The 71,787-nt window shown below is 44.6% G+C and overlaps 4 protein-coding genes and 1 pseudogene across 4 annotated transcripts in view; 1 reads left to right on the top strand and 4 right to left on the bottom strand.

The window, feature by feature from the left end:
- Nucleotides 1–2,939, top strand: part of LOC124691467 (dehydrogenase/reductase SDR family member FEY-like) — a 3,285-nt gene extending 346 nt beyond the window's left edge. Inside the window, exons 1-8 of the mRNA XM_047224744.1 lie at nt 1–57; nt 835–955; nt 1,211–1,328; nt 1,438–1,574; nt 1,703–1,804; nt 1,903–1,995; nt 2,443–2,515; nt 2,603–2,939. The exon at nt 1–57 is cut by the window's left edge and continues 346 nt beyond it. Of these exons, the coding sequence (XP_047080700.1) occupies nt 1–57; nt 835–955; nt 1,211–1,328; nt 1,438–1,574; nt 1,703–1,804; nt 1,903–1,995; nt 2,443–2,515; nt 2,603–2,868 (967 nt within the window). The 3' untranslated portion in view covers nt 2,869–2,939. The remainder of the gene's footprint in view (nt 58–834; nt 956–1,210; nt 1,329–1,437; nt 1,575–1,702; nt 1,805–1,902; nt 1,996–2,442; nt 2,516–2,602) is intronic.
- A 339-nt stretch (nt 2,940–3,278) lies between these two features.
- Nucleotides 3,279–5,843, bottom strand: LOC124691468 (transcription factor ILR3-like). Its single transcript, XM_047224745.1, has 5 exons — nt 5,653–5,843; nt 4,975–5,037; nt 4,462–4,542; nt 4,168–4,363; nt 3,279–3,852 (listed from the first exon to the last, which is right to left on the bottom strand). The coding sequence occupies exons 1-5, from the start codon at nt 5,748–5,750 to the stop codon at nt 3,559–3,561; spliced, it is 732 nt and encodes a 243-aa protein (XP_047080701.1). The 5' UTR covers nt 5,751–5,843; the 3' UTR covers nt 3,279–3,558.
- Nucleotides 5,844–47,225: 41,382 nt separating this feature from the next.
- Nucleotides 47,226–47,701, bottom strand: LOC124686129 (annotated as a pseudogene).
- A 6,101-nt stretch (nt 47,702–53,802) lies between these two features.
- Nucleotides 53,803–56,271, bottom strand: LOC124689394. The gene is made up of 6 exons (XM_047222936.1): nt 56,136–56,271; nt 55,601–56,069; nt 54,983–55,195; nt 54,745–54,872; nt 54,543–54,658; nt 53,803–53,991 (listed from the first exon to the last, which is right to left on the bottom strand). Exons 1-6 carry the CDS (start codon nt 56,269–56,271, stop codon nt 53,803–53,805), a joined length of 1,251 nt encoding a protein of 416 aa, XP_047078892.1.
- Nucleotides 56,272–64,155: 7,884 nt separating this feature from the next.
- LOC124686128 (heavy metal-associated isoprenylated plant protein 27-like) lies at nt 64,156–64,629 on the bottom strand. The gene has a single exon (XM_047220129.1). The coding sequence runs from the start codon at nt 64,627–64,629 to the stop codon at nt 64,156–64,158; it is 474 nt and encodes a 157-aa protein (XP_047076085.1).
- Between the last annotated feature and the right edge of the window lie 7,158 nt (nt 64,630–71,787).

Raw genomic sequence — 71,787 nt, 5'->3', positions numbered from 1 at the left:
CGGCGTCTCCATCATCGTCACCGGCGCCACCAGCGGCATCGGCCTCGAGATCGCAAGGTGTCTTCTTTCGCCTGCCCACAACTCTATAGATGGGATCTCCTAACTGTTATTAAGCTAATTCACTCCGGAATTGCTGCTTAGTCTTAGGTCTAGTTTCTGAATTCCAACTAGCAACATGTGTAACTGTATTCCAACAATACAGTGTGCCAAAAGACTGCTACGCACATTAATACTATGTCGAGTGTGTCTGACCTCAGTGTTATGGTTGTTTTGGACCCTAAGGCTGGTAGTCTTTTTTTACAACCAAAAGAAAAGAGTAGGTTTGATAAATCACGGATTGTTGGCGTAATGCGGAGAACAAGCATGGCCTGATGCTTCTTAAGTGAACACCATGAATATATAGTTGAATCGATTGACGTTTTCGCCCTACCAGTATGCCATGGCACGGTTCTCTTACATGCACATGCTAGTGAGTACATTGTTAGACCGTGCTAATACATGAGAGCAAATACTTCACAAATCTGACTGTGCCGTACCAGTCAAATTGTTACCTGATTTCACTCATTTGAGGCAAACCTATGCTGTTCTGCAAAGGCTCTCTTTCTTTGCTCACCAGTCAGCACGGGGAGATCTTAGTCTTCTAGTTATTCTCTATTTCACTGCAATGGGGATTTTGCATGGAGCCATGTGATGTTTGCCTCAGTAGATTTGCGTCATATCCTACATTGTAGAAAGTATTAGGATTTTGGAAAATGTGCAAAGCTCCAAACAAGAGGCTGATATCTTGCTCTGAAACTAATATTGAGTATGTCTTTGGCCTCATGATCAAACCAGGCAACTCGCACAAGCAGGGGCCCATGTTGTGATGGCAGTTAGGAGACCCAAGACGGCACATGAGCTGATCCAGAAATGGCAGAATGAAAAATCAGAATGTTCCATGCCACTTAATGTTGAGGTAATTGTTGATGAATGGATGGATTTGAGTGTGCTGACATTTTATCCTTTTGCTCTTCCTCGTTTGATATATAGACATAGGTTTAGAGTTTCTGATTTTTGTTGGTTCTTGTTGAGTTCCAACTTCCAAGTGTGTTGTATATGGATTTATTCACATTGAGGACGAAAGGAAATATGTTGCAATTGCATATCTTAATTGTTGAAGTGCGATTTAACTGCAGACTATCTGACACTGTTTTTGAATATTCATCTGAAGGTAATGGAGCTGGATTTGATCTCCCTAGACTCAGTTGTAAAATTTGCTGATGCTTGGAATGCCCGTATGGCACCCCTACATGTATTGATCAACAATGCTGGCATTTTCGCTATAGGAGGTGTGTATGGAACCTGATTATTTTGACTTTAGCCTTTAAATTGATCCAATTTGCTGAGTAGTGAAGTAGATAATTATATGGAAATAACTGACCTTTCCCTCCCCTGTAGAGCCTCAGCGTTTTTCAAAGGATGGATATGAACAACATATGCACGTGAACCATCTTGCACCAGCTTTACTAGCAATGTTGCTTCTACCTTCCCTTATCAGGGGCTCCCCAAGCAGAATTATAAATGTCAATTCAGTCGTGAGTTTTCCATCATTACCAGTTCCTTCTACTAACAGGAACTACTCATTTCAATCTTCAAGTCGTTATCGTATTGTCAACCTTCTCCGTACACTTGCAACATCTAACATGCTTGTGTTCGATTTCAGATGCACACACTAGGTTTTGTAGATGCTGAAGATATGAACCTTACATCTGGAAAGCACAAGTACAGAAGTTGGTTGGGATACTCAAATAGCAAGTTAGCACAGGTATCGTCATGTTTCATTGCAAGTGGAATATCATTGTCTAAGCTTTTTATGCATCTTGTTTAATGTTACTTTGTTCTGAGTTCTCATCTCATACTCAGGTAAAATTTAGCAGCATATTTCATAAGAGAATTCCTGCAGAGGCTGGTGTCCATATTGTTTGCACCTCTCCTGGGATTGTCCACACAAATGTTGTGAGTGTGCCACCACCACCCTCCTCTCCAATTTCATTCATTGTCAGTTTATCATGTCCTTTATTTTATTTCAGAAGGTGAAACTGTGAAGTGTTCTTTTTACCTATTTATTGTTGTGTACTTGGCTCTTTGCGTTTGGAGAAGAAAATGGCATACATCGAAACCATCTGCATTGTAGAAATATAGGAAGGATTAGATAACATTATCAACTGAGCGGTTGAAACACAACGACAGATGAAAATTATCTCTCCAGTACAAAGGTGCATCTCACAATATATGTTGTGAGAAAATTTGTTCAATCTATTCCCAGTATCAACTCTACTGTCCCTACCGGATAATTCCTATTGATCATTCTGATGGACCATGATACATCTATAAACTCACTCTGCTCTCCCTATGTTTGTTTACTCCCTGGATATTGACTTAATCACCCATGGCATGACACAGGCGCGGGACCTCCCTAAGATTCTTGTAGCTGGATATGGTCTCATTCCCTACTTCATATTTGATGCTCAAGAAGGTGAGTCCCTGAATCTTTTGTGTATTGCCTTCTGTCAGTTAACAATGTCTGCATCTCCTAATATACTTCATCGCCCATGTAACGCAGGATCAAGAAGTACATTGTTTGCAGCATCTGACCCCCAAGTTCCGGAATACTGCGAGACATTGAAGTCCGAAGACTGGCCTGTCTGTGCATGCATTAACTATGACTGCAATCCAATGAATGCCTCGGAAGAAGCACACAACCTCGATACATCACACCTTGTCTGGGAAAAGACGCTCGAGATGATCGGCCTCCCATCCGATGCTCTGGAGAAGCTCATCGCGGGTGAATCGGTTCAGTGCCATTACGGAGCAGAGAAGTCGGAATAGGGAGGATATGTACTGCCATACAAATAAATAGGATGGATATCTCAAAACGCATGATCAGCCTGATCTAATTCATTTCTTGGAGTACCTTTGTTATACCAAGAGGTATAGACTGCAACAAGTCCGCACTTGTTCCTATGCATCTGTGTGCTTGTTACGGGTAATAGAATTGTAGAGTTTTGTGTTGTAAAAACATATTTTGGTGGCCATTATAGTACTGCCTGGGAATTAATGAGAAATCTTTATGAAAAAATGTATATTTTCAAAGATCAGTTCTGAAGTCAAGGATAATGTGGCAATCAAATTTATAACATAAACACATTATTATGCAAGTGCTCGCATGTTCAACTCTATATAAACAAAAGAGGTATTGCCAAAGTCAACACTAAAAGACACTGTCTTAAGTACAAACATAAGAAATAAATCAGTGCTCTTCCATACTTATACTATTATACTCATACAAGAGACATGGGAGCAATGAAAGATTGGCCAAGCAAGAGGGTTAAGATTCAGATTAATTACAGGTATCACCCCTATACGGGATAAGGGACCCTAACAGAGCTGCCCAAAACAACAGCTATGCATACAAGAACAACAATCACGAGCTTCCTTTCATCTCAAGGGATCTAACAGACGTCCTGACTTGCCAATGGGCGAGTGGCAGCGTTAGTCAGCATCCCACCTCCGTCGCACTTAGGCATTCGGCGGCCAAAGCTTTGGATCTTGGGTTGTGTCCACGGCAGTCGGGGGCAGCCAGTGCCACATTGCCATTCCAGGGAACGCAGCAGGCATTGGAGCGCCTTTGTTGGTTGGAACTTGGTAAGGTGGTGCAAATGGAGGAAATGCAGCGGGGTGGAATGCTGCTGGATGAGGCATGTGAGGAATAAATCCTGTAGGAGCAACACTTGCTGCCTTGATTTGCTGTTCCAGCTTCTCTTTTTCAGCCTTCAGGCTCACCTTCTCATCTCGGAGCTCATTCTTCTCTACCTGGAAAATTATAGAGCCATTTGTACAAGAACAAATTTAGTAAAATCTAGCATTCTCAGATGTGTGGGAAGTCAGGGAATTAATGAAAGATGAAAAATCTAGTACTCCCTCCGATCCATATTACTTGTTGCTAATATGGATGTATCTAGACACATTTTAGTTCTAGATACATCCATAATTAGCGACAACTAATATGGACCGGAGGGAGCAATTTAATTAGTGGCCAGCCAATCTTGCACACTAATAAAACTGGGGGCAGCTAAGAATGCATTAGAACTACTTGCTTGTTTAACTCGTGTTATGGGAACAAGATACCTTAAGGTCCTTGATTGCCTCTCGTAGATTCTCATTTGATTCTTTAAGCTTTTCTGTCTCACCTCTGAGTTGTGTCAACATACGAGCTGCATCACTCAAGATACTTGCTTTATCCAACTTAGCTTGCTTGCTCGCTGAACATACTTCGGCAGACCCGTGCTGGCCAGAATTCATAACAGCACATAATTCAAGAAACCTGCAATTAAAATAAGTGACAGTTCATACTTCATACAGATAGGGAACACAGGAAGGGATGGTTTAACATTAGGGGTACATATTGCAAGATGCCCATACCTATCATTCAGTTTATCCCTCCGCATTTTCTCACGGCAAGCTTTGGACTTTGGACCAGATGAAGATGGCTCATCTCTACCTCTGCACGAAATGAAATTTCTCAGTACTGAAAATTCCGGAATGGTGCTAACTAGGGAAATATATCAGGCAGGACATTGCATAGTATGTTACAAACTGGAGTATGCCGACTGTGTCAATGCACCATTGGCATTTGTAATGGGTTGCAATAGTGTTTAAATACAATGGAACAAAATTTTCAGCATTATGCCATCAGCCCAATTCAGAACAACCAGTAATGAAACAATTTATATGCTCTCAATTCTTAAGTGCATTATATCTTCAATTATACCACTGGATACTGAACCTAGAGAGCATCATCGGTATTAAACAAATAGCAAGGGTATGAAATGCCAAAATACAACTCAAAAAGAAACTTTTCCATAGTTAAGAAGAATGTAATTAAAGATAGCACTTTAGCATATGGAAGAAAAAACAGAAGAGTAAGACTGGCACCTTTTACCCAAATTAGAATGCTCAAGACCGCATGCATCTCCACTTACATCCTCAATCCCAAGTCTGTCAAATGAACAGCAGTCAGGTACAAGCACAAAAATATGAAAGGGCATTGTAGCCGCTTTTGCCGCTCATATTTCAACAGTTTGTGCTAATAAACCAATATTTACTATCATATCTATGCACATCACTGCCGCATACAGACCGAGCGATGAGCCCTGTGACGGTATACCACCTAACACTGAGCACAACGTCGTGCATTGCTAAGTGAAGGCACAAAAAACCACTGATCACTATCGGCAGGCTCGCCTAGAAGGCACTGACAATGTCGGCACTCAGATGTTCACCAATATCTTCAGATTTGCAGCACGGGTACACCAGTGGTTCATGGGTAACAATCACACACAGGAGACCCAGATTTCGCATCAACAAAAGGTACAGATCGATTACACTCCAAAATTTCAAGCCATGTAGCGCGCAGATGCAGGGGGGTTCGAACAGCAAGAACTGCCACGCGTTCAACGCCGCCCGCAGTCCGCAGATAATAAAGAAATCTACGGCGACAGCGACCTCGAGACTACAAAACTTCCGTACACGAAATCACAAAAAACTAATGCAATCTGGTGCAATACGCAGAGCTAGAAAGACAAAATCGGTTCTTTGGTGCGGTGTCCGTACCCTCCGTCGCAGAAGGCGGCGAGGTCCTCCCCGTCGTCGCCGGCGCCTCCGATGAGGAAATCTTCGACCGGATCTCCGCCGCCGCAGCCCTCAATCATCGCGGCGTCGGGGGATCCGACCCGCCTGCCCGAGGAATCCGCTGCCGGGGCTAGGGTTGGCTGGGGAGGCGGGGCTAGAGGCTGGGGAAGGGGAGGAGTGCGGATTTTGCAGATAGCACCTTGGATGCTCTCTAGCTAGTCGCCGGAGAGAAGGTCGTTTCTGGGATTTTGGGATCTTTGGAGGTGCTATCCGAGTAGTAGCAAGTGAAGAAGAGGAACTGGTGGTGTAGGATGGATTGCGTGTGGCTTGTGAGCCCCGTTGATGCATGCTCATCATGTAGTTTGTTTTCATGTGATCAAATTTTTTTTTTTTTTTTTTTTTTTGAGAAACACAGTACAAACGCAGACGCTCACATACACGCGCATACACTCACCCCTATGAACGCACACATTTTTAGAACACAGTACAACGTAGACGCTCACAAACATGCACGTGCAAACACCCCTATGAACGCACGCACACCATACCCTATGAGCATCTCCGAGGGACTGAGCCGGCATATTTTGAGGTTGCCGCCTCGCTGTTGACGGGCACGTCACCTACCACTGAAAGCATAGCGCCGGTTAAATCCTAGAATAAATCCAGGTAAATGCAAACACCCATGCCAAGTCTAGGACTTAAACTTGGGTGGGCTGGTTCCACCACAAGGGACCTAACCACCAGAGCCAAGCTCTGTTTACCCATGTGATCAAATATTTGGGTCCATTAACTTAGAAAATGCTTTAGGGTACAATGTTTTTCAAATGGAGCAACATGCCCGCATCCATGCGATGCAGGCAGCTTTAATCGTATTATTAAAAATATGATTCTTACATTGAAATACATCATGAGTCACCGAATCAATTATCGAAAGAAAGCAACAAAAGAAAATCATATGCTCTGCACTATCATGTTAATCTAAAACGCCAACTAAACTAGTTGTATATATCATGTGCAACCCTCTCGAGTCGGCTGCACCCAGCATCCAAATCAACATGCTTCTTTTTTTTGGCGAAAATTTTGCCGATTTATTAATAATCATCAATAGCAGTATAAACAGATCCAAAAGTAACAAAAATTACATGTAGGTCTTACGACCACCTAGCGACGACTACAAACACTGACGCGAGTCGAAGGCACGTCGCCATCCTTGTCGCACCGTCACCGAAGCCGGGCAAACCTGTGCTCTCCTTAATCAGCAAGATCTCTGGCTCATCCTGGAAAGACGTCATCAGTTAACCTACTCCCTCCATACCGATTTATGATTTATAAGTCTATTACGTGTTTCAAGAAAAACTTTGATCATTAATTTGGTCAACTAAATATAATTTATATGCCTCAAAAATTATATCATATTGGTTTCGTATGCAAAAGAAGTTACCAACTGACATAGGCATACCCAATGGACCTGCCGAATATGGTACACGGGGTTTACTGAAGGCCCATTACCCGAAGAATAAGAAGATTCGGAAGCCCAAGATATTATTAAGGAAAGCTAGAGTTGTAATAGGAGTCATCGTTTGTAATCTTGCGGGATGGGTTGGAAACCCCCCCCGGACTCTGTAACTTGTGTATTACGAATCCCTCGGCTCCGCCTCCTATATAAGGGAGTCGAGGGACAAAGAGAGGATCGAATTTCTCGTCAACACAACCCTAGTTTTATATTCGTCGAGTACTTTTCGGCTGAAACCTTCGAGATCTACTTGCCCTCTACATCTAACTAAACCCTAGTCTACAATCCGTAGGCATTGACAAGTTAATCCCTTGTCAATTGGCGTCGTCTGTGGGATCTAGAGGCGACAAGGAGCTGATCTCGATGGCACGTTCAAGATCGTCGACTCCATCAGTAGCAAGCAACATCATGGACAGAGGTAAACAGATCGAAACTGGTCTCGTTGATTTTGTTCCTCACCCGCCCTCCCGTTTGGATGCATATGCGTATTTGGAGGAGCCCATGGAGATGACGTTTGGAAAGTTCCACTTCCGCGTCGAGAAAGAGGGAACGTATCGTCTCGAAATTCCGATTTCGTCGGGATTGTCGGCGGTCGATTCCGATTTTTCGAACTCAACATCGTCAATCGAGTCAGGCGAAGTAGAGACTTCATCGCCACGCTTCATCAGCACCAGGGCAAGCGAAAAGCTCGCCAAGATCTTCAGCGACATGCCCTTCGAGTCATCCGCGGACTCCTATAGAAGCGATGACTCGAGCGAGCGTCGACGACTTCGATTTCATCGACAAATCCACCACAGTGGGCAAGGTCTTCGCCAATCTTTATGATGGTGTCACCAAACATAGCACGGATCCGAATACAAAGTACCATCGGATTTATGCCATCGGAGAGCCAAGTCGCGATCAAGAGGAAACATCCGAGGCTTTTGACGATCCGGGAAATCCATACGTCGATCCCTCTAATCTACGACAAGGTCTAGGCGATAGAATACGTCGGACCGAGCCTCGCGATAGAGTTCAACTCCCGCGAGCAGCATGGGATAGAGCCGCAAGAGCTATGGATGGCTCGAGAACCAATGGCTACAACAGCCACGCCGAGCAGAGTTGCAAGCATATCAATATAGGCTCGCACGAGCCGCAAGGGAGGCTGGAAAAACAGACAGCTGCTTTAAATAGAAGAAAGGAGGCAGCCTCCGCTTCAAGCGAGCGAAGAGCGGAGTTAAGTCGACAATCCGGAACTTCGGGAGATAGCCACGGAAAAGCTCGGAACGAGCAAGATCAAGGCTGCAAAACATACCCGAAGGAGAAAGAGACTACTTGGTTCAAAACCTCGACATGTCTTTTATGTCGATAGACACGAGAGGAAACATCATCCCCAAGACACCAGAAGCTGGGTATATGGCGACACAGGCCTTTATCCTCGCATCAAGGCCACCTCCAGGAAATCCAAGGGAAGCACTGTACAACATGGCAATGGCAGGAGTTGGAGCCATGGGGACGGCATTTGCGCCGACACCTCCCGAAGGAACAGCAAGGCAAAATAGTCCACGACCTGCGGCAACAGAGCGAGCGGCTCCCGAAGGAACAAGTGGAGCAAGAGACACAACGAGCACAAGCAAGGGTGGACAGAGCACGGCAAAATAGAAGAGAACATCGGCATTCTCCGAGAAATAAACGACGAGGACATGTGCGGTTTACCATGCTTCACAAGGAGAGTCCGAAAAACTCGAGTCCCTTCGGGATTCAAATTGCCCGATAGTTTCAAGAAATTCGACGGCCTGCAAGATCCAGAGGATTGGCTAGTCGATTGCCTAGAAACGGTGAAGCTCACGGGGGGACCGGAGCAACAGCTATGCAAAGTATTCGGATACACCCGAGTGGAGCCGCGCGATCCTCGGATAAAGAAACTTCCTCCGGGATCTATCGACAGCTGGGACGGTTTTGAGGACGTTTTCGTCAAGAAATTCGCTCCACACTCGCAAAAACCCGCATCGCTAGAGGAGTTGAGGTCATGTCGACAAAAGCCGGAAGAACCAATGAGAAAGTATATCCAAAGATGGAACATCATTAAAAACTCAGCGAGAGAATATATCCGACGAGAGGGCAATAGACGCGTTTGTCGCAGGAATCCGGCGAGGAGATTTTGTCGAGGACTTGGGCGGAGACCAATCCAAAGACAGTATCCGCATTAATGGAGATTGCAAACAGATGGGCAGATGGAGAAGATGCCGTTCACAACAAACGGCATAGATCACCAGAGGAGGACCGCGGCCGAAATTATCAAAGTAGGCGATGATTTCCGCGGCAGTACTCGACTTATGATACTCCTGGGCAAATTTCGGCTAGCTTTCAAGCAAACACTGGAGGAAACAACAGAGATGATTACCAGAGGAGCAACGAACAGCGATGCGATAATAGAGATGACTCCCGAAACAATAGGCAAAACACCGGGCCAAGGTTCCAGAGACCTTTTGTGTCCCCCGAAGAGATGATGAACGGGCCGTGCAAATGCACTTCTTTCTCGACAGCAATGGAAAAAGACAGTCAGGACACTTGCAAAAGGATTGCCGAAACTTCCGAGGCAATGTTAAGATGGGCGGGACATGCAAATGCTCGGGCGGCGCACGTGAAATCCTCAAGGACCTAGGAGTGAGATTCACTTGCCACCTCCTCCCGCGATTACAGATGAAAATCGACATCAGCTCAGAATAGCGGCAGCACCTGCTGACATAGGCATCCCAAATGGGCCTGCCGAATATAGTACCCGGGGTTTATTGAAGGCCCATTACCCGAAGAATAAGAAGATTCGGAAGCCCAAGATGTGTTAAAGGAAAAGATAGAGTTGTAATAGGAAGTGTTATTTGTAATCCGGCGGGATGAGTTAGAAACCGTCCCGGACTCTGTAACTTGTACAAAACGAAACCCTCGGCTCCACCTCTTATATAAAGGGGGAGTCGAGGGACGAAGAGATCATCGAATCATTGTCTGCAAACCCTAGTTTTCATATTCGTCGAGTACTTTTCGGCTGAAACCTTCGAGATCTACTTGCCCTCTACTTCTAACTAAACCCTAGCCTACAATCCATAGGCATTGATAAGTTAATCCCTTGTCAATTGGCGCCGTACTGTGGGAATTAGAGGCGTAAGGATCCGATCTCGATGGCACGTTCAAGATCTTCGACATCGTCAACCGGAAGCAACACTATGGATCGAGGTAAACAGATCGCTGCTGGTCTTGTTGATTTTGTTCCTCACCCACCCTCCCGTTTGGATGCATATGCGTATCTGGCGGAGCCCTTGGAGATGACGTTCGGAAGGTTCCACTTTCGCGTCGAGAAGGAAGGGTCGTATCGTGTCGAAATTCCGATTTCGTCGGGATCGTCGGCGGTCGATTCTGATTTTTCAAGCTATACATCGTCAACTGAGTCAGAAGAAGAAACTTCGGCAACACGTTACGTCAGCATCAGAGTAAGAGAGAAACTCGCCAAGATCTTCAGCAACGCATCGTTTGAGTCATCTGCGGACTCATATATAAGCGATGGCTCAAGCGATGTCGACAGTTACGACTTCGTCGACAAATCTCTCACAATGGGCAAGGTCTTCATCAATCTCAACAATGATGTCACCGAACCCAACATAGATCTGAGTACAAAATATCATCAGATTTATGCTATCGAAAATCAAGAGGAAACATCGGAGGCTTTCGACGAGTTGGGAAATCCTTTTGTCGATCCCTCAGATTTAAGGAGAGGTATGGGCACTAAATATGTCGGGCCCACACCACGCGTCGAGTTCAACTTCCACGAGCAGCACTGGGATAGAGCGGCAAAAGCCATAGATGGTTCGGAACCAATGACGACGACAGCTACAGACTCAAGAACTGCAAGCTTATCAATATATGCTCGCACGAATCGCCCGAGAAATAGAAAAACGAGACGAGCGAGAGTTGAACAGGAGAAAGGAGGCAGCTTCGCATCCAGCGGGAGAAGGGCAGATCTAAGTGGACAATCTAGAGTTTCGGGTGATAGCCACGAGAGAGGCTCGGAACGAGAGGAAGATCAAGGTTACAACACATACCCGAAGCGAAAGAGAGCACTTGATTCAAAACCTCGACATGTCTTTTATGACGATAGATACAAGAGGAAATATTATCCCTAAGACACCGTAAGCTGGGTATATGGCGACACAAGCTTACATCCTTGCATCCAGACCACCCCCGGGAGATCCAAGGGAAACATTATACAATATGGCGTTAGCGAGGGTTGGAGCTATGGGGACGGCGTTCGTAGCAACGCCTCCCGAAGAAGCGGCAAGGCAAAATAGTCCACGACCTGCAGCAGCAACGGCGGCAGCTCCGGAAGGACCAAGTGGAGCAAGAGATACAGGAGCACAAGCAAGGGTCGATAGAGCGAGGCAAAGCAGAAGGGATCATCGGCAGTCCCCGGAGCTTAATGACGAGGATATGTGCGGTCTACCGTGCTTCACGAGAAGAGTCCGAAAAACTCGAGTCCCCTCAGGATTCAAGTTACCCGATCACTTCAAAAAGTTCGACGGCCTGCAAGATCCGGAGGACTGGCTAATCGATTACCTCGAGACGGTGAAGCTAACTGGAGGAACTAGAGCAACCGCGATGCAAAGTATTCAGGTGCACTTAAGTGGAGCCGCACGATCTTGGATAAAAAAACTCCCGCCAGGATCCATCGACAGCTGGGAAAGTTTCGAGGACGTATTCGTCAAGAACTTCAGATCCACATGCAAGAAGCCTGCGTCGTTAGAAGAGCTGAGGGCGTGTCGACAAAAGCCAGATGAGTCAATGAGAAAATACATCCAAAGGTGGAACATCATAAAAAACTCGGCAGAAAATATATCTGACGAGAGAGCAATCGATGCGTTTGTCGCAGGAATCAGGCGCGGAGATTTTGTCGAGGATTTGGGAAGGACCAATCCAAAAACAGTATCCGCGTTGATGGAGATAGCAAATAGATGGGCGGACGGAGAAGACGCTGTCCACAATAAACGACACAGGTCGCCAGAAGAGGACCGTGGTCGAAATTATCGGGCGAGGCGACGATTTCCTCGGCGGTATTCGAATTATGACGCCCCGGGGCAAATTTCGGCGGGATTTCGGGCAAATACAGGAGGAAGCAACGAGAGACGATTATCGGAGAAGCAATGAGCAGCGAAGCGATAATAGGGACGACTCCCGCAACGAGGCAAAATAGTGGGCCAAGGTTTCCACGACCTTTTGTGTCTCCCGAAGAAATGCTGAACGGACCGTGCCGGATGCACTTCTTCCTCGACGGCAATGGAAAAGACAAGTCGAGGCACTTACAGAAAGATTGTCGAAATTTTCAAGCAATGTTCAGATGTGCAGAAAACGCTCACGCACGAGCAGCACAAAGAAACCCTCGGGAGCCTAGGAGCGAAGTTCATCTACCGCCACCTCCCGCGATTACGAGAGGACAATCGACACCGGCTCGGAATAGCGGCAGCACTCTGCACCACCGCCCTATGTTGATCCTAACTCCAACGGAGCAGGTGTCGATGATTCGAAGGGAAGGCCGTCCAATAGAGCTCAAAAAGTAATCTCACGACAGGTGTTCATGGCAGAGAAAATGCCTCCACCAACGAGTTGAGTACCTTAATTGGTCGGGACAAGATATTGGCTTCACAATAGCGAGATCATCCGCGACAAGTTCCTCGACCGAGGCGAGTCAGCACTTATTCGCCGGCGAGTTATCGCGGGCTTTGATGTTTCCCGAGTATTCATAGATGGTGGCAGCAGCTTAAACCTTATGTATGCGGATACATTGAGGAAGATGAACATATCCTTAGCAAACCTGAAGCCAACGGACACAAGGTTCCACGGCATCACACCAGAAAAACCAAGTTACCCATTGGGAAAGATCAACCTCGACGTTCAGTTTGGAACCCGAGAAAATTATAGAATCGAGAAATTGGAGTTTGAAGTCGTAGATTTTCCATCGCAATACCACGCCTTGTTGGGACGACCAGCATATGCTAGGTTTATGGCAGTACCACACTATACATACCTGTTATGGAGATTGCCTGGACCCAAGGGACCAATCACGGTCAAAGGGAGTTTCGCCTTAGCTGATAAATGCGACAAAGATTTCCATCGGTTATCAGAAACCTTCGGGATGCAGGCTGAATACTTGGCGTCGAAAAGCATGACTGATTACGACGTCACGCCGGACGTTGGAAGGCCAAACAAAGAATCAACTTTCAACACGAGAGAAAAATTCTAAGGAGGTGCGGATTCACCCGACGGATCCAAAAAGACGACATCCATTGCAAACAACATGGATATCGCATAGGAAAGCGCGCTCGTCGAGTTCCTCCGTGAGAAGCTGGAAAATCTTCGCATGGTGTCCAGGTGACATGCCGGGAGTACCTGGGGAACTTGCCGAGCACCACCTAAATTTGGATCCAACATCGAAACCAATCAGACAACCTTTGCGGCGTTTTTCGGAACCAAACCGCAAATCCATGCTATCAGAAATAAATCGACTAGAAGAAGCTGGTTTTATCAGAGAGATATCTACGAAGCCACATGGGTAGCTAACCCGGTGATGGTGCCGAAGAAAAACACGACGAGTCCTTCGCATGTGCGTCGACTTCACGTGTCTCAACAAACATTGCCCTAAGGATCACTTCCCCCTCCCAAGGATCGATCAAATCATCGACTCCACGGCAGTCTGTGAACGTCTTTCCTTTTTGGATGCATACTACGGTTATAACCAGATCAGATTAAAAGAAGATGATGAAGCCAAAACAGCGTTTATTACACCTTACGGCGTGTTTTGCTACAAGACAATGCCCTTTGGTCTAAAAAATGCGGGAGCAACATATCGAGAGGATGATGCAGAAGTGTTTAGCAACACAGATCGGGAAAAATGTGCAAGTATATATCGATGATGTCGTCATAACATCAAAAAAGGGGACAACGCTGATCGAGGATCTCAAAGAAACTTTTGACAATCTCGACAAATTTTGCCTCAAGCTGAACCCGACGAAGTGTTCTTTTGGCGTCCCAGCAGGAGAACTTCTGGGATTTCTAGTTTCAGCAAGAGGGATTGAAGCAAATCCCGACAAAATACAAGCCATAGTAACAATGAGGAAGCCAACGAAGTTGAAAGAAATACGACGACTAACCGGGCGAGTAGCGGCTTTGAGCGGATTCGTCGCCGAGTTAGGAGAAAAAGCGTTACCATTTTATGCGCTAATCAAACAAGGAGATAAATTCCGGTGGAACGAAGAAGCCGATAGGGCTTTCGAGGATCCGAAGCGAAAAATATCGACACCACCAATCTCGGTGGCTCCAAAGGAAAAGGAACCTCTCCTGTCGTATATTGCAGCCACACCCCAAGTGGTTAGCACGGTGTTAGTTGTCGAAAGAGAAGAAGAAGGGAAAATCCATGGAGTACAGCGACCGATATACTTCGTGAGCGAAGTCTTGTCTCCCTCAAAACAAAGGTACCCTCGGTACCAAAAGCTAGCATATGGAGTGTTCACGACGACCACGAAAATTGCGCCACTATTTTTCGGCACACCCGATCATAGTGGTCAATGAAGCTCCTTTGTCAAATATACTGAACAACCCAGAAGCTACGGGTCGTGTCTCCCTTTGGGGAATAGAACTTTCTCCTCGGGACATCACGTATGAAAAAAGAAAAGCAATAAAGTCGCAAATACTACCAGACTTCATCGCAGAGTGGATGGAGTTGCAAAATACAGGACCTCCAGATTTATCGAGAACCTGGACTATGAACTTTGATGGGTCCAAGAGACTAGAAGGGGCTGGCGCAGGAGTAGTACTCATATCACCTGAAGGCGACAAGTTGAAGTACATCCTTCGGATGACTTTCCCTAACGCGTCTAACAATGAAGCAGAATATGAGGCTCTCATACACGGGATGAAGATGGCGAAAGCCTGCGGAGCAACTCGATTAAAAATCTTTGGCGATTCACGAGTTGGTAGCTCGGCAAGTTATGAACCAATGTGACGCGAGTCAATGATAGCATGATGGCATACAAGGAGGTGTACAATGAGCTCGAGAAGTTGTTCGATGGATGCGAAGTAAATCATATTAGTAGATTGAGCAACGACGAAGCCGACGTTACGGCAAACATCGGGTCGCGAGTGCCTTGCGGTCCCACCAGGTGTATTTTGGGAAGAGATAACGAGAGAGATCCACGGAGTCGACAAAATCAAAAAAGAAGGAGAAGAAACCCTCGGGGGCTACCAAGGAGAAGCAAGAGGAAGAAGAAGAAGAGCAAGACCTGGTCATGGTAATACAAATACCATGGATGCAGCCATACATATCATATATACTCAGGAAAGAAATACCCGACGATCCAGTCGAGGCAAGGCGAGTAATTCGACGATCCAAAGCTTTCACAGTGGTTAAGGGAGAATTATATAAGAGAAGTATTTCAGGCGTCTTGCAAAGGTGCGTCACACCTGAAGAAGGAAGAATAATTCTGAAGGATGTACACGAAGGAATATGTGGCCACCACGCAAGTAGTCGAGCTATCGCGAGCCAAGGTTTTTCGGGCAGGATTCTCTCGGTTAACGAGCAATTGAGGATGCTAAGGACATAGTACGAACTTGCGACGCGTGTCAAAGGTTTGCCGCAAAACCTCACTCTCCAGGCAGCGAGCTAGCACCAATACCTTTGTCGTGGCCCTTTGCACAATGGGGACTCGATATGGTGGGCAAGTTACATAAATCATGGCCGGGAGGAAAGGAGTACATGCTAGTAGTCGTCGACAAATTTACAAAGTGGATAGAAGCGAAGCCGATAAATTCACCGGACGGAGCATCCGCGAGTAAAATTCATACAAGGCCTCGTCTTCGGATTTGGAGTGCCCCACGAGCATAGTCACGGACAACGGCAGCAATTTCACATCCAATGAATTCAAAGACTATTGCAAAGAGGTGGGTATCAAGCTGAACTTCGCGTCAGTCGCACATCCTCAAACCAATGGACAAGTCGAGAAAGCCAATGGCATCATCTGCAATGGCATCAAGAAACGTCTGTTGGGACCTTTAGAAAAAGCTCGACATACCTGGCCTGAAGAACTACCAAGTGTGCTGTGGAGCATCCGAACAACTCCAAATACGGCGACACAAGAAACCCCGTTTTTTCTGGTCCATGGCGCGGAGGCAGTACTTCCAATAGAAATAGAGCACGACTCTCCTAGAGTCACGAGCATATGATGAAGAAGCTTCAAAGATAGCATTGGAAGACGATGTAGACGCACTCGATGAAGCTCGAGACGAGGTATTATCAAGGGTTACAAAATATCAACAGGACTTGAAAAATTACCACAGTCGACGTTTGCGGCCAAGGTCTTTTCAAGTGGGGGACTTAGTTCTTCGGCTCACGCAAAAAAGTCATGAAAAACTCGAATCACCATGGCTTGGCCCTTACATCGTCACGGAAGTAATCGGAGGAGGAGCATACGGATAAAGGACAAGAAGACAGGGGTGGAGGAGCCAAACCCCTGGAACGTGGCGCAACTCGAGGCGGTTCTACGCCTAGAGTCGAAATATAGTCCTTGTAAAACTTCAATGTACTCGAAACGCCCACGAGTTTTCGGACGCACTCTTTTCCTTTTCGGGGCACCGAGTGGGGCCGGGAAAGGTTTTTAATGAGGCGGGCTCGTGGTGCTACAATATAATAAAGATAGTGGAGATATACTTCTTATTTTTCGACACGCTCGGGGGCTCAAACGCCCAAGTTTCAAAATACATACAATATAGATTCACTGAAATATTTCGCCTTGGTACATTAATACCTCGCCAAATATAAAAAAATCGGGAGACAGCAATCAAAATATAGTGTACACATCAAAAAACATAAGTGCCTTGGTTTAAAAACCTCGCCATGCAAAAATAGAATTTCGACATCAAAGATACTCAAAAATGGGTAATCTACCCATAAGGACAAACAAAGATGTCTTATTCCAGCGAGAAAAATAGATTTCAAGGAAGGAAAAATAGTGCAATCCTCGCCTAGTTAAGCTCGGGGGCTTCAACAACATAGAGGACCTCGAGCAACATACAATGAGTTCCTTCGAATATATGAGATACAAGGTTTCTAACATGATACAAGTCAATTAAATCCCAAGATAGTATCTACCGACAAACCCCCGGTTGTTTTGTGTTCAAGCATAAGAACCCTTGGTAAAGAACTCGAGTCCATCCGAAGAAGTTCATCTATCATCGACTCGGCCACAGGGAGCTACCATGGCATCGATTGAGTCAATATCATTTTTCCGACGCGTTTTCTTGGCCAAACAACCAGACAACAATCTTCGTCAGGTCCAACTTTGGGTAACAAATGTTTATCATAATCATGGCAAATCTCGCTCCAGCGAGTGAGTTGAGCCCGCACAAAGTTATGGATGCGAGGAGCATCTCCGAATACCTCCAATAATTCGGGAAGAGTTTTCGGAACCTCGTTTCGCGGAAACGATTCCTATAGACAAGGGTTAATGTCGACGTGCAAAAGCTGAGAAAATCGCGCACCTGGCAAGCACGATCTTGGAACCTAACAATTTGTTGGGTTCGTTCAGGAGTGGCCAGAACAAACACCCATGATTAAGGGAGAGGTTAACAAGAAGATTTGTCCTCTCATTCACCCTCTGATCTTCGGCAGCAGAATCAAGAACTGAGCCTGTTAAAAGCAACAGGGCAAGAAATTGGAAGAAAGGCACAGCAAGATAAAGAAGAGGCATCAAAAGAAGGCAAAAACGTACCTAGCATATCTGTGCTAGCCTCTAGCATCAGCTCAAGCATACTATTTTCTCGGGTTGTGGCTCCCTTTGCTTCCAGTACAGCAGCATCCCTAGCAGCCCACGACTTCTTCGGCTTGATGGAGAGCAAGTTTTTCTCCTTCAGAGGCTTTTCGAGATTGTTCCATCATGACCAAAGTTTGTTTCTTCATAGACTGAAGTTGTTGTCGAAGTTCTTGTAAATCTTCCGACAAATGCCCGCTTGATGAACTCTTGAGGAGACTAGAGTCGACTAATATTTTCTTCGAGAAGGAAGAGGCAGGTGAAGCAGCGGCAGAGCGAGGAGGAGTCGAGTAGTTATCAAATATTAACTGGAAAAGAAAGGCCCAGGATCAATGAAAAGCACGAAGGAAAATTTCATTTACTTGCTAGAATATTTACATGGGTATTACAAAAGAAAGTTCTCCAGGAAGACTAAGTGAGTAATTGTCGCCAAGGCTAAAATGGCGACAAGAGCAAAAGAAACGGAAAAGGAAACAAAGAGGCATGCCACTAGACCTCCGGCCTCGAGGAGCTAGGAGTCGAAGTTGGCTTGATCCCGAGATACGCCAAGATTTTCTTCGTATTGGGCTTGGCCGCCTTCATCAGTGACTTCCACCTCGATCTGTTCTATCCGATCGGTGTCGCCAACCTTCATCCAGGTCGAGAGTCCGTCGGCTGTCGACAACCGAGCAACGATATTTTCAATGACCACCTTCATATTTTCATGGCGCATCTTCAGCCCAAGATCTTCCGATGGATTGAAAAGCTTGGCAAGGTCAAGGAAAGTCGAAGGTTCCTCTTTCTTCGGAAAGAAGTAGGGGAACAACGCCGACAAACCCGCACCGGCATTGGCCACGCCTTCACGAATTTCGCGCCCATGCAATTCCAAAGAGAGAGTGCGTCAAGGAGAGGATCGTTGACGGGATTTTCCAGATCAAAATCCTGATCTGTTTGGGCTGCCACGCGAAACAAAATATTAGTCGAAAACCAAGATACAGGAAATGCAACAAAATAGAAGAAATTGAGGATATTACTCAGCGTACGTCGACATTGCGACTTCAAACGCTTGATGACCCCTTGCTCACGTGCAGCTTGTGCAGCTTTTTGCTCGTGTAAGGCAGATTCAGCATCTTTGAGCCTTTGCTGCAATTCTTCGACACTAGCGGCCTTTGCTTTGGCATCATCAGCTTCAGCTCTAGCTTCGCTAGCGGCAAGCTCAGCCTTCTTACGAGCCGCCTCACTTTGCTCGAGTTTTCGAGCAAGTGTCTCGGCACGTTGGTTAGCCTCTGCAAGTTTTTCTGTTGAGATGTGGAAAAGAAAGATCAAAAATAGAGACAAGCAACAGGAGTAAAAAACCAGGGAAAAACAGCAAGTACAAAAGTCGTTACCTTCGGCTCTGCTGGCATACTCGCGATACCCAATAAATTGGGACCCGATGCGGATAAGATCCTTGATCATAGGCTGTCAAAGAAGAAGAAAAGAAGTGGAAAAACTTCGGCATTACAAAAAGTAAGGGTCCATAAAAGCAAAATAGAGGAAAGATAGATCTCGATAAACTTACATCATCCAAGAGCTGCGACGAAGAGCTGCTCAATTGAGGAGGAGGCTCAACGATCATTTCAACCCTTGCCCTTTTTGGCGAAGGGACAAGGGGGCTCGATGGTGGAGTAGTGGTGACGACGTTTTGTTGGGGAGGCGATGTTTCATCTCCTTCAACTAGCGTGTCTGAAACAAGCACGGTACGTGACGTGCCTGGTCCGAGGAGCTACGTCGCATGCTCGGTACTTCTTCTTCCTCATCACTAGTGAACAAAAATCGACAGTATAAAAAGCAAGACAAGATAAATCTTTCGAGTACATAAAAAAGGGGAGGAGAGTTAAAAGTCGACTTACGAGCTGATGAGGGATTCAACATAAGGATCGTAAGCTGCCTTCGGATGAGAAGGAACAACTTCTTCAGCCTTAGAAATGCCAGAATCTTCGGCATCAGTCCTTTTCCTTTTGTTCCTTGGAGAAACAACGAGGAGGAAGGGATTCAGTCGATTCACCGGCCTCGGACTCACCTTCTTTCTCATGAGAAGCCGCAGATTTGTGAGAACCCGCGACTTCACTTTCGAGAACGAAGAGCCTTGAGCATCTTCGGCAACTATACCCATTTCTTCGACTTCTCCATCCTCAGGAAGAGGAGGAAGGGAAGCCATAGTAGGGTGATTCTATAAAAAAATAGCGACAAAGGGAAAAATAGCGAGATATTAATACAATGAGATGCAGGGAAAATTCAGAGCAAGATAAAAATTCGAGAAGACAAAATACCTCGGGGAGAGGATTGGTGGAGTTGTAGGGTGCCACGCGACAGGAGGAAGGAATAAGATCCTTCTTACTCAGAGAGGTAATTCTTCGAATAAGCTTCTCCAAGTCCTTCACGGAAAGATCACCGGAGAGCCTATTGGCGTCATTGGCACCGCAGTACGTCCAAAGGGGATTTTTGCGAGCCCGAAGAGGCTGCACTCTAATTCTAAGAAAATAGGCTGTGATTTGGACACCGAGATAACTCTTTGCCTCGAGTATTTTGGAGCTGATGAATACGAGACATAAGAGCTTCGTCGCTTTCTTCTCTTCTTCGGAAGCTTCGGCGTCCCGGGAGTGGCGGCGTTGAATCTTCGCGTTTCCGTCGAAGGGAACTATGTTGTGTTCCACGGAATTGGCGCTTTCTTCGTGTATATAGAGCCACCTCTTGCGCCATCCTTGGACAGAGTCGGGAAATTTGACGTCGAAATAATCGACATCGGTTCGGACACAGATAACTACGCCACCTATGTTGTAGGTGGCGTTGTGCGCGCCATTGCGGCGAAGGCAGAAAATGCGCTTCCAAAGAGCCCAATTGGGGGCGACTCCAAGGAAGCATTCACAAAGAGTGATAAAAATAGAAACATGGAGGATCGAATTGGGAGTCAGCTGGTGCAACTGAATCCCGTAAACAAAGAGAAGACCGCGGAGGAAATCATGGATTGGGGGAGAGAGGCCACGGATGAGATGATCAACAAAACTAACCCGATACTCCATTGGAGGGTTGGGATAGCTTTCTTCGCTGGGAAAGCGGATGGCGTCTTCCTTCTTCATAAGGCCAAGCCTTTTCATCAGGTTGACGTCTTGATTGGAGATTTTAGATCTCTCCCACTCAAGATCTTCAGCAGCCATCGCGGGTTCTGGAGTGCTGTGGCGAGTCAGGCGCGCGCGCGGTGGCATCAACGACAATGGGCAGAGCAATGTATGCAAGTGCGGGAAATCAGAGGGAGTTGGGCGCAGGGAAAGTTTTGCGAAGAGGAACAGGTGAGCGGCGCAAGCGAGGGGATGAACGGAGGTTGAAGACGAGGTTTATATAAGAATTGGGTGAAGCAAGTGTGCCGTTGGATGAGGAAATCGTGTGGTGAGAATAGATCTTCTAGACACAAGGGCAAAAAAGTATTTTTATCGGGATAGGCGTTACAGTACGTGCGCCAGAAAAAGCGGAGGACGTGTGTCCCCCACTTGCACGACGTGTCAACGTGGTGGAAACGATGGACCCACAAAACAGAAAAATCTCGGCCATTGATGGAGTTGAAGAAAATTTGCCAAGGGAAAATGTGTCGACAAGAAAAATAAAAGGAGAATGGCGACAGGATGGTTTATTTGCATACTTCGGGAGCCTTTGGTCAGAAACAAGTTTTCGCCCAAATGCTCGGGGGCTACTTCGAAAAAGTAAAGTTTCGACTATGGCAAATATAGAAATTGTGGGAGCCTACAACCAAGCACAAGTTCTTGGCTGTAGCCTCGGGGGCTACTCCCATCGGGAGCGCTGTTCGCGCACCCGATAAAAAAAAAAAAAAAAAGAGAGAAGAGAAAGAGAAGCAGAGAAAGATTATCGGGAGATACTGGCAATATAGCGACAAGGTGGACTAAAATGTTGAGCCTACAACCAAGCACAAGTTCTTGGCTGTAGCCTCGGGGGCTACTCCCATCGGGAACGCTGTTCGCGTGCCCGATGAAATTAACAAAGGAAAAATAGGACAGACAAGAGAGTATATTTCGAGTTATAATTAACTCTACATATACTCCCATCGGGAGAGCAATATAAGTCATATTTGACTCGATAAAATGTGCCATTCCAACAGCCGGAAAAGCACTCGACAATATATTCTCGTAACGCCAAAGTTGCGATCAATTTCCGAATGCCGCAAATTTGCGAAGGTAAGACCCCGGATCTATTCTCGCGGGCGTGGCATCGCCGAAGACTCGCGCTCTGCTACTTTTATCCGTATCAACGGATACGAAGAAAAATCCTAACGGACGCGTTAGGTACTCGATAAATTTGACTCGGGACTCGACGGAATGGTAAGACCTTAAGCGGCACCCGTCGAAGTTTACACCGGTATCCCGAGATCATGTCCGGGGACGTGATTTTGAAGTAGGTTTTTGCGGATTGCCACTAGAGCAGTTAACTAGTACACTGATCCGTCGGATGAACTAGCCCCAACTACCAATATCCCTCGTACAATATAGAATTTTATGAGAAGAAGTATGAAAGTTAGAGCTTTCGAGTAAAAATAAACAGTAGAGATTTTCCCTGACTCTATGATTCAAGTAAAATCTCGGGGGCTACTGACATAGGCATCCCAAATGGGCCTGCCGAATATAGTACCCGGGGTTTATTGAAGGCCCATTACCCGAAGAATAAGAAGATTCGGAAGCCCAAGATGTGTTAAAGGAAAAGATAGAGTTGTAATAGGAAGTGTTATTTGTAATCTGGCGGGATGAGTTAGAAACCGTCCCGGACTCGTAACTTGTACAAAACGAAACCCTCGGCTCCACCTCTTATATAAAGGGGGAGTCGAGGGACGAAGAGATCATCGAATCATTGTCTGCAAACCCTAGTTTTCATATTCGTCGAGTACTTTTCGGCTGAAACCTTCGAGATCTACTTGCCCTCTACTTCTAACTAAACCCTAGCCTACAATCCATAGGCATTGATAAGTTAATCCCTTGTCACCTGCTCCACCGCCCTATGTTGATCCTAACTCTAACGGAGCGGTCTCGATGATTCAGAAAGGCAGGCCATCCAATAGACTTCAGAAAGTAATATCGCGACAGGTGTTTATGGCAGAGAAGATGCCACCACCAACAGTCGAGTACCATAACTGGTCTGGGCAAGATATTGGCTTTACAATAGCTGATCATCCACAGCAAGTTCCTCGACCGGGGCGAGTCAGCACTTATCTTACCGGCGGTAATTGCAGGATTTGACGTATCTCGAGTGTTTATAGATGGCGGCAGCAGTTTAAACCTTATGTACGCAGATACGCTAAGGAAGATGAATATTTCCCTCGCAAATTTGAAACCAACCGACACACGTTTCCACGGTATCACGCCGGAGAAGCCAAGTTATCCGCTGGGGAAGATCAATCTCGACGTACAGTTCGGGACCCGAGAAAATTACAGGATCGAGAAGCTGGAATTTGAAGTCGTGGATTTCCCGTCACAATATCACGCCCTGTTGGGACGGCCAGCATATGCCAGGTTTATGGCAGTACCACATTACACATACTTGTTGTGGAGGTTACCCGGACCTAAGGGACCAATTACAGTCAAAGGAAGTTTCGCACTAGCCGACAAATGTGACAAGGATTTTCATCGACTGTCAGAAACTTTCGGGATGCAAGCAGAATACAGGGAGTCAAGGCTCACGACTGATTACGATGTGCTACCAGATGTAGGGAGACCTAATAAATAGGCAACCTTTAATACGGCAAAGGACTCCAAGGAGGTACAGATTCACCCGACAGATCCAAAGAAAACGACGTCCATTGCAGCAAACATGGACCTCGCATAGGAAAGCGCGCTCGTCGAGTTCCTCCGTGAGCACTGGAAAATCTTCGCATGGTGTCCAGCTGACATGCCAGGAGTACCCAGGGAACTTGCCGAGCACCACCTAAACTTGGATCCAATAGCGAGACCAATCAAACAACCGTTGCGGCGTTTTTCGGAACCAAACCGCAAAGCCATGCTGTCATAAATTAATCGACTGAGAGAAGCTGGTTTCATCAAAGAGATATCTACCGAGGCCACTTGGGTAGCTAACCCAGTGATGGTGCCAAAGAAAAACATGAAAGTCCTTCGCATGTGTGTCGACTTTACGTGCCTCAATAAACATTGTCCAAAGGATCACTTTCCCCTCCCAAGGATCGATCAAATTATCGACTCCACGGCAGGATGTGAACGTCTTTCCTTCTTGGACGCATATTCTGGATACAACCAGATCAGATTAAAAGAAGACGACGAAGCCAAAACAACGTTCATCACACCGTATGGCGTATTTTGTTACAAAACAATGCCTTTCGGGTTGAAAAATGCGGGAGCAACATATCAACGGATGATGCAGAAGTGCTTAGCAACACAGATTGGGAAAAATGTACAAGTATACATCGACGACGTCGTCATCACATCAAAAGGGGGACAACATTAATCGAGGACTTGAAGGAAACCTTTGACAACCTCGAATTTTTTTGTCTCAAACTTAATCCGACGAAGTGTTCTTTCCGCGTCCCTGCAGGAGAACTTCTCGGGTTCCTAGTATCAGCAAGAGGGATCGAAGCTAATCCCGAAAAAATCCAAGCTATCGTAACAATGAGGAAGACAACAAAGTTGAAAGAAATACAACAGCTAACGGGGCGAGTCGCAGCTTTAAGCAGATTCGTCGCCAGGCTGGGAGAAAAGGCGTTACCATTCTACGCCCTCATTAAACAAGGAGACAAGTTCTAGTGGAACGAAGAAGCAGATAGAGCTTTCGAGGATCTTAAACGGGCAATCTCGACACCACCGATCTTGGTGGTGCCAAGAGAAAAGGAACCTCTCCTGCTGTACATAGAGGCTACACCTCAGGTGGTCAGCACGGCGCTAGTTGTCGAACGAGAAGAAGAAAGAAAACTCCATGGCGTGCAGAGGCCAGTATATTTCATTAGTGAAGTATTATCGCCTTCAAAACAGAGGTACCCGCAGTACCAAAAGCTAGCATATGGAGTATTCACAACCGCAAGAAAATTGCGGCACTATTTTTTGGCGCATCCGGTAATAGTGGTTAATGAGGCGCCTTTATCCAACATACTCAACAATCCAGAAGCTACATGCCGTGTCTCCCTTTGGGGAATAGAACTTTCTCATCGGGACATCACGTATGAAAAGAGAAAGGCAATAAAGTCGCAAATTTTACCAGACTTCATCGCAGAATGGATGGAGTTGCAAAACACAGGACCTCCGGATTTATCGAGAACCTGGACTATGATCTTCGACGGGTCTAAAAGGTTAGAAGGAGCTGGAGCAGGGGTGATACTCATATCACCTGAAGGAGACAAATTGAAATACGTCATGCGGATGACGTTCCCAAACGCATCTAATAATGAGGCAGAATATGAAGCCCTTATACATGGGATGAAGATGGCGAAAGCCTGCGGCGTGACTCGACTAAAAATCTTTGGCGACTCACAATTGGTAGCACAACAAGTTATGAACCAATGTGACGCAGTCAATGACAGCATGGTGGCATACAAGGAGGTGTACAACGAGCTTGAGAAGCTGTTCGATGGATGCAAAGTAAATCACATTAGTAGGCTGAGCAATGATGAAGCCGACGTTCTCGCAAATATCGGGTCACAGTGCCTCCCAATCCCGCCAGGGGTATTTTGGGAAGAAATAGTTGAAAGATCCACAAAGACAAAGGGGCAGAAGAAGACGAAGGAGGAGAAAATTTCGGCACCTTATAAAGAAGTTCGAGATGAAGAAGAGAATCAGGAGCTGGTGATGATGGTAGAAATCCCATGGATGCAAGCATACATATCGTATATCCTACGGAAAGAAATACCTGATGACCCAATTGAAGCAAGGCGAGTTATTCGACGATCCAAAGCCTTCACAGTGGTAAAAGGGGAGTTATACAAGCGCAGTATTTCGGGAGTGCTGCAAAGGTGTGTTACACCCGAAGAAGGAAGAATAATCTTAAAAGATGTACACGAGGGAATATGTGGTCACCATGCGAGCAGCCGAGCTATTGCAGCAAAGGTTTTTCGGGCCGGATTTTACTAGTTGACAGCAATTGAGGACGCAAAGGAGATAGTGCGAATTTGTGACGCATGTCAGAGATTTGCCGCAAAACCCCACTCTCCGGCAGCAGAATTAATGCCAATACCCTTATCCTGGCCCTTTGCTCAATGGGGTCTCGATATGGTGGGAAAATTACACAAAGCTTCGTCAGGAGGATACGAGTACATGTTGGTTGCTGTCGACAAATTCACCAAATGGATAGAAGCAAAGCCGATAAATTCACCAGATGCAGCATCAACAATAAAGTTCGTGAAGGGTATCGTTTTTCGGTTTGGAGTACCTCACAGCATTGTCACAGACAATGGCAGCAACTTCACGTCGAAGGAGTTCAAGGCATACTGCACAGAAGTAGGCATCAAATTGCCCTTCGCGTCAGTTGGGCACCCGCAAACTAACGGTCAAGTCGAGAAAGCCAATGGTATTATCTGCAATGGTATCAAAAAACGCCTGTTAGGACCACTTGAAAAAGCTCGGCATACCTGGCCAGAAGAGTTGCCAAGTGTTTTGTGGAGTATTCGAACAACACCAAATACGGCGACACAAGAAACTCCGTTCTTTTTAGTCCATGGAGCTGAAGCAGTATTACCAATCGAAATAGAGCATGACTCCCCAAGAGTCACAGAGTATGACGAAGAAACTTCAAGAAGAGCTTTAGAGGACGACGTAGATGCACTCGATGAAGCTCGGGATGAAGTGCTCTGACGAGTCACCAAGTACCAGCAGGACCTGAAAAACTACCACAGTCGAAGGAGCAGTACATTGTATTTTTACAGAGGACTATATTTCGACTCTAGGCGTAGAAACGCCTGAGCTGCGCCACGTTCCAGGGGTTTTTCTCGGGAACTCCTGTCTTCTGAGCCCGCGAGTTTTCAGACGCACTCTTTTCCTTTTCAGGGCACCGAGTGGGGCTGGAAAGGTTTTTAATGAGGCGGGCTCGCGGTGCTGCAATATAATAAAATATAGTGATGAGATACGCATCTTTTTGTCGACATACTCAGGGGCTTACGGCTCGAAGTTACAGCACATACACAATATAGATAAATCTAATGTGCAAGAAATATTTCGCCTTGGTATCAAATACCTCGCCAAATAAAAAGAAAATACAAAATAGCAATCAGCAAAGGAACAAAACACTCGGGGGCTTATAACCGTAAATATAGTATCTTCAATAAAAAGTTGGTTGCCTTGGTTTACAGCCTCGCATATACAACAAAGAGGACCTATCACCGAGACACTCGGGGGCTTGGAGGAAGAAAAATATGCAACTTACAATATAAACACAGCAAAAATATAGTCCCTATCGATAAAATACAAACTCAGTGGTGACCCAACAAGTCGTCAATATTTACTCCAGCTTCTTCGGGAGCAGCACCCAAAAAATCAGCATAATGGCCGTCTGAGAAAAAGTCGGCATCCATCCGAAGAAGGTCATCAATTATTTCCTCAGCTACTGGAGTGATCCGCGCATTGATTTTATCAACACCTCTTCGCCGTCCCCTCAGCTTTGTATGAACAGTTTCCACCACCTTTGTCATATCAAGTTTGGGATGATAGATTTGAAGCATGATAAGGGTTACCTTGGCGCCATCTATCAGTTGAGCTTTTACAAAGCCATGGATTTTCTGCACATCCTTAAATTTCTCCATAAGTTCGAGGAGAGATTTTGGCAGAACATTCCGAGGAAACATAACATTGAAAATCTTGGACAAAGTGCTGGAACAAAACTCAAGAAATCCTCGAACTTGGCTCGAGCGGTCTTGGAATCTTACAATCTGTCGGGTACGTTCAGGCGTAGCCCAGAAGAGGACACCATGATCAAGACCCAAATTAACAAGAAAATTTGATCTTGTATCTACTCTTTGATCCTCGGCCTCAGCATCTAAAAAGGGACCTGCTTGGTGACAATACATCAGTTAAAGATAGATAACAAGCACAGTAGAAAAAGGGAGAGAAGGATTAAGTCCAAAAAATATACCCGCCATTTCTGAGCTTGCCTCAATCATTAATTCAAGCAGGGAGTTTTCTCGAGAAGCAGCTTTCGCGGCTTCATCTAAGGCGGCTTCCTTAGCAGTTATGGCATCGCGAGCCTGTTGAAGTGCCACTATTTCTCTCTCGGATGATTTTCGAGATTGCTCCATTATCATAAGTGATTGTTTCTTCAGAGACTGGAGCTGTTGGCGAAGTTCTTCCAGATCTTCTGTTGAATGCTCATTCGACGAGTCTTCAAATCTCTCGACAGCAACAGGTTTCTCCAAACATGACACATGAAAAGGATCGGAAGGAGGGGTCGCAGTATAGTTGTCAAAAATCAACTGAAAAATAAAGAATCTCAACATCAATCATCAAGCAAAGATAGATTTCCATTAATTCTTCAAATATATACAAGGCTGTTACAAACGAGGGACTCCTAGTGAACTACTGAAGTAGTTATCATCAAATCTAGAAAGGCAACAGCGCCAACAGAGAATTAAAACTAGAAGCAAAAGGAAGGTGGTCTACTTGACCTCCGGCTTCGACGAGCTAGGCGCAGAAGTTGGATCATATCCAAGATAGGCAAGGATCTTCTTCGAGTTAGGCTTGGCAGCCTTAATCAGCGCCTGCCACTTCTTCGTCTCCATCTCCTTTGTGCCGCCAACTTTTGCCCAGTCGACGTCTTGCTGACTATCGGCAACCAAGGCAATGGTACCTTCAACTCCTACTTTCAAACCCTCTTGGCGAAGTTGGAGTCCAAGGTTATCTTGAGAACTGAAGCACTTGGCAAGAGCAACAAAGTTCCAGGCACTTCTTTCTTCTTGAAAAAATATGGAAAAAGCCGCGATAGCCCAATCTTTGCTTCAGTAAGGCCATCGCGAGCCTCATCACAGTGAATTTCCAGAAGAGAGAATGCATCAAGGAGTTGGTCACCTTCGGCACCCTCTAGCTCATACTCTTGACCGGTTCTCCCTGAGCAAAAGTGGAAAACGTTGGCCAAATGAAAAGAAAAAAAAACACGACACAAGGAAACAGTAAGGATCTGAACACTTACTGATAAAACGTCGACATTGCGACTCTAGGCGAGAAAGGATCTCCTGTTCACGCGCCGATTGTTGAGTTATGTTTTCACTGAAAGAAGTTTCGGCGTCGTGAAGTCTTTTTCGGAGTTCTCCGACAATGGCGGCATCCTCCTTAGCCTTCTTGGCATCTTCTTCAGCTTTTTCGCGAGCCTTTTCGCTCTGCTCTAACCTAGCAGCAAGAGCGTCAGTGATACGCGTACATCACGCGTCCATTGGGAACCCCAAGAGGAAGGTGTGATGCGTACAGCGGCAAGTTTTCCCTCAGAAAGAAACCAAGGTTTATCGAACCAGGAGGAGCCAAGAAGCACGTTGAAGGTTGATGGCGGCGAGATGTAGTGCGGCGCAACACCGGGGATTCCGGCGCCAACGTGGAACCCGCACAACACAACCAAAGTACTTTGCCCCAACGAAACAAGTGAGGTTGTCAATCTCACCGGCTTGCTGTAACAAAGGATTAGATGTATAGTGTGGATGATGATTGTTTGCAGAAAATAGTAAAGAACAATAGCAGCAGATTTGTATTTCAGATGTAAAGAATGGACCGGGGTCCACAGTTCACTAGAGGTGTCTCTCCCATAAGATAAATAGCATGTTGGGTGAAAAAATTACAGTCGGTCAATTGGCAAATAGAGAGGGCATGACCATGCACATACATGATATGATGAGTATTGTGAGATTTAATTGGGCATTACGACAAAGTACATAGACCGCTATCCAGCATGCATCTATGCCTAAAAAGTCCACCTTCAGGTTATCATCCGAACCCCTTCCAGTATTAAGTTGCAAACAACGAGACAATTGCATTAAGTATGGTGCGTAATGTAATCAATAACTACATCCTCGGACATAGCATCAATGTTTTATCCCTAGTGGCAACATCACATCCACAACCTTAGAACTTTCTGTCACTATCCCGGATTTAATGGAGGCATGAACTCACTATCGAGCATAAATACTCCCTCTTGGAGTTAAGAGCAAAAACTTGGCCGTAGCCTCTACTAATAACGGAGAGCATGCAAGATCATAAACAACACATAGGTAATAGATTGATAATCAACATAACATAGTATTATCTATCCATCGGATCCCGACAAACACAACATATAGAATTACAGATAGATGATCTTGATCATGTTAGGCAGCTCACAAGATCCGACAATGAAGCACATAAGGAGAAGACAACCATCTAGCTACTGCTATGGACCCATAGTCCAGGGGTGAACTACTCACTCATCACTCCGGAGGCGATCATGGCGATGAAGAGTCCTCCGGGAGATGATTCCCCTCTCCGGCAGGGTGCCGGAGGCGATCTCCGTAATCCCCCGAGATGGGATTGGCGGCGGCGTCTCTGGAAGGTTTTCCGTATCGTGGCTCTCGGTACTGGGGGTTTCGCGACGAAGGCTTTAATTAGGCGGAAGGGCAACGCGGGGGGCCACACGAGGGCCCCACACACCAGGGCCGCGCGGCCAGGGCTTGGGCCGCGCCGCCCTGTTGTGGCGGCGCCTCGTGGCCCCACTTCCTTTCCCCTTCGGTCTTCTGGAAGCTTCGTGCAAAAATAGGACCCTGGGCGTTGATTTCGTCCAATTCCGAGAATATTTCCTTACTAGGATTTCTGAAACCAAAAACAGCGAGAAAGCAACAAATGGCTCTTCGGCATCTCGTTAATAGGTTATTGCTTGGAAAATGCATAAATACGACATATAATGTGTATAAAACATGTAGATATCATCAATAATGTGGCATGGAACATAAGAAATTATCGATACGTCGGAGACGTATCGGCATCCCCAAGCTTAGTTCCTGCTCGTCCCGAGCGAGGTAAACGATAACAAAGATAATTTCGGAGTGACATGCCATCATAACCTTGATCATACTATTGTAAGCATATGTAATGAATGCAGCGATCAAAACAATGGTAATGACATGAGTAAACAACTGAATCATAAAGCAAAGACTTTTCATGAATAGTACTTTCAAGACAAGCATCAATAAGTCTTGCATAAGAGTTAACTCATAAAGCAATAAATCAAATTAAAGGTATTGAAGCAACACAAAGGAAGATTAAGTTTCAGCGGTTGCTTTCAACTTATAACATGTATATCTCATGGATATTGTCAATATAGAGTAATATAACAAGTGCAATATGCAAGTATGTAGGAATCAATGCACGGTTCACACAAGTGTTTGCTTCTTGAGGTGGAGAGAGATAGGTGAACTGACTCAACATAAAAGTAAAAGAAAGGTCCTTCAAAGAGGAAAGCATCGATTGCTATATTTGTGCTAGAGCTTTGGTTTTGAAAACAAGAAACAATTTTGTCAACGGTAGTAATAAAGCATATGTATCATGTAAATTATATCTTACAAGTTGCAAACCTCATGCATAGTATACTAATAGTGCCCGCACCTTGTCCTAATTAGCTCGGATTACCGGGATTATCGCAATACACATGTTTTAACCAAGTGTCACAAAGGGGTACCTCCATGCCGCTTGTACAAAGGTCTAAGGAGAAAGCTCGCATTTGGATTTCTCGCTTTTGATTATTCTCAACTTAGACATCCATACCGGGACAACATAGACAACAGATAATGGACTCCTCTTTAATGCATAAGCAACAATTAGTGTTCTCATATGAGATTGAGGATATATGTCCAAAACTGAAACTTCCACCATGATTCATGGCTTTAGTTAGCGGCCCAATATTCTTCTCTAACAATATGCATGCTCTAACCATTAAATGAGTGGTAAATCTCCCTTACTTCAGACAAGACGGACATGCATAGCAACTCACATTATATTCAACAAAGAGTAGTTGATGGCGTCCCCAGGAACATGGTTATCGCAACAAGCAACTTAATAAGAGATAAAGTGCATAAGTACATATTCAATACCACAATAGTTTTTAAGCTATTTGTCCCATGAGCTATATATTGCAAAGGTAAAGAATGGAAATTTTAAAGGTAGCACTCAAGCAATTTACTTTGGAATGGCGGAGAAATACCATGTAGTAGGTAGGTATGGTGGACACAAATGGCATAGTGGTTGGCTCAAGGATTTTGGATGCATGAGAAGTATTCCCTCTCGATACAAGGCTTAGGCTAGCAAAGTTATTTGAAACAAACACAAGGATGAACCGGTGCAGCAAAACTCACATAAAAGACATATTGTAAACATTATAAGACTCTACACCGTCTTCCTTGTTGTTCAAAACTCAATACTAGAAATTATCTAGACTGTAGAGAGACCAAATTTAGCAAGCTCTGGGTGTTTCTTCATTAATGGGTGCAAAGTATATGATGCAAGAGCTTAAACATGAGCACAACAATTGCAAATTATCAAATTATTCAAGACATTTTAGAATTACTACATGTAGCATTTCCCGATTCCAACCATATAACAATTTAACGAAGAAGATTCAACCTTCACCATGAATACTATGAGTAAAGCCTAAGGACATATTTGTCCATATGCAACGAGCGGAGCGTGTCTCTCTCCCACACAATGAATGCTAGGATCCATTTTATTCAAACAAAACAAAAACAAAAAACAAACCGACGCTGCAAGCAAAGCACATAAGATGTGATGGAATAAAAATATAGTTTCAGGGGAGGAACCTGATAATGTTGTCGATGAAGAAGAGGATGCCTTGGGCATCCCCAAGCTTAGACGCTTGAGTCTTCTTAAAATATGCAGGGGTGAACCACCGGGGCATCCCCAAGCTTAGAGCTTTCACTCTCCTTGATCATAGTGTATCATCTCCCTCTCTTGACCCTTGAAAACTTCCTCCACACCAAACTCAAAACAACTCATTAGAGGGTTAGTGCATAATAAAAATTCACATGTTCAGAGGTGACATAATCATTCTTAACACTTCTGGACATTGCATAAAGCTACTGGACATTAATGGAACAAAGAAATTCATCCACCATAGCAAAAGAGGTAATGCGAAATAAAAGGAAGAATCTGTAAAAACGAACAGTCCGTAAAGATGGATTTTATTGAGGCACCAGACTTGCTCAAATGAAAATGCTCAAATTGAATGAAAGTTGCGTACATATCCGAGGATCACGCACGTAAATTGGCATATTTTTCCGAGCTACCTACAGAGAGGCAGGTCGAAATTCGTGACAGCAAAGAAATATGTTACTGCGCAGTAATCCAAATCTAGTATGAACCTTACTATATATCAACGACTTTACTTGGCACAACAATGCACAAAACTAAGATAAGGAGAGGTTGCTACAGTAGTAAACAACTTCCAAGACTCAAATATAAAACAAAAGTACTGTAGTAAAAACATGGGTTGTCTCCCATAAGCGCTTTTTTTAACGCCTTTCAGCTAGGCGCAGAAAGTGTATATCAAGTGTTATCAAGAGACGAAGCATCAACATCGTAACCAGGGGTATTGGGAGTTTTATCAATTTTAGGCCTATAATAATTCTTTGGTTTAGGCACCTTAGAGACATACATGAATTTTTGCTCTTTACCCACATAAGCTTTCTCCTTATATATAAGAGAAGAAAAAGTTGAACCCAAGGTTCCCACAGCTTTTTCAAGTTCGCCAATCCTATTGATTTGATTATCATGGACAACACAAGTTCCTAGGACACTAATTCTTTCATCAATTCCTCCTAAGGATTTATCAAGTTCATCAGTTTTATCAAGTAACATTTCCAATTTAGTTTCAACACTTGGAAAAATTTTCTCTAAGGTTTCCAATTTTTTCATAACATCCTCAAGAGAGATTTCGCTTTTAGTTTCATTAACAGGTGGTATTCCAACTAGACTCTCAATGATGCAACTAGCTTCTAAAGCCGGAGTACCTAGGAAATTACCCCCCGAAAGAGTATCAAGAACATACCTATTCCAACTAGATATACCAACATAAAAGTTCCTAAGTAGGATAATAGTGGAGTGTTTCTTAGTGCACCTATGATGAGCATCACTAATTCTATACCAAGCATCTTTAAAACTTTCTCCACCTTGTTGTTTAAACGAACGAACTTCAACTTTAGGATTACTCATTTTAGCAGTAGTAAATAAAGCAAACTAGATAAAGTAAATGCAAGTAACTATTTTTTTGTGTTTTTGATATAAAGTGCAAGACATTAAATAAAGTAAAGCTAGCAACTAATTTTTGTGTGTTTTGATATAAGTGCAGCAAACAAGTAAGTAAATAAAATAAAGCAAGACAAAAACAAAGTAGAGAGATTGGATTATGGAGACTCCCCTTGCAGCGTGTCTTGATCTCCCCGGCAACGGAGCCAGAAAATATGCTTGATACGCGTACAGCACGCGTCCGTTGGGAACCCCAAGAGGAAGGTGTGATGCGTACAGCGGCAAGTTTTCCCTCAGAAAGAAACCAAGGTTTATCGAACCGGGAGGAGCCAAGAAGCACGTTGAAGGTTGATGGCGGCGAGATGTAGTGCGGCGCAACACCGGGGATTCCGGCGCCAACGTGGAACCTGCACAACACAACCAAGGTACTTTGCCCCAACGAAACAGGGAGGTTGTCAATCTCACCGGCTTGCTGTAACAAAGGATTAGATGTATAGTGTGGATGATGATTGTTTGCGAGAAAATAGTAAAGAACAATAGCAGACGGATTTGTATTTCGGATGTAAAGAATGGACCGGGGTCCACAGTTCACTAGAGGTGTCTCTCCCATAAGATAAATAGCATGTTGGGTGAACAAATTACGGTCGGGCAATTGACAAATAGAGAGGGCATGACCATGCACATACATGATATGATGAGTATTGTGAGATTTAATTGGGCATTACGACAAAGTACATAGACCGCTATCCGAGCATGCATCTATGCCTAAAAAGTCAACCTTCGAGTTATCATCCGAACCCCTTCCGAGTATTAAGTTGCAAACAACGAGACAATTGCATTAAGTATGGTGCGTAATGTAATCAATAACTACATCCTCGGACATAGCATCAATGTTTTATCCCTAGTGGCAACAGACATATCCACAACCTTAGAACTTTCACGTCATTCGTCCTGCATTTAATGGAGGCATGAACCCACTATCGAGCATAAATACTCCATCTTGGAGTTAAGAGCAAAAACTTGGCCAGAGCCTCTACTAATAACGGAGAGCATGCAAGATCATAAACAACACATAGGTAATAGATTGATAATCAACATAACATAGTATTCTCTATCCATCGGATCCCGACAAACACAACATATAGAATTACGAGATAGATGATCTTGATCATGTTAGGCAGCTCACAAGATCCGACAATGAAGCACATAAGGAGAAGACAACCATCTAGCTACCGCTATGGACCCATAGTCCAGGGGTGAACTACTCACTCATCACTCCGGAGGCGATCATGGCGATGAAGAGTCCTCCGGGAGATGATTCCCCTCTCCGGCAGGGTGCCGAAGGCGATCTCCGGAATCCCCGAGATGGGATTGGCGGCGGCGTCTCCGGAAGGTTTTCCGTATCGTGGCTCTCGGTGCTCGGGGGTTTCACGACGAAGGCTTTAAGTAGGAGGAAGGGCAACGCGGGGGCCACACGAGGGCCCCACACACCGGGGCCGCGCGGCCGGGGCTCGGGCCACGCCGCCCTGTTGTGGCGGCGCCTCGTGGCCCCACTTCCTTTCCCCTTCGGTCTTCCGGAAGCTTCGTGCAAAAATAGGACCACGGGCGTTGATTTCGTCCAATTCCGAGAAAATTTCCTTACTAGGATTTCTGAAACCAAAAACAACGAGAAAACAAGAATCGGCTCTTCGGCATCTCGTTAATAGGTTAGTGCCGGAAAATGCATAAATACGACATATAATGTGTATAAAACATGTAGATATCATCAATAATGTGGCATGGAACATCAGAAATTATCGATACGTCGGAGACGTATCAGTCAGCATGCTTGTTGGCATCCGCAAGATCTCCTGGCAAAATAAGCAAAAATCAGACATCGTGACAAAACATAATGGTACATATGCCATAGAGAAGGAAAATAAAAGAAATACCTTCCAGCTTTTTGGTATGGTCACGGTACCCGATGAATTGAGTACCGAGACGAATAAATTCCTTCATCAAAGGCTGAAGGGACAACCAAGGGAGAATGGAAGTCAATATAGTCGGAATAAATTTGATAACACTTAGCAAAAAATAAAGAGGAGATGGAAGCATTAAAAGGCGTGGAACTTACATAATTCAATGAAGGTGTCGACGAACTACCAGGGAATTGGATAGTTTCCTTGGTTGGCTCGACCCTCGCTCTTTTTGGAGAAGAAGCTCGGGGGCTTTCAACTAGTAGTGGCTGCTCGACGTTTTGTTGAGGAGGCGAAGTTTCGTCCCCATCAGGTCGAGATTCAGAAACAACTAAAGTGCGGGACGTGCTCGTTCGAGCAGTCGCATCAATATGTGCATCTTCATCTTCCTCGCCACTACAAAAATAAAGCGTCAAGATAAGGAACATAGGAAAGCATTATCAAAAAATAAACAAGTACATCGCACAAATACTTACGAGCTGATAAGAGCAGCCTCGTAAGGATCAAAGGTTTTCTTTCCAGCTTCAAGCGCAGGTCCTTTGCCATGAGCAGCACCAGCCTCAGAGGTGCCGGAATCAACAACGTTCTCCCTTTTTCTCTTATTCTTCGGGGAAGCAGCTGGAAGAGAAGAGCGCGTCGATTTGGTGGCTTCAGTTTCAATCTCTTTTTCAGAGGATGCCGCAGATTTTCGAGAACCTGCGACTTCACTCTCAAGGCGAGAAGTACCTTGGTTGTCATCGGTGACAACGGCCTGTTCTTCGACATCTCCACCTTCAGGAAGGGTAGGAAGAGGTGATGAAGTGTCATGATTCTGCACAACATAGAAGTGTTTTCGACATGGATTCGTATCAGTAATAGCAGTTCAACAACTAGCAGTACCAAAGAGGAAAAAGGAGTCTGTAATAAAACATAGGACAAAGATATATCACCTGAGGAAGTGCGTTGGTGGCGCTGAATGGCGTCACACGGCAAGTCGAAGGAACAGTATCTTTCTTGTTCAACGACGAGATTTTTCGGACAAGTTTCTCTAAGTCCTTGACTGATAAATCTGTCGACAAGCGATCTATATCTTCGGCGCCAGTATACATCCAAAGGGGATTTTTTCGGGCTTGCAGAGGCTGCACCCTGATCCTAAGGAAGTACGCCGTGATTTGGATACCCGATAACTCTTGTCCTCGGGTGTTTTGGAGTTGATGGATGCGTGTCATCAAGGCCTCCGTCGCCGTTTTTTCTTCATCGGTAACCTCTGCATCCCAGGAACGGCGGCGATAAATTTTCTCGGTGCCATCAAAAGGAGGGACATTATCTTCGACAGAGCCATGATTTTCTTCATGAATGTACAACCACTTTTTGCGCCACCCATGTACTGAGTCTGGGAACTTGACATCAAAGTACTCAACGTCGGGGCGGACGCAGATAACAACGCCACCAATGTTATAAGAAACATTGGCAGAGCCATTACGGCGACAAAAGAAAATGCGTTTCCAAAGATAACAACGCCACCGATGTTATAAGAAACATTGGCAGAGCCATTACGGCGACAAAAGAAAATGCGTTTCCAAAGAGTCCAGTTAGGTTGGCTTCCCAGGAAAGCCTCGCAAAGTGTGATGAAGATGGAGATATGGAGGATGGAATTGGGAGTAAGGTGGTGAAGTTGCAGTCCATACATGAAAAGCAACCCCCGTAAGAAATTATGGATGGGGGCAGAAAGACCGCGGATGAGATGGTCGACAAAACTAACCCGGTACTCCATTGGAGGAGTTGGATAGCTTTCCTCACTGGGGAAGCGAAGCGCGTCCTGCTTCTTGCTAATCCCCAGTTTCTTCAGCAGATTGATGTCTTGTGAAGAGATTTTGGATCTCTCCCATTCTGTGTTCGCCAGATCTTCAGTCGCCATCTTTGATTCGGGCGTGCTGTGCCTGTTGAGTCTGCGCGGAGGCATAAACAATGGCGCCGGAGTAAGGGGCGAGTATGGTTGAGCTCAAGAGCTTTGCGGCGCAAGGGAGGATTTGTGACAGAGAAGAACAGAGGAGCGGCGCGAGCGAAATGACTAAAGGAGGAAGACGACGCCCTTATATAGGGGTGCGATGAACCGTCACGCCGTTGGATTGACAAGTTACGCCACAGATGGTGTACACGTGGACAAGGGGTAAACGGTAAATTCATATAGATGAGAAAGTGCAGCAACTACAGTACGTACGCCAGGAAAAGCGGAGGACGTGTGTCCACCACTTGCACGACGTGTCAACATAATGCGGAGTTTGGGCCCGCAAGGCAGTGAGAGAGAACATCTCGCGATTTCCAGATACAGTGATCATGGCTATCGTCAGCAATGATGTCACCTTGACAAGAGGAAATTTCGGTTACGAAGGTTTGTAAAGAATGGAGACAGCAGAAGATTGAGGGATTATTTCAAGAACCTTTGATCAAATACAAGTTTTTGCCCAAATGCTCGGGGGCTACTTTGGAAAAAATGAAAAGTTTGAGAAAGACAAAATAGAAATGGTGTGAGCCTATGATCAAATACAAAATATTTGCTCATAGCCTCGGGGGCTACTCCCATCGGGAGCGCTGTTCGCGCACCCGAGAGATTTGAAAATTTCGGGAGAGAAAGAAAATATAGCGGCATAAGGCGTGGAGCCTACACCCAAGCACAAATCCTTGGCTGTAGCATCGGGGGCTACTCCCATCGGGAACGCAGTTCGCGCACCCGATGAAATTATAAAAAAAAGAGAAAGATAGAAGAACAAGAGAGTATATTTCGAGTTACAAGTAACTCTACATATACTCCCATCGGGAGAGCAGTATAAGTCATCCGTTGACTCAATAAAATGTGCCATTCCAACAGCCGAATAAGAACTCGACAATATATTCTCAGAACGCCAAAGTTGCGAACAATTTCTAAATGCCGCAAAACTTTGCAAAGGTAAGACCCCAGATCCGTTCTGAGTGGCGTGGCGCCGTCTCGGACGTCGGTTTGCTACTTTTATCCGTATCAACAGATACGAAGAAAAATCCTAACGGACGCGTTAGGTACCCGATAAATATGACTGAGACTCGACAGAATGGTAAGACCTTAAGCGGCACTCGTCGAAGTTTACACCGGTATCCCGAGATCATGTCCGGGGACGTGATCTTGAAGTAGGTTTTTGCGGATTGCCACTAGAGCAGTTAACTAGTACCTGATCCGTCAGATGAACTAGCCCCAATTACCATTATCCCTGTACAATATAGAAATTCGTATGAAGAAATATAGAGAAGTTTAAAGTTGTCGAGTAAATATAAACAATGGAGATTTTCCCTGACTCTGCGATTCAAGCAAAATCTCGGGGGCTACTGACATAGGCATACCCAATGGGCCTGCCGAATATGGTACCCGGGGTTTACTGAAGGCCCATTACCCGAAGAATAAGAAGATTCGGAAGCCCAAGATATTATTAAGGAAAGCTAGAGTTGTAATAGGAGTCGTCGTTTGTAATCTTGCGGGATGGGTTGGAACCCCCCCCCCCCGCCCCCGGACTCTGTAAACTTGTGTATTACAAATCCCTTGGCTCCGCCTCCTATATAAGGGGGAGTCGAGGGACAAAGAGAGGATCGAATTTACTGTCAACACAACCCTAGTTTTATATTCGTCGAGTACTTTTCGGCTGAAATCTTCGAGATCTACTTGCCCTCTACATCTAACTAAACCCTAGTCTATAATCCGTAGGCATTGACAAGTTAATCCCTTGTCACCAACGGTAGTATAACTTTTGTGGCAAATATTCCATATCTTGTTGACTAAATTAATGGTCAAAGTCTTCTCAGAAATATGCTTATAAACCGGTATGGAGGGAGTAGCGCCGATGCTGATCGTTTGAATTCCGAGTACCGAATTAACTTCGCCTCGCTCGTCTGGTAGATGAAAAAGTGGCATGAATACATCTCCATTTCTACTTCATCTCCTTCTCTGGGAGTTTCTCATCTCTGCTGTGTGCTCAATCTGAACGAGTAGTATGGCGTGGGAGGCTGCCTCCGTGGTGTAGGTGCCTAGCCTAGGGGGCGTTCATGGCGTTTGACGGCGGTCTCCATGTCGTCGACAGTCGACAGATGACAGGTCAAGGTGTGCATGTTGAGAGGCAGGGACCGAGCGGGAGTGGTGCTGCGGGTGGCGGCGTTCTCGCGTGCAGGGCGAGCGCGGTGTCGTTGCCGCGCTGGCGGGCGAGCGCGGCGCCGTTCCTGTGCTGCTGGGCGCGAGACGTTGAGCATTTTTTTCGATAAAGGATGCTTTATTACTTCAAGAAGCAATTACATCCAGCCTCTGCATAACCAGGATGCACACAGCCGTTTTGTTGTTTCAAGTGACCAAAGTTGCATAAAATAAAAATAAAAAGGCGAAATACATATCGGAACGATGAATCATATAACGCCTAAGAGCTAGGTGGAGCCTCTATCCGTAGACTATGCTGCCACCCATGTAGGGAAAAAGTATCCCTCGCCGTATCCTCCAACCGTGTACAGACCTCCGTAAACAGGTCTCGGTTCTCCTCCCGCTGAAGAGGTAACCACGAACGGAGAATACCTGTGCATCTGTAGATAACCTGCAACAAAGAGCAATTTTTGTCATTAAAGATCTTGTCATTTCTACATAGCCAGAGCGCCCAGATAACTGCTAGCGCCCCCATCCTAAGAAGCATTTTAAACCTTGAGTTGATACCATGAAGCCAATTGCCAAAGACATTAGCGACACTAGTCGGGGGATACAAGGTAGATGCTACTTGGATGACTCGACCATATAGATCTCGCAAGCGGCACTGGAAGAATAAATGATTGATAGTTTCGTCATGATGACAAAAGACACATCGTGTACTTCCGTGCCAATTCCGCTTAACAAGATTGTCTTTGGTGAGAATAACCCCTCGACGAAGATACCATCCAAAAATTTTAATTTTTAATGGTATCTTCATCTTCCAATTTTTTTTATTATTATCAACTGGTAAATCAGAGAGCAGCATCGCATTGTATAAAGATTTTACGAAAAGGAACCATCTACGTGGAGGTTCCATCGAAATTCATCCGGCTCGGCGATAATTGAATATCTCCAAGCCGCGGAATTAGGTTGTTCCATGCCACGAGCCTTTGTCCTAGTAAAACCCGTCCGAACGTCACATTCGGGGGTGAGGTAGCCATTACGGTTCCAATGGTATCACCTTGGCGACGCGCAATTCTATACAAAGCGGGATACTGTTCACATAGGGGTGCATTGTCGAGCCAAGCATCTTCCCCGAACCGTATACGTGCACCATTCTTAATGGAGAAAGTCCCATGTCGAAAAAAGACATTTTTTGTCGCCATAAGACCAGCCCAGAAGTGTGAATCCTCAGGTTTCCAAACCACTTGAGATAATGTCTTCGAGCCGATGTACTTTCTCCGAAGTATAGTTTGCCAAATCCCATCCTCAGTAAGTAGCTTAAAAAGCCATTTACCCAGTAGCGCTGAGTTCTTGACCTCCGGGTCATGAACTCCAAGCCCTCCTTGATCTTTGGGACTACAAACTATACTCCATTTAACCGATCGATATTTCTTTTTCTCGTTGTCCCCTTGCCAAAAGAGTCTGGATCGATAATAATCGAGTTTGTGCAGAATTCCTTTGGGTAAGATGAAGAATGATAACATATATAGTACCATATTAGTTAGTACTGAATTAATGAGTACCAATCTTCCACCCAGGGACAACAGTTTACCTTTCCAACTACTGAGGCGTTTTTGTAATCTTTCTTCCACTAATTTCCATTCCGCAATTGTAAGTCTCCGATAGTGAATCGGAATACCCAAATAGCGAATCGGAAATTGGCCTTGCCCGCAACCAAATAGCTCTGTATACAGAGCTACATCGTCTTGGGCATCACCGAGCGAGAACAATTCACTTTTATGGAAGTTAATTTTCAATCCCGATAATTGCTCAAAAGCTGCTAAAATTAATTTCAGATTTCGAGCTTTTTCAAGATCATGATCCATAAAAAGAATTGTGTCATCGGCGTATTGTAGGATAGATAAGCCACCATCAACTAGATGTGGAATCACCCCTTCAATTTGACCATCAGACTTGGCCCGCTCTATGAGTATCGCCAACATATCCGCTACGATGTTAAACAACATCGGAGATAACGGATCCCCTTGGCGTAACCCTTTTCGCATTTGGAAGTAGTGTCCGGTGTCATCATTGACCCGTATAGCCACACTACCACCATACACAAAATCATTAATTAGAGCTCGCCACTCAGGCGAAAAGCCTTTCATCCTGAGTGTCTGTTGAAGGAAAGACCATTCAACTTTATCATACGCCTTCTCAAAATCAAGCTTTAAAATAACCCCATTTAATTTCTTAGAATGCATCTCATGTACCGTCTCATGCAAAACCGCCACTCCATCAAGGATATTCCGTCCTTGCATAAAGGCTGTTTGCGATGGTAAAACCACATGATCCGCAACCGTATTAAGTCTAATGGTGGCTGCTTTAGTGAAAATCTTGAAACTTACATTTAATAGGCAAATGGGTCTATATTGTTGGATCCTTTCTGCCTCATTAATTTTCGGTAACAAGATAACTTCACCAAAATTTAGACGAAATAATTATAGTTGTCCAATGTGTAAATCATCGAACAAATCTAGAAGGTCCGATTTAATAGTATTCCGAAGGTTTGATAAAACTCTGCTGGAAAACCATCTGGACCCGGTGCTTTGTTGCATTCCATTTGGAAAACTGCCTTCTTAACCTCTTCCTCAGTATAAGGTGCGGTTAGCAAGCCGTTTTCTTCCAAAGAAACTTGGGGTATATCATCCGTTAGGTCCTCGTTAAGAGTAAAATTACTTTTCTCCGGAGGACCAAGCAGACCCTTATAATAGTTAGTAATGTAAGACTTGAGTTGCTCATGGCCTTCAATCAACCCTTCATCTTGAATAAGAGAGTGAATACGTTTTTTCCGGTGTCTCCCATTGGCTAAGCCATGGAAATAGATAGTCGCTCAATCATCACATGGCCGAGACCAGGACACATTTTGAAGCGTCTGTAACTTGGTTCTCTAGATAATTTTTTTAAAAAAATACGCAAAATATTTGCTATATTTTAATTGCCTGGGACACTTCTTAACCCAAATATCATTAGCCTTTATTTGCGGAAATCTACGTTTGATTTGGGGTGCACGTGCATATGCTCCTGGTATCTGAAATAGCATTTTAAAATGTCAAATAAATTCTGAATAGAAATTTAGTGTATACATCTCGGCATTCTATAGGCGAACCTCAAGTTTCGCGAAAACCAACATTTTTTTGTGTCCTCTGTAAAAAAATAAGGAATGTCTTTTGAAGAGCTTATTTTGTGCACTGAATTTTGTCTTTTTTACACACGTTACAAAAAATATCGATTTTTCATGAAACGACTTTGCGAGCATATAGAACATCGAGTTGTACGCGGGGCATTTTCTATCAGAATTTTTGACATTTTAAAATGTGTATAACACTCATTTCAAAATTGGGAGCATATGCTCCTGGGAGCTAAAACGCCGTGTCCATTTATTTGATTTTATTTAGTTTGCTTAGGTTATTTACTTTATTTTACTTTACTTTACTTTACAACTTTTCGAATCTACACTTCCGATGTTACATTACTCAAGTGCTTAGCTCCCGCTACAATCCAAAAATTCTAGCCTCCGCTTTGTTCTTAGCAATTTGATGGCATGGCATGATGTTCAAAAACCCTTGATTTTCGTTCCTTCCAATCTCCCATGAGACAAGCATGATCATAGCGGGCATTGCCTTCCACACCGCCCATTCCCATGAAAAAAACTCCATTCACCAATCTTTGACGGTTCTATGATTTAATGTGCACATGCTGAGGCAGAGATATCATAGAAGTTGATGCATGAAATGGGAGGCACCCAAGCTATCCAAATGATGTCATGGTAGGGAGTAGCAATTAGGCCTTAAATTTGCGTTTCGTAGGCCGAGGACTCTGAGTATGTGCGGTGGTGGACCGATAGGCCTGCAACTTTTTTGTCTGAAGTGTGTGAAATATTTGTTTTCTATGACGCTATTTACGAAATAGCATGCTATATCGATCAGACTAGAATGTCATAGCATTAGCACTATGGGAGGGTTCATGATGTAGATTTGTTAGCCATGGTCGGAAAATCATGAGTAACCACCCATCTGAAACCGCTCTAGTAGGAATTTGGGTTGTCTAGCCTGATTCAACAAAAAAAAAATGGTTTGAGTGCATTATTCAATCCTTCGTGGTGTGAAACATATACTGGTACGTTGTGATATGCTATTTTACACTTATGCTCAGTTGGTACCCCCATTTTATGAACTTTCAACTTGGTTTAGCTTCATTTCCTTATTTATTGGCTCCTTACTCCTACATGTACAGACCCCTTTGGAACCGCTCGGGTCGTCCCCCTCCTGGGCGACCTAGGGCGGAAACCCTAGCCGCCGCCGCCGCCGTCCTCCCCTCCTCCTCCCGCCCTCCTCGTCGTCCCCGGAGGTCGTCGCCGGCGAAGCCGGGCGCGGCCGGTGATGGGGGCGGCGGGGCTCCTCGCATGATCCCTCCGTGCGGCGGAAGGAGGCTAGCCTCCGCACGGGGGATGGCCCCGGACCGTGGTGGGTGGTGGCGGCGCGGCCCCTCACCGGGAGGCCGGTGATGGTGGCGGCGGCATGGCCTTGATCCGGGGCGCGGCTCTCCTCTTCCTCGTCGCGACCTTCGGGCGGGCGGTGATGGGGGCGGCGTAGCAAACCCGGAACACCGGCGGCGCGATCCTCTCCTTCCGTCCTCGCCTCGGCATCGCCGGGCCAGCGGTGATGGAGACGGATCTCGCACTGCTCCTCCTCATGGTTTGGGACCACGGCACCAAGGGCGGCGGCCCCGGATGGCGGTGGCGCCGTCGACCCGGTGGCGAGGTGGCGGGCGTGGTCCTAGGGTCTCTCTTGCGTGAAGAGGAAGACCTACCGGAGGCCGGGACTCGTGATCTAGCCGGAGTGTTGAGTTCCGGAAGGCTCCGCCGGCGAATGTAACAGTGCTTTGTGCCTGGAGTTTGCTGGATCGGTGGTATTCGGTCGTGCGCACCCATGCTTTTATTCCGACCGTTTGGTCTGGAGGGAGCGGCGCGAAGCTCTTTTTCTGTGTTGACATCAAGTGACTATGGATCCATGATGAAAGTCGGAAGAAGAGAAGTACATGAAGGCCGGAGGGGAGGACTAGCTAAGGGAGGTTCAAGTCTTCGCGCTGTTGAGAGACTTGCTTGGTGTTCCTGGTCTCACAACAGCGGTATGATAGTGGGGGCGACAACATATGTGAAGTTCAGAGTCCTACCTTTCAGGGTGAAATCCCAAGGTCTGGCCTTAACTGGTTGTGCCTGGCAATGACCTTGTTGGAGGCATTGTTTTGAGAGTGGGGACTATCTTCGGGGTGAAAACCTAAGATCGTTGATCGGGCGACGACGGTGTTAGAGCACTGTTCCCTTCTTGGAGGCGTCGTTTTTGGAGAGTCTGTACTTCAGGTGTTGTCTTGGCGGTGGATGTATTGTTGTTGTTATGCCCGAGATACTGTAGCGGGACTTTTATTTCTTAGTTTTCTTTTCTTTTTTTTGGCTGTGTGCATCCGTAGTGCCATTAGGGTAGTGCGTTGTTGCAGAGGCTGGGTGTAATTGATATCTTTTTGATATTAATATATTCCCTTTATCGAAAAAATGTACTGCTCAGTTGGGATGGCACGTTTATTAATAGTGTGTTCTTATTCATGCAATGTTCATGTTGTTTTAACATTATTATTCATGATTATGTCTTGTGATAACAATATACTCACTTGAAGCGAGCGCGGTCGCTGGCAGGGGCTCGAGGGAGGAGTACGTGAACACGCGCGCTGACTGCGCTATGTCCAGGTCGACGCATTTGCAACTCAAATTTAGGCCGGAATAGATCGGCGCGAACATGGCGGTCATTATACGTCGGACTGCTGGGCTGGAATTTTGGCCTCCGTGGTTCCGTTTTGATGCAAAGAGACGTATTTGATCCTTTTGCATCTGGCCAACATTTTTGAAGTTCGTGAAGATGAAGACTGACATGTGTGTGTGGATGATCAACATGGTTAATTTCAATAATACTATTTTTTGTTTTATGCGCAACATTTGATTAATCAATTATTTTATAAACGACTACAATATTCAGCACTACTGGACTTCTCCATCTTTAGACGTAGAGATCGATATGAATTTACATTACTATAAAAACAAAGCATCTAAGGAAACCTACCACACAGTAATGCTATTGCTACCAAATACACATGATTGAAGACGTATTTCTGCATGCAGCCTTGCAGGAAACCAGTCGTTGCGACGTTCGTCCATTCATCATGCTCACTGTTGGCCTGTTGTACTCCAACTAGACAACGAAGAACTTGAAATGATTCTACTGAAAGGTTTTCCAGTGAGCTCCCACGACCATTGGATGGTCGCCACACAGACGAGAAGTACCCATGTGTACTACCTCCTTTTCTGGATGCCTCTCACTTTCATCTATTTTATCTTCCAAAAATGTTAACAATGTCATCGCGTTCCTCAGTTGGTACTCTTGGAAATACTAAGAAGCAAGAGGGAAACTTCTGTACATATAGATACAGACGACGAGAGGATATGGCACCGCATTTTGGGTGTCAAGTAGGTGGATAGGTAAGATGATACGGTGTTCATTCATTCTAGAATTGCTGTTGCAATACGACAGCGATTCTGGTAGCTAGGCCTTCTTTGAACTGCCACCGGTGGAGCACATGTAAACACAGATGAAAGCTTCAAGTCTTCTGTACTGCATAGACACGAAACAAAATTCTTTTTCGAAATGGAGACACAAAACTAAATGGCGTGAAGCATAAGAGAATCGATATATAGTCGGATATAGCATAGTCGATATTGAGAATACATAGCAAATTAATACGGAAATGCTTCGCTCGTACTGTACAACCTAACTACGTAGTACGTACACTAGTACCAACTACGAAGAGAAGAACGGCTACAACTAATTACATGACGATGCACGCCGCGTTGGGGTTGTCGTCGGAGAAGGCGGACGTGTACTTGACCTCGGTCGACGACGCCCTGGCGAGCGGCGCGGCGGCGGGGTCGGCGGCGACGTTCCGGACGTACCCGGGCGGCGCCTTCTTGTCGTAGGCGCCGGGCGCGTATGGGTGCGGCACGACGTCGTAGGGCACGTACGGCCACGGCTCCACCCGCTTGCCGGTCTTGCGCGCCACCCGCCGCATGAGCTTCGCCGGGTCGTCGATGTACCCGGTCACGGCCACCTTGCTCTGCTTGGGCACCACCTCGACGCCGGTGACGCCGTGGAGGCCGTGCACAGGGCCTTGCGGATGCGGCGCTCGCAGCCCTCGCAGTCGATCCGGACCTTCATCTCCACCGTCGTCAGCTGCGGCCGCTTCTTGACGCGCCGCCGCGTGCGCAGCGACGGGCACATCTCCGACAGCCCGTCCAGGACGCCCATTGTCTGGTCGATCGTCTCTCTCTCGCTCTCTGTGTGTTTCGCAGGATCAAGCGATTGCAAGGTAGTAGCTCTAGCTCTGAAGTAATATAAGGCGCGAGGAAGGATGGGCGTAGAAGGTGCGCGCGACGTCGAACACGTACGGAAGGTACGTGCGTGTGAGGAGACGATTGGCGAAGGATCCAGCGGGCCACTCTCCGTCGGGATGGGTTCTCTCTGTTGAAAAAACCTGCCACGTCAACCCCCAAAACGTAGAATTGGAGAAACGCGTCCTGCTGTACGTGGATGGCTTGGATTGCTACTCTTTGACACATTTTCTCGCTTACTTTGGTATTCAGTTCCATCGCCTTTCGAGTCGGCCTACGTCCTTGATAACCACGGGAACAATCAAGGACTTTGCTACCCGGCGGCGCCGCACAAAGCTAGATTCGTGCGGCGGCTGCCAGCCTGTGGACCCGCGCACGTCGACCCGTCCTTGACCAGCACGCGTGGTCCCGCGCATCTTGTCGTTTAGCGCAGCACGTGCTCTTCCCGCCCAAAAACTGTCCACGTCGTCCAAAAATACGGCCCAGTAACGAAAAAAGCCCACGTAACAGGATTGGGCCAAAAATATCTCTGCCCCGAGTGGAGACCACGTAGTAAACTACAGGACAAAAAGCTCACGTGCCATGCCACCCTTTTAACAGCTGACCTTCTTCTTCCTCAAGACAGCAAAACAGATCTCGATCGAAACCCATCTTTTGCAGTGGTTGAAGAAGAGAAGAAGGAGCAGAAAAAGAAGAAGCTGGAGCAAGAACAGGAAAACCAAGATCTCAAAACCAAGAACGGGAAAACCAAGATTAAAGGTATGCACATAGAACTCATCCGGAACTCATCCGAATGCGGTAGTCATAGTATAATTCGCTAGCCGGACATATGAACATGGATCACCCAAAACAAAAACTTACTATTTACGGTAGCCATAAACAGGAACATCCCTAGATTACGATATGGATACTACTCTAGCGGATTTGATAACTTGATCATAATAGAAAAGAGTGGACACATGTTCCAGATGCATAGCATGAATCTTGAACTTGACCATCTTCCCAGAAATCTAACTCCATCATTGCTACAAAAAATATTGCTTGAATGCTCCCACCCTTGATCAGCTTTGCTTGGATAAACAACCCTATCTTGATCAATTACCCTTGGACAACACCTTCTTGCTGGATACAAAAACATGAAACGAAATTAGCAACTACCGATTCTTACAAAAAGATCTTCTCTTACGGGTTGCGAGATATGGATGTCGACAAACACATGTGGATGGATGTGCATAACCAAACTGTATCATTGCAACCAGCTACAAAAACACAAGGTGAAGTGCAAGCAGCTAACAACAACCAAGGTGAGGTGCAAGCAGCTACAAACAAACAAGGTGAATATTACACATCAAGTTTCCATAATTATTTAAAAGAGTTACCAGAATGCTTAAATGAAAAATACAAAATAGTAAAGTTAATTTAAATTGTTTACTGAAAAAGAGTTACCAGAATGCTTATACAACATTTTTACAAGTCAATAAAATTCCCATGTAAACTGAAAAGAGTTACCAGAATAGTTGAATCAAATTACCAAAGAATTACCTACTGAACTTCAACAAAGTATTATGCAGTAGCTACCTTAACTGAATACTTATGAATTTGCATTTGTACTAATGTTTTCTATTTGCAAAAATGAACGAGATATGACTTTGAGCAAGCAAGCTGAAGAAACAAACTCCATGGCACTATCGGCTGAGCTAGATTGCACCGAGATGATGTTTCCACGAGTCAATTACAGCTAACACAACCTCCGGGGCACGCTGTCGGCTGAGTTAGAATGCACGGAGATGACGTTACCACGGTCAAGTACAGCTAACACACCTCCGGCGGGACCTAGCAACGAGAGATGCAAGGAATGCCGAAGCGGTTTCGACTCCACGGGCACCTTTTCCAAACATGACATTCGACACACTTGAGGATGCACACGAGGCATTACTTGAGTTTTTCATATAAAAGAGGCTTTGGCATTAGGTACAACTACGGGAAGAAGTACGAAGTATTTGGAGAAATAATAAGGGCAGCAATGGTTTGCCACAAAGCGAGGTCACCAAGCAAAGGAAAAAGAGGATACACGAAACCCAAACCGGTAGTGGCGAGAAAGGAACAAAAGTACAAATGCTAGGACGAGAATGCCCTGCAAGAATGCTAGTTAAACTACGAGACAAAGAGTGGGTGGTCACCGAGTTTAATGATGAACACAATCACCCCATTTTTAAGAAGTGGTCGCTCACTTCTTTTCTCCGCTCACACGGACATATACCGAGAGGAAGACAAGGATTTCATCAAGGTGCTACACACGGTCAATATGGAAACTAGTAGAATGATGCGGTGATGGCACAAACTGTATGAGTCAGTGGAAGGTGTTCCATACACACCTAAAGATATGGCCAACTTCAGATCGACACTTCGTGCTCAAAACAAGTTCACAGATATGCAAGATACAATGGAGTACTTCGAACAAATGAAACTGCAAGACAAGGATTTCTACTATAGGTACAAACTTGATGATGAAGATAGAGTGCAATACTTGTTTTGGGTGGATGGTGCATCTAGAAAAGCATACAAAAACTACAATGACTGCATATCATTTGATGCGACATACTTGACAAACAAATACAAGATGCCGTTTGCACCATTCATTGGGATTAACAACCATGGACAATCTATCCAACTAGGATGTGGTTTCTTGAGGAATGAGTTAACTGAGAGCTACATATGGCTTTTTGAGTCATTCTTGCTAGCTATGGATGGCCTAGCACCACTGAACATAATAACAGATCAAGATGGTGCAATGCGATCTGCAATACTAGCAATGTTTCCAAATGCAACACATCGGAATTGCCAGATGGCACATAGTAGAAAAGGCAACAGAAGAGATTGGCCCATTTGTTGCAAAGATAAAAGGCTTGCGTGAAGAAATGAATGACTGCATCAACTGCAGCTTAACACCAGAAGACTTTGAAATGAAATGGAACTTGATGGTGTACAAGCATAGGCTAGCGAGACCATGAAAAAATAACAGCTCCGTACAACAAAAGAAGCTACTGGGTTCCTGCATACTTTATGCATAACTTCTATCCTTTCCTCCAGACTACACAGAGAAGTGAGGGGTTCAATGCAGTACTGAAGAAATATGTAACCCCTACTAATTCTGTCATCGAGTTTGTTAGACAGTATGCTGATATCCAATCTAAGATGATAAAAGCACAAAACAAGGAGGAGTCAGACTCAGCACTTTTAACAGCAAGAAATTGGTGTTGGAACCCACTGGAAACTCAAATGGCACAGCTTTACACAAAAAACATACACACTCGCTTCCAGGCTGAACTGCAATCGAGCATGTGCTACAACATAAAAGAGATTGCTCAACATACATACCAGGTGTACTTGCATAACCAAATTTGTACCAAACTACTACAACGAGGTCCTATGAAGTTTATGCCAGACTCTAAAAATGGAGAATACAGATGTGCTTGCTGCAAGTTTGAAAGGGATGGTATTCTCTGCTGCCACATCTTAAAGGTAAAAAGCAAAAAAAAATATAGTTGACATCAGAAAAACCATATTCTCTGAGTTAGGTTACCTATAAAAGTATCCATTAATGCCAGTTTAAATTACACATGTATGCTGATTACTATTTTCCAATGATTTAAACATGTAGGCCATGTTACAGCTTGGAGTTTGCGAGATACCGGTAAGGTATATTCTCCGCAGGTGGACATGGAGTGCTGAAGAAGATTTGGTAGTAGAAAAACCAGGGGAGCGAGCAGTAATGCCAGGAGGAATCAAGAAAGAAGATGTGGCTGCATGTCAATTGTAATGAGTTCAAAGGGCTAGCAATTGGTGCAAATGAGACGAGAAGATGGCGAGAAAATTAGTCCGTATGCACATGAAAGCATTGAAGAAAGACTTGGCTGCCCTTAAAAGGGAGACTGCTAAGAGAGCTAAGCGAGTCAACCACAACCCAACGAAGCAAGCGCAAACCAAAGCGAGCAAGAATACGCAAGGGATCAAGTGCCTTTGCGGCAAGCAAGTTCTGGTCCAAAAGCACGTCGGAAGAAACGAAACAAGCATCTGCGTCAACTTCAGCAACTACGGCGAATGAAACGAGCAACTCCTTCCGCAATGCCGGAAACTTCGAAACACAAGTTCCGACATCCAGGGATCCACGTGTATCAAACACAAAAGGAAGGAAGCGAAAGAAAGCATTTCGAAGCCATTGGACATAGGAAGGAAGGAAATCCGTGTATGCAAACAATGTGGCTCCACGGTGCATGATTCAAGGACATGCACACGAGAGGGGGAGTTGTTTGATCCGAATAACTAAAAATTAAGCGGTTCTGTTGTCTTATTTTGTTTAAGTTGTTCCGGAATTCGGAGATGTGACCGGACAAGATGTAATACATATGCATTCTATATCGTATTTGAATACATATGCATTCTATACTGTATTTGATTGTCGTTTGTGTATTACCTTATAGAATTATTGACTAAATTTGATCTCCAGTTATCTTTCTCTTCATTGATGTCAGCTGTGAGCCACCTGTAAGGCATCACTCTTCTTAGCTTGCTGACGTCCCCCTTGCCAAGCAATGGAATATTCTGTCCATCCCACTTCTCAACATTGTACAGAGCATGGAAACCGCAATCAAAGCTTACAATGAAGAAGAGGAAAAAGTCATTATCGAACAATTATATATTAGAAAAGGGAACATCACAAACAGAAATCAAAAATGGTACATGCGTGACGTACTTTGTTTCCTGCATGGGAACATCAATAACTTTTATTTCCCAGTTCTCAATCTGAATCTTGGATGTACTATAGTGCACCTTCCATATATACTTGATCCTGCTAACAAGATTGCTTGCATGGTTCATCAAAGATTCACTTGATTCTCCTCGCATTGAGTCTAACACTTCAAACCTTCCAGCTTGGATATTGAGAGACAAAGAATACCAGTGATTTCCTTCTTTATTTCCTCTTGATATTTCTTCAAAAACAACAAAAGTAACCTGTATGGCAAAAAAACACATGAAACCTAGTAAAAACAAAAACAGTTTAAAGTTTCCACAAAAGGTAGCAAAATAAAATTACAAAAAGGATTGGGAAAGTGAAAAAGAAAAATAAAGAACAAACCAGAAACTACCTGCTTCATCACACTAAGTGAATAATCCGAGGTTCTTTTGAACAGAGACACAACAGCTTTCTTCTCAAATTCACCATTCATCAGGAAAAGGGATGTTTGAAATGGGACTATCACCTTCCCTTCAACGAGTGTTAGTGCGCGCAGGTACTCAATGCCAACTTCCATACGGTGATTAGACAATTCACCTCTACCATGTATAGAATCGGCTAAATCACTTGTGTGAGCCCAACTATCTTGGTATTTGATGATTTGGTACCTATATTTTTTTGAAGACAACATGATTAAAAGATGGAAAATAATAAGCTATGATAGCATAATAACTACTAAATACCTATCTGCAAAAATGTAAGTACAGTTATTGGCTTCTATATCAAAATATAACATATTTCCGGAGACACAAAACTGCCACAATTACTAAATACAACTTCCTATTAATTGAAACACAACTACCAAGTTTATGTACATAGTTATCAGGTAGTGTAACAAAAACAACTAGTGTACATACTTGAGAAAAACAGATCACTATGACATTTCACATTCCACTTAACGAGTTGTCTTAGCAAAAGAAGAATGAAAACATGATTCGCTAAAAACTTTCGAGAAAATAAAAGAGTAAGATATAAAGCTACACTATTACACAAAAAAGAAAAAGGAAAGAACTTACTTTCGATATTTGATTTCATCTGGTCTTTGATGCTTGTTGCTCGAGCATGATAAGCTGGTAAATTTCTTCTTGTTCAGTTGTCACTTTAATTGCACTTGTCAAAAGGTGATCGCATGAAGTGTGACGACTTCTTGACTCTCACTTTATGTGGCTGAACCTTTGGTGTTACGCTTTGGATGTAATTTCCATGTTGTGTAACGATGAGGTTCAAGCAGCTGATTTCAATGCTCGCTGCCTTTCTAAGAAGGCTTTAGATGCCTTCTCATACTTTGCAAGCTCTTTAACTCCCTTTTCACTTAGGTGAGTAATGTTTCCTGCCATTACTTGCTGAACCTCCTCAGATAAGGTGAATTCTTCAAAATCAACATCGCTTGATGTGTTTCCAAGCAGTTTCAGCTACATCCAAAAAGCAAAGAAATAAAAACACTTAGCAAAAATGTTATGTTAGTGCGTACAAAAAGTAAAAGATATTTGTGCAAGCTAGACATTAGTGCATAAGCATACCTTCAGGATTTGACCAAGATAGAGGAGCAACATTCAACACAAAATCAGCGACTACATCGTCATCTGAGCAAATAATATCCAACTCAGAACCACTTGTTGAAGTTTCCTGGGAATTGAAACCAAGATCAAAGCTTGGTGGTGTGAACATACCAGGATGACTATATTTCTTTTCACCAAGTGATGAAGTTCCTTTATCAACCCGTTTTCTTTTACGTAAAGGCCGTGTAGCGATAATACTATCCAACCCAACAAATCTTGAAAGTATCCCGATTTCTTGACAGATTCGGAAAGATTCCTAACGAGCATGTATGATATCTTCCGAGACTCTAATAGGGGATGCTTGCTCTAACCCATAACCACCAAGATTTGCATGCACAAGAGGAGATATTCTGCATTTGCTTCCGGAAATATCACTTGGTAGATGATGATGTTCGCTGTTGTACAGGAGAAACAACAATGGACCTGCAAGTGTTGGTTCCAGTGAAAGATTTTGGAGTCTGAGCATCAACAACAGTTGGAGAGATAGGGATTGCACTGTCTTTTGAATTGCCATCTTTTACTGTCGGCGATTTTGTAGCGAAGGAGATATTGGAATGGCACTGTAACTGTTTTCCCATCTTGCCTACTTGCGGACTTAGTACAAACTTGAAGATTTTGTAATATTCTTGGTTTTCAGAATTGAATCTGAACATTGAGGAATGCTTTCATCACGCATTCGTGCAAGCCTTGGAGATTTTCTTGCTGGTACAGTTGTCGGCAATGCAAGACGTTTCCTACATATGCAAAAGTAAGAGTCAACTGTGACCAATTAAAGTAAAAATGCATATGCAAAACATAGACAAAAAGTAATTAACAAAAGGTTCAACTGTGATCATCCACATACCTTTTCTTTAACCGATTATCCTTGTCCACCTTCTCATCAGAAGTTAAATCGTGAACAACAACACCACTAGGGAGGACAGGTATGTCTTCAGCAACGACAACATTCAAGGGGGCAAAATCATTTTCTGAAATGAGACTCTCCGAGGAAAGTACATCTTTGCTTCCTGCTGCAACATTTATAGCACTAGAGTCCAATTGATGATGAAGTCTTTCCCTGTTTCAAACAAACCATGATTTATTAACAAAAAAAACTACAAAAAAATGTTTTAAAATGCAGCTACCAAATTATCTACCTGAAGTTATCATGTTTTTAAAAAACAAACTACCAAAATACTTAAGTGCAGTTATCACATTTCTTCATAAAAAGGATCTACTAGTTATATTAGAACACAACTATAAAGTTTGGTTGATTCAGCAACCATAATTAGCATTGCAGCTATGAGGTTACTTCAATTAAGCTATCAGAATAATTTAAATAGTTAACAGAATCATGAGTAAAAACCAAACTAAAACAAAAAAAGAACAACAATCAGTATTCAGCAACTATAAAAAGTAATACTCCCAACAGTGACCAGGACTATATTAGAAAACAGTAAAAAAATGTGTAGTACAAACATACCTTTCTAGTCTAGTCTCAAAAACATGATGCTCTTGCTCATTTGTTGCATTGCTCAAGTCAACAGGTTCAGAATCCTTCTCCAACTCAGATGTTGCAATGTTTACGGCAACAGATTCAGATAGTTTCACCAGCCCAGTTGTTGCATTGTTAAGGGCAACAGATTCATATTCTCCATCTTTGGCAACACGAATTCCAAGCTCTTCTGCAACAATATTCTTCACAACTTCATTCAATCCAGCAATCCTAGGCTTCTTCATCAAACCAAGACTTGATGCAAGAACAGCTGCACTGCCCCTAATCCTCTCTTCAACTTGCTCTGTACTTTCTGACGGTGAATCAGGTGTGAACCCGGAAACATCAGCAATGTTACCTTCAGCTTCAGACCGATCCAAATCACTATATGTTGGAACCGCAATTTGAGAGTGCATAGGAGGAGGAGATAAACTTGTGCTTGCTTCTTGAAGAATTTCTGTTGGTGTTACGAAGTGTGATCATCAACAATTCCTTTACCGACAAGAACAGGTTCGTGGTTTACCACGTCTAGTAACAACAGTGGGAGACATCTCTTCATTCTCCTCTGATTCAGACGCACTTAAGTCAACATTTTCTTCATCACTAGCTTGCTCAACAACATCGTCATTTTCAGTATCGGTATCAGCTGATTCAGTCATGCCTTGCACAAGATTGCTCAACAGACCATTGAGGCCTGATGCAAAAGTTTGCATTAAGGTGTAGGCTTTGATCCGTTCGTTGTAACCAAAAATGAGAAAACCCGAAAAGATTAGTTAGTGCGGATGATATTCAGCAAAAATACATAAAAAAAATCAAATGTTACAAATGACTGACTTAACATGCGAGAAAGTTTTAAATCATACCTTCGTTTGCAAGAAGGATGTGTATTAAGATTCATCCAAGCTTCAAAACCATTAGGACCGCCAAACAAACCCATTTCCCTAGCAATATCCTCCTTATACTCATCCTTCAGCTGCACGAACAAGTAAAAAGAAATTAAAAACCAACAGCAGCTTTTAGTGTTGAGTGCATAAAAACTAGTTGAAATAATCGAACAATGCATCAAAAAAATAAGAGGACTAACCTCCAGAACACCGAATATGGTTGAATCGTACTCCTGTGCATCCATTGCACCAACAGCATCAATTTGTAAGCTAGACCAAGCATTAATAGCAAAACGTTCATCTCCAAGCATAAGCTCCAAGTGATTGGTGTTGAGTGCATCAAAGTACCGCAGCTTCGAGCAATAACAACAACACACAAATTATTGCTGATGGTTTACATGAAACTGATGATTTGAACTACCAGAATTGCAGAATGTAGTCACCAGATTAATTCAACTAAACATACAAGAAAGATATTTGCAAAAAAGAAAAACTTCACAATACTAAAATGCATTCCAAAACAATTAATACAACTATTTAAAAATGACCAGAAAATACAAAAAGAAGTAACTATAAAACAAAGAGTAACTATGTACTCACCATGCAGTACAGTAAACATCCCTCGCTATACTTCCCATTTGACAGATTATTGTGCAGCTCATCAACAATAAATTTGCACATGTTCATCTCTTTTGCATTAGCAATGTCAAGCTAAAAGAGATTTATCACCATGACATGCACAGAAAAAAAGGGAAGATTTTAGTATACATGCAAACAAAATGAACAATTACGAACCAAAAGGGCATAGAATAAAGTAGTTTCCGAAGTTCTATTACCAGCATTGGATAACATTTGTTGCTCATCTTTACATCTGTTGTTGGAGCAACAACTGTTGACACCAAAAACAAAAGCCAAAGTTCCCTAAAAGTATCATCAGCTTCTTGATACTCCTCGAGCATTTTTCCAATCTCTGAAACCTTAGGCCTGCTAGTTTTTCCAGGAAATAGCCTTTCAGAAATCTCAGCCTCCAACTTGTAATCACAGTAGTATTTGACTTGAAGTTGTCCATTGGGCAATCTAGTCATGATATGAACAGATTCTTCGTCTAATGGGATAACTCCACGACATGTGACAACAAATGCTCTCCTATCGGGCTGATAACACTTTGTAAACCAATTTATGACCGGGTTATGCAACTGTCCGCACTTGATATCAAGAAAGCTGGCATGACCCATGTCAACTATAGCAAGCTTCTGATCTTCTGTCAAACTACTGTAAAGCTTAACTATGGGTGATGGAGAAGCCCTATTACGTTCTCCGGTAAAAACCTGGACAATTCAATGAGATTGTAAAAACAATTTAAAAAACAGTGAAGCCACATTAAAAAAATAACTGAGAAAAAACAGCAGTGACCATATAAAAATAACATGGTAATTGGAACACATTGAAATTATTATATTACAGATGCCAGAATAACCAATAGCAACTAACAGATTATACAAGAAAAATATCTAGCGGGAACGTTTATAGTAGAACACAGTGAAAACATGAACAAGATTTATTAACTTACATGATGCTTCTTGCGCACTCCCTTCCTTTTCATAACAGCACCAGCATTATTTGGATTTCCCTTTCTCCTAGCCATTGACAATCTTAGCTGCCAAAACAATATTAATACCAATAATCAGATTAGGTAACTAAATTAGCAAGTTTAAAAAAATGTATGAATGCTATCACAAAAAAAGAATGGTTACACCACAAAAACTATCAGGTTATTCACAAATGGCTGCCAGTTTCTTCCAAAATAACTGCGCCAAATTATCCAGAAAATAACTGCCAGTAATCATGAACAAACCTATCAGCTTATTTGGAAAAAAGTAACTAGCAACCAGCAACCAAGTTTTCTGTCCCAACTTATTAGCATGAACAACCTATCATGAAACAAACTATCAGGTTATCTGCCAGTAATCATGAGCAACCTATCAGGTTGAAAAAATAGTAACTAGCAACCAGCAACCAAGTTTTCTGTCCCAACTTGTTAGCATGAACAAACTATCATGAAACTATCAGGTTATCTGCAAGTAATCATGAACAAACTATCAGGTTATTTTGGAAAAAAAAAATAGTAACTACCAACTAGCAAGTAATCATGAACAAACCATAAACGTAGAACATGATAGCTGCCACTTTTTTCCAAAATAACTAGCAACCAAGTTTTCTGTCTCAACTTCTAAGTCCTTCAGAAACATCTAACAGATTAAATTCCTCAGATTCACAGTACAAAAACAAGTTGGATCTAGGACCTAGAAGTTCTAGATCCATGATACAGCACAAACTACAACATGCAGACAAAAATGCATGATGCCAAAACAAATCGTAGAACAAGACTTGCATCTAGACGCCATGGATACGAACACAACGGCGCAGCTCCCCCCCTACTCCATAGTCACGGCGCTGTTCCCTCCTAACCGCGCAGCTACAACGTCAAAACGAACAAATCGCTTGTCGCCAGGATCTGCCTCGTAGCCCAGCTGCAAGCTCGTCCCCGCAATCTCCTCGACGCCCCGCTGCTAGCTCGTTGCCGCGCTCTACATCGAAGCCGCGCTCTACATCGAAACGCGCTGCAAGCTCGTCCCCGCGATCTCCCACGTCAACTCGCCGTGGTGCAGCAAAATCCGACGGGCCGAGCGGATCTAGCAGCAAATCCGTGCGGGCCGAGCAAAAACGACATCGCCGCGCACGAGCTACCACGAAAAATCAAGCAAAAAACGGCGATTAACGGCGGTGGTAGACGGAGGACACTAACCAGAATACAGACGTGCGACGGATCTAGCCGTCGCCGGCGAGAAATCGACGAATCGCCGGCGAGAATCGACGATTCCCTCGGAATCGCCCTCGGAATCGCCCGTCGCCAGAGAAGGGGGAACGGATAACCCAAAATGGACGGTTATGACAGAAAAGCCCCCGGAATTATTTTCAACGAGCACGCCTCCCAAAATTCAAAAAACGAGACGCTTACATGCGGGACCCACGGACCGCCTACGAGACCGACCGAAGTCGGTCGGCACGACGTGCGCGACGTGCGCGAGCCTCCTATAGGATGCGCCGCACGCATCTTAAAGAGCCGCCGCACAAAACGCGCGACGTGCGGCGCCTCTGATTAGATTTTCCCAACAATCAAAACAGATTTTTTTTTCGAAATGGGGAATAGAACCTCGGCTTCTGCATCATGATGATGCACATGGCTTTTTATTAAAAGTATAAAAGTACAAAGTTAAAACATCTCAGGCATCGCCTAAAATTGATACAAGAATCAATCAGCGAAAGAAAATAAAATAAAACGGACTACACATCACTGTATCCGCCTATTGTGCCGCCAGCCAGCCTGGCACAAGATATTCTGAGCGACCATCTGGAGCCGTGTGCATCCAATAGCCATAGCATTACGCTGTCCCTCCGGTGACAGAAGAGCCCACAACTGGACCCAATGTGACACCATATGGATAACCTGCAAAAAGTGAAAAGAATATTTTTTGTTAAAAATAATATGATTCCTTGTCCTCCAGATAGACCAACATAAGGCAGAAACCCCAATAGGGATGAAAGCCTTTGATTATCTATCAACTCCATTTAGCCAATTACCAAACATATTGGTAACATTTCCTTATTTATTGGCTCCTTACTTTCAATTTGGTTTAGCTTCATTTCCTTATTTATTGGCTCCTTACTCCTACATGTACTGCTCAGTTGGGATGGTACGTTTATTAATAGTGTGTTCTTATTCATGCAATGTTCATGTTGTTTTAACATTATTATTCATGATTATGTCTTGTGATAACAATATACTCACTTGAAGCGAGCGCGGTCGCTGGCAGGGGCTCGAGGGAGGAGTACGTGAACACGCGCGCTGACTGCGCTATGTCCAGGGCGACGCATTTACAACCCAAATTTAGACCGGAATAGATCGGCGTGAACATGGCGGTCATTAATCCGTCGGGCTGCTGGGCCGGAATTTTGGCCTCCGTGGTTCCGTTTTGACGCAAAGAGACGTATTTGATCCTTTTGCATCTGGCCAACAGTTTTGAAGTTCGTGAAGATGAAGACTGACAGGTGTATGTGGATGATCAACATGGTTAATTTCAATAATACTATTTTTTTGTTTTATGCGCAACGTTTGATTAATCAATTTATAAACGACTACAATATTCAGCACTACTGGACTTCTCCATCTTTAGAGTAGAGATCGATATGAATTTACATTACTATAAAAACAAAGCATCTAAGGAAACCTACCACACAGTAATGCTATTGCTACCACATACACATGATTGAAGACGTATTTCTGCATGCAGCCACCAGCCATGCAGGAAACCAGTCGTTGCGACGTTCGTCCATTCATCATGCGCTCACTGTTGGCCTGTTGTACTCCAACTAGACAACGAAGAACTTGAAATGATTCTACTGAAAGGTTTTCCAGTGAGCTCCCACGACCATTGGATGGTCGCCACACTGACGAGAAGTACCCATGTGTACTACCTCCTTTTCTGGATGCCTCTCACTCTCATCTATTTTATCTTCCCAAAATGTTAACAATGTCATCGCGTTCCTCAGTTGGTACTCTTGGAAATACTAAGAAGCAAGAGGGAAACTTATGTACATATAGATACAGACGACGAGAGGATATGGGTGTCAAGTAGGTGGATAGGTAAGATGATACGGTGTTCATTCATTCTAGAATTGCTGTTGCAATACGACAGCGATTCTGGTAGCTAGGCCTTCTTTGAACTGCCACCGGTGGAGCACATGTAAACACAGATGAAAGCTTCAAGCCTTCTGCACTGCATATAGAGTTATAGACACGAAACTAAATTCTTTTTCGAAATGGAGACACGAAACTAAATGGAGACACGAAACTAAATGGGCGCAGAGAGAGAGACGAGGGCGTTCTCCTTAGCGAACGATCTGTGGCCGGAAAATAAGAGGATTTTGGACACGGAAAATGTGGAGTTGGAGGTGACCTTTACTCCAGAGGAGTTGGATGCGGTGCTAGCCGATATGAAGCCTGATTCAGCTCCGGGACCTGACGGTTTGCCGGTCTTGTTCTTCAAGAAATTCTGGTGAATCTTGAGGGAGCCAATCCTCACAATCCTGAACGATTTTGCCGTAGGGAGGGTGGATGTAGCGAGGCTGAACTTTGGGATCATCTCACTGATTCCTAAGGTGAAGGGCGCGGACAACATCAGTTCAGACCGATTGCCTTGATTAATGTTATCTTTACGTTTGTGGCGAAAGCGTACGGTATGAGGCTTGCTCCGATTGCCCACAGGACCATAGACAGGAGCCAGTCGGCTTTCATTAAGGGTCGGTGTTTGCACGAGGGGGTTCTCGCGCTTCACGAGATTGCTCACGAGCTGAGGGTTAAGAAACTAGGAGGTCTTTTGCTTAAGCTGGACTTTGAGAAGGCATACGACCGGGTCAGTTGGGATTTCCTGCGGGAGGTGTTGCTCAAGAAAGGGTTCTCGGCAATGGTGGTTCACCGCCTCTTGCAGCTGGTCTCCGGAGGACAAACGGCGGTCAATGTCAATGGGGAGATTGGGGGTTTTTTCCGGAATGCACGGGGAGTGCGACAGGGTGACCCCCTATCCCCAATCCTGTTCGATTTCATGGTAGACTCGCTGGCGGCTATCCTTTCGAGAGCCAGGGAGTCGGGTCACATACAGGGTGTTGTGCCTCATCTCATACCTGGTGGTGTTACGCACCTCCAGTACGCAGATGATACCATGATTATGATCGAGCCCTCTAGGGTGGGGGTGGCCAACCTCAAGCTCATCCTATTATGTTTTGAAAACATGTCGGGACTCAAGATTAATTTCTTGAAGAGCGAGGCCATTGTAATAGGGGTTACAGAGGCGGAGCGGAGGTGGGTGGCCGATGGGCTCAACTGCAAGCTGGGCTCTCTCCCAATGCAGTACTTGGGTCTGCCGGTGAGTGACAAATCTCTCTCGGCGGCAGACTGGACCTTCCTGATTGAGAAGGTGGGTCATAGGGTTGACCCATGGCAAGGCCTCTTCCTGGCCTCGGCTGGTAGGCTCGAGCTCACTAACTCCTGCTTATCTAGCCTGCCAATGTTTGCAATGAGCATGTACCTTCTCCGTGACAAGACTCATGGAGCAATGAAAAAAAAACTAGGGCTAGATTCTTTTGGGAAGGGGTCAACGCCAAACGGAAATACCACATGGTAGACTGGGACACGGTTTGTAGACCAAAGGCATTTGGGGGTCTGGGGATCCTCAATACTAAACGCATGAACATTGCGCTGATGGTCAAATGGATTTGAAAATTGTACCAGAATGAGGAGGGGCTGTGGGCAGACCTTCTTAGAGCTAAGTACCTGGGCAACAATGACCTTTTCTCCCCCGAGGTTCCTACGAAGGGCTCCCAGTTTTGGAATGTCATTCACAAGATCAAATGGTACTTTAAGTTGGGAGCTAAACACCTTGTGCAGGATGGGAGGAAGACGTTCTTCTGATTAGATTGGTGGACGGGCAGGGGTCCCCTCCGCGGCCTCTTCCCGGGGCTGTTTGCTTGCTGCGATAGTCAGTTCGCGACGGTCGCCGGGGTTCGTTCTGAGACGGGCTGGTGCATCCGCTTTAGGCGAAGCTTCACGCTGCCGGAACGAGTGGAATGGGAGAATTTGTGCCGGATCTTTGATCTGAACCCGATGAGGACGGGTGAGGACAAAGTGTCTTGCGCGCTGGAGGAGTCGGGTTGCTAATCCACCAATTCCCTGTACCTCAAATTGTCGCACGGGGCGGCAATCACGCACTTCAAGGAAGTGTGGAGGACTAGGGTTCCCCCAAAGATCAAGGTCTTACTTTGGCAGTTGATCAGGGGGCGGCTGCCCTCGGGAGAGCAGTTGGCCAAGCGTCACGGCCCATCGAATGGGGATTGTGCGCTATGTGGGGAGTTCGAGGATTGCAATCATATTTTCTTCAACTGCCACTTGGCCAAGTTTATGTGGGCAGGGATTAGGGAGATCCTGTCGTGCGCTTGGAACCCACCGGGGGTTGGGGATTTTATCACTATTGTCCAGGGTTTGTCGGGCGCCTCCGTAGATTAGCTTGGTTTACCTTTGCGGCTCAATGCTGGACGCTTTGGAATGTTCGCAATAAGCTAGCTATTGAAGGAAAAGTCCTTGATAGCCCGGCTGATGCTATGTTCAAAATGTCTATTCATATGCAGGGATGGAGGGTTCTGGTCAGACAGACGGACCGGAGACTCTTGGACGTGGCGACGGCCGAGGTTAGGCGGCTCCATGGGGCGACGAGGACATGAGGTTCGGGCGGTGCAGCGCTACTCGGCAGTGCCCTCCGTCGTCGACGTGTGATAGCGCGTGTGTGGATCCTGTGTCCTCGAACCTGTGGTGTTGTTGCTTGTATGACTTGAGGTACCAGACGTGGTGGTGCGTGCGTTGTATCGTCGAAATGGTGATGTGGGGCTATATATAATATGGCCGGGCCTTTGGCCTTCTGTTTAAAAGAATCGATTATAGCAAATTAATAGGAAACGCTTCCCTCGTACTGTACAACCTAACTACAGTACGTAGTACGTACACTAGTACTAAGTACTAACTACGAAGAGAAGAACGGCTACAACAAATTACATGACGATGCACGCCGCGTTGGGGTTGTCGTCGGAGAAGGCGGACGTGTACTTCACCTCCGTCGACGACGCCCTGGCGAGCGGCGCGGCGGCGGGGTCGGCGACGACGTTCCGGACGTACCCGGGCGGCGCCTTCTTGTCGTAGGCGCCGGGCGCGTAGGGGTGCGGCACGATGTCGTAGGGCACGTACGGCCACGGCTCCACCCGCTTCCCCGTCCTGCGCGCCACCCGCCGCATGACCTTGGCCGGGTCGTCGATGTACCCGGTGACGGCCACCTTGCTCTGCTTGGGCACCACCTCGACGCCGGTGACGCCGTGGAGGCCGTGGAGGGCCTTGCGGATGCGGCGCTCGCAGCCCTCGCAGTCGATCCGGACCTTCATCTCCACCGTCGTCAGCTGCGGCCGCTTCTTGACGCGCCGCCGCGTGCGCAGCGACGGGCACATCTCCGACAGCGCGTCCAGGACGCCCATTGTCTGGTCGATCGTCTCTCTCTCGCTCTCTGTGTGTTTCGCAGGATCAAGCGATTGCAAGGTAGTAGCTCTAGCTAGCTCTGAAGTAATATAAGGCGCGAGGAAGGATGGCGTGTAGAAGGTGCGCGCGACGTCGAGCACGTACGGGAGCTGCATGTGAGGAGACGAGTGGCGAAGGATCCAGAGGCGGCCGGCGGGCCTCTCTCTCCGTCGATGGGACCTCTCTCTGTTCACAACGGCTGCCACGTCACCCAGAAAACTTAGAATGGGCAGGAACACGTCATGGTGTACGAGGACGGCTTGGATTGCTACTCACACATTCTCTCGCTTAGTTTGGTATTCAGTTCCATCGGCTTTCGAGTCGGCCTACGTCCTTGTCAATAAACACGGGAACAAACAAAACAGGATCTAGAGTCGCTCAATCATCACATGGGCGAGACCACGACACATTTCGAAGCGTCTGTAACTTGGTGCTCTAGAGATATACGAGTACATTTTTGAGCTAGGCAAGATATTTACCATTTTTAGGTAGTACATATAGACGTCTTAAGGCAATTGCCTAGGACATTTCCTAGGACTTTTAAAGCTTACTCTTACACGGCGTTTTGGTCATAGACGTAGAATACATCTATTAGAAAAAATAAATTTTTAATTCATTTCAAAATGTTAAAGTTTTCCGAATAAATTCCTCCGTGTGCATCCGGACATCCTATGTTAGCTCATAAAAGTTTTGTAGGAAAAAAAGATTTTTATACAGCCTATGTAAAAAGACAAATAAATGGCTCGTGAAAAACATTTTTGGAGCAACAGAAATTGTTTTTTTTTGCACAGGCCACACAAAAAATATTTTTACGGGGCACTTTGTGTGAAGGCATAGAATGTGTGGAAGTACACCCCCCCACAAATTGAAATTTTTAGATATTTTAAAATATGTTTTTTCGGTGATAAGTGCATCTGCACCTATGAGCCGAAATGGAGTTCCGACTCTCCCGGTGTTACATTCCTCAAGTGCTTATCCTCCGTCATGCTGTAACTTCTAGCCTCCACTTTGATATTAGCAATTTGATGGCATGGCGTGATGTTCAAAAATCATTGCATTTCGCTCCTTCCCATCTCCCATGAGACAAGTAATCATGGCGGGCATCGCCTTCTGCACAGCCCATCCCCATGACAAACTCCATTCGCCACTCTTTGATGGTTCCATGATTTTCGCATGTCGCGGTAGAGATATCATGGAAGTCGCTCCATGAAAGAATATTTGTCCAAATCATCATGGAGAAGCATGATACTTGTAAGAGAAAATGTGTTGTAGATTCTTGGACTTGATTACAAATGGGGCAATTCCCACAATTGGGCCAACCTCTAATTTCAAGTCGACCCCTGGCCCAAACTCTGTTATGCAAGACCAATCAAGCAAAAAAAAATCCTCTTGTCATTGTAGGGAGTAACGATGAGAAAGCGGGCTTATCCTCTTGTCATAGATAAAAAAAAATATAGTAGTTTGGAAAAGTAAAAAAAAATTGAATCTTCCTGGAAACTAAAGATGATCAAGTTTGTACTCGTAAAAAAATGTTTGGACACGAAATGATTCTCATGGACTCCAGGACAAAAAAGATAAAATTATGACGAATAAGTGAATAGTACCTAGTCATGGGGTGTTTCGAGTTTGTTTTTTACCCAGGATACAATAAAAGTACTTTCCTATAAAAACATTTTGTTTCAACTATAATACCTGATCATCTTTGATTCCCAAAAAGGTTTGATTTTTTAAAACTTTTTTTCCCAAGTATAGGGGTATGTGGCACCCGAGAGCTCCTTTGTATTTTCCGTAACGATGAGGCCTTTAAAATGCATTTTATATGCCAAGGATGCTGAGTAGGTACCGGCATTAGTAAATTTCCATCGGATGGAGCCAGCCGTTCCAACGTCAAGTTGGGTCGTGGAAAACATCTCCCAAAGGAATTTTTGAATGTGATCAAAGCCATGTTGGATATCGAGCTAATTGACCCAAAGTTGATCATCTAAATCTGACAATTCTTTCCTTTTATCCCTTCAAATATCTTACGAGCAATGTACATTGGATTGCACCCATGCAACGAAGGAGAGGTCCAATTTCTTTCCTTTGCACCATCTGCAACTACAACTGCGACCACCGTAGCCGCTGGAAAAAAGCTCTATATCTTGCTCATTGCAAGGGTTCTCTGGGCCGCTACACACTTCACGGTCATCAAACCGATTCTTCTAGGCTTCATTTGTACCTCCATTTGTAATACGTAACGCAATGACCATGGTGGGCACTACGAACTACTCCTTTTGACGTGAAGATCATTTTCAATTTATAATTTTTTATATTGGAAATACCTGTTTGGAGACGTGTTTGGCGTTTGCCGTTGGGTACGTGTGTGCCCCAAAAGCAGCACCACGCCGCGGTGTCACTCGATGGAGCGATCTACCCCTTTTAAGGGACGTTGTTTGGGAGACATGACTAGAAATGCTCTAACACTTCACTGAATAGGACGTGCATCTTACATGTTACTATTAGAATTTGCTTGAATGGCCCCCTAGACATGACATGAAAGAGAATTTCTTAGGTGTCGATCATGTCACCACTTTGTATCAACAAGATATCTTTATAGAAAGCTATGGTGGTCTAAATTGGTCATAATCGCTTAAACATAAGATCCTAAATCAGGTGGCTCAGATTATGATGATTTCATATAATGAAAATAGGACCTTCTTGGCTTAGATCGTCCTAATTGTATACGATTTTGACCCTCCCGGACGGTTTACGGGCATATGGTGCAGAATCATCTTAGATCTATGATGATTTCACCCATGGTCATTGAGAAAAGGTCACAAGTTAACATTTTTTTGTAGTGCATCAACAAAATAGGAAATCTTGCCTATTGCACTAGACAAAGAAAAATAATTGTTACATGATGTAATGCAAAATCTACATAAGTTAAATTGTTAGGTAAATAGTTCTATTCATATACATTGTAGATGATATACTAGCTCTAGATTTCCATCATCTTATAAAATAGTTTTTTTTAGATATTATACCATGTGTGTGTTTGACGCGACACATATCCCGATAAGTTTACCTTTTTGGTTGAATGCATGTGAACCGAAATGGTCATATTCATTGATATGATAGTTATGAACTATAATATTAAAAAGGTAATAAGCTTTATAATCTTTTTTAACAATAAGATTTTCATTCATGCTCAACAACACTTTACAAAGACAAGCGTGCACGAAGCAACGCAGAAGCTTGAAAGCACATCCTCATTTCCTCGAGCGGTAGACACACACGTAAAATAAAATGGTTTATTTTGTAGCCTATGAGCTGGTCTTGATTGAAAATGGGCTTTGAAATTGTTGCTCCTGGAAATGTGTAAGATCTTTTGGTGATCAAAGAAAGGATTGGCTAAAATCTCAGCTAGCTGAGGTCTGATCACCCAGTGGTCTGTGTTTTCGATGATATTTCGACCAGCTGCACATTGCTTTATAGTCTATTGACTCTTACATGATGGATCATGGGGGTTATTTAAGACTTCTCTAGAAATTATAACCTATATAAAAGCTAAGCAGTTTAGCGCACCGTGAATGATTCTCGCACTGTAGATGGCATATTTATCCTCTCTTTCCTCCAAGAGTTGTGCGACACGTTGTCTCTCTTTTTTTTTCCTTCGTTGATTCACTAGTTGGTTATTTTTAGTTCTTTTTTTAGCTCCATGGGCAACCGGTTACCGGTTTATAGCCTTCTTTCACGCATATTTACATGGTAGCTCCCGGTGATTGCGTTTCTAGATGTTTTGGTCAAAGCGGTGCTGACGGACCCACATCCACCGCTTGGATTGCTAAGAGAGGCAAACAGCCCGAAACCCCACGTCTCTTTTTCCTCTCTTGGTCCGCATCGTGGTCGCCCGCTCCGATCCTTCTTCCTCACAAAATTGTTGCTGCGGCACAAAGGTGCTGGGCAGGGCCATGGTGCCGGCGAGCATGGGCTGCAGCTTTCTGCGGTGGTTGGCGGAGGATTCCTCGCCGCCATCAAAGACAGCGGCGGCGGAGGAAGAGGAGGAGGAGGAAGGACGCCGGAACTGGGTGAGGATCCAAAGCATCCCGTCGTTGGTGGCAGCCAACGCACGGTCTCGCCGTTCGGTTTGTTCCCTAGCTGGGTTCACGCCCCTGGTAGAAAAAGAAATCGAAGGACGCGGACCTCCATAACCGTGTGGGTGAGTGGAGATGCCGTCTCCGCCATGATCCACCAACGACATCCTGGGACGCAAGCCCCTGCTCACCGTCCACCTCCGCGGTGCCATGGATGGGCAGGATGGCAAGATGCTGATGGCTGCGGCGCCCATCTCTCCTTCCTGACTTGGCTGGCGACATAGAGGACCACCTTGGCGATATCTTCTCCATCCAGAGAAGGCGCAATATGGGAGTCGAGCCGGCGCGACGTCCTGGATAGCAATATGCTCTGGAGGTGGCGCCGATCTCTCCTTTCTGACTTGGCTGGTGGCATAGAGGAGGACTTTGGCGCCGTCTTCTCCATCCCGAGGAGGCACAATATGGGAGGAGTCGAGCCGGCGCGACGTCTTGGAATGCAATATGCTCTGGAGGTGGCACCCATCTCTCCTTTCTGACTTGGCTGGTGGCATAGAGGAGGACTTTGGCGCTGTCTTCTCCATTCCGAGGAGGCACAATATGGGAGGAGTCAAGCTGGCGTGACGTCCTGGATAGCAATATTCTCTGGATGTGGCGCCCATCTCTCCTTTCTGACTTGGTTGGTGGCATAGAGGAGGACTTTAGCGCCGTCTTCTCCATCCCGAGGAGTGTGTATCGCAATCAATTTCTATCGAAAAGCACAGGGGAGGGCCCATGGTTGCAGGGGAGTTCTCAGCTGAAAGTTTTCTTTTTTGTTTCATGTTGGCTGATTTGGGCACAGGAATTCAGGAAGAACTTAGAGCAAAAATATGGAGGTATACTTCTTCTCTAACTCAGTTTCTTTCCATACCCAATAGATTGTCATTGGTTCACTGATTTTTCCATTGCATAACACCTTCTGTTTTATACAGGTAAAATCTAATTTGTTAACAGAGGTGTATGTAATCTCATCATTATCTTAGCTTGCTACATGATCGTCATAATTTGCTACTATGGCGCTATACTTCGGATGTGTTTGTTTTTCACTGTATGATGAAGAATGTTTCTTTGGAACCACCGTTTTTTCTTGGATAATCATGAAAAGGTTTGTCACACATACCCCTATTTCAAACTGCAGGGTTTAGGATATGGCTTGGGAGTCATGACTTCCTATTTTGTTCTAGCGTCAGCGTGATGGCCTCCTACCGTTGTTTGATCATGAGTCCATGCTCGAAACTGTAGGCTACCTTGAGCATGATGGTTGCTCCGAGCCGTATTTCACTAAGGATTGCCATGCAAACATCAAAAGCAATTGTGGTTTTGCAAGCATGGTCAAATGCTAGCTGTGCTTATTTCCGATTCAAATTATGTGTCACCCTTCGGCCTATCTGGAAACCTGCTACGGGCGCAATTATTTTTTAGGCATAGTACTATGAGTACTTCTGTATCGATGAGCTTCCGTGTGAACCCAAATATTCAAATCTCTGTTAAAGGCATATAGTTTCTGCTTGGTACTATTGATTGTCAATGTATACTTTTCTGTTAAATCTCAGTTGAAAGGCATATTGTTTCTACTTGATACTTCTGATTAAGGTTGCGTTTTTCTTTATTTTGACAGGCGTTGGTACACATATGTAGTGGATGAGGTGTACAGTAATCTGCCAACTGCAATTTAATTTACTGGTTGGACCTTTCTTCAAGTAACACTACACAACCGCGGGGTTTTAAGATGTGTACATCCACAGGGCTTTGGACATTAGATGGTTTTGGTGGTGACAGGTATGACTTCATTTTTTTAGAAACTTTTATGTTTGTGGAATTTTATTGGTATTACAAATTGTTCATATGGAGAAAAAGCTAGAACTTATGGTTTCCCAAGGTTTCGACCTCCACCCACCAAAAATCATAGCAGCAGATGCAGCCATGGCAGAGTGGCGAGCATCTCCCTTAGTTTCTCATCTACAGGAAATTCTGCCTCGATTATAAACCCAATCTTCTCTGTATCATCTCAAACTTCTATACAGAATAGGTAAATATTCCTATCTTAACTCTTTGACAATTATCTTTCTTTCCGCGTTGGTGGTTCAGATTGAACCTAAAGTTCAGTACACTGTATTTGTTTGGATGTGGTTTTGGGCTAGATTCTTATAGCTGTCATCTTCTCCTTATTGTTTCAGTGCAAGGTCAAAGTTTTAACACCATGCAATTATGTAGACCCCAATTTGGCAGATTGGAAGCATCTACAGGTCCATGGACACGTCCTTGCCTTCCTTTCACCGATAGTGTGAAAATTTGTGGTGTGTTGTTGCAGAAAGGCAAGATCTGATAAATGATTATAATATATAATATGCTCATGGCCAGATACATATACGAGATCCGTTAAGCCGTTGGATGTCAATTGTTATAATACTTCAGTACTCACTATTCGATATGTATGTATGTGTTCATCCTCTGAGTTTAAGATCTGGTGTAGCTTTTTTGACTCCTATAATATAATAAAAGTAAGGATTTATCTCGAGTTCTAATGACCTGCATGCTGCATGCTTCTTCCGAAGTTCCTCTTTTTAAGGTGTTAAGTTGTACCAACTATCCTTTTATACTAAAAAGATTATTTTCTAAAAATTTGTCACTTTATGCATGGGTTACACTTTTGGATGTCAAGAGATCTCAGTAGCAAGTTTTTCCCCAGATATATTTAGCGATACTATTCATCCAGGCATACTGTAGTTGCTCCTAATTTTCCCTTATATTAGTACCAAACTAACAAGAATAGCAACAGTATTCATCAGTTGATCTATTCGTTCAACAATACTATGACTTTGATGAAAAATATATCGGTAAAGATATAGGAAGCCAACGGGATCATTAGAGCAGGTACCATCATTTGCTTTCTTAGTTATTGGAACATAATCTAATGCAACTAGGCCATAACAAATATAAAGAGACATAATAACTAATAACCATGTTTATGCGATGATGTCTAGAAGTTGATATGTTGCTGCAAAAATA

Source organism: Lolium rigidum, chromosome 2, assembly GCF_022539505.1.
Source record: "Lolium rigidum isolate FL_2022 chromosome 2, APGP_CSIRO_Lrig_0.1, whole genome shotgun sequence".
NCBI lineage: Eukaryota > Viridiplantae > Streptophyta > Magnoliopsida > Poales > Poaceae > Lolium > Lolium rigidum.
Note: the sequence above shows the minus strand (reverse complement) of the source record. Positions and strands in the feature narration are given on the sequence as shown.

What these genes read in the sequence shown, in the direction of transcription:
- LOC124691468 (XM_047224745.1), bottom strand. Translation starts at nt 5,750, where the DNA reads ATGATTGAGGGCTGCGGCGGCGGAGATCCGGTCGAAGATTTCCTCATC. An exon ending in GCCGCCTTCTGCGACGGAGG is followed by an intron (nt 5,038 to 5,652) that starts GTACGGACACCG and finishes TTCATTTGACAG; the next exon opens with ACTTGGGATTGAGGATGTAA. An exon ending in CATTCTAATTTGGGTAAAAG is followed by an intron (nt 4,543 to 4,974) that starts GTGCCAGTCTTA and finishes CATTTCGTGCAG; the next exon opens with AGGTAGAGATGAGCCATCTT.
- LOC124689394 (XM_047222936.1), bottom strand. Translation starts at nt 56,271, where the DNA reads ATGACTGAATCAGCTGATACCGATACTGAAAATGACGATGTTGTTGAG. An exon ending in GATAATCGGTTAAAGAAAAG is followed by an intron (nt 54,873 to 54,982) that starts GTATGTGGATGA and finishes TTGCATATGTAG; the next exon opens with GAAACGTCTTGCATTGCCGA. An exon ending in GAATATTACAAAATCTTCAA is followed by an intron (nt 54,659 to 54,744) that starts GTTTGTACTAAG and finishes AATCGCCGACAG; the next exon opens with TAAAAGATGGCAATTCAAAA.
- LOC124686128 (XM_047220129.1), bottom strand. Translation starts at nt 64,629, where the DNA reads ATGGGCGTCCTGGACGCGCTGTCGGAGATGTGCCCGTCGCTGCGCACG.